Source organism: Lissotriton helveticus, chromosome 10 (assembly GCF_964261635.1).
Source record: "Lissotriton helveticus chromosome 10, aLisHel1.1, whole genome shotgun sequence".
Classification (NCBI taxonomy): Eukaryota; Metazoa; Chordata; class Amphibia; order Caudata; family Salamandridae; genus Lissotriton; species Lissotriton helveticus.
This window is the reverse complement of record NC_136071.1, coordinates 21628420-21700508: the sequence shown is the minus strand read 5'-3', so window position 1 is coordinate 21700508 and position 72089 is coordinate 21628420.

Genomic DNA, 72089 nt, shown 5'->3' with positions numbered 1-72089 from the left:
AAGTGTGTCCTCATGTAACGTACCTGGAAAATATGTAAAGCGCTCTGATACCTGATTCGGTTTGGGTCTAGTTCGCACTATATAAAACTCTGCAAAAAAAAAAAAAAGAAACGGGTCTCTATCGGGCTCTGTTTCGTGCCCTGGCACAGGCGGTCCGTGCAGTGACAGCGGCACATCGATGTGCGCTGCTCACCCTGCTCCCTTCTCACTCGTGGAGAAGTTACGGCATGACGTCATGCCAGGTGAGCATTGTGGGGGAAGGGTAATCCTTTAAAGAGTCATTTTCTCTCTGGATTTCCCTTCTCTTTTTGAAACTCAGGAGCAGTAACATTGTCGTGGTGTCACCAGAGCTTTAAGTGGAAGCTTTTTCAATATTATATGCAAGCCACAGTTGCTGCTTATTTATCTTATGCAACTAACAACCATTGACAAAGCCAATAGTCCTTGCTTGTTGTAGGTATGATGTTACTTGTTGTATCATATATCTGGATTCAATGACAGAAACAGTAAAATACAAGGTGGTCCGCACACTATGCTAAGCACGGATTTATTTAGCTTCCGTGGTTTAAGCCACGCCCTTAATTACGTAGTCCACAACCCTTTAAGAGACCCCCCTCACCCCCCGTTTTTTCATCCCACTTAAAGCCCTGCTTACATGGGTGTTTACTTTGTGATTTCTTTCGAAGGCACATTTTTAGGTCTCGCCTGTCAATGCGCTTGCGCATTTAGCTTGCGAGAATATAGAGGCTTATCCAGAGCTTAACCATCGGGCGATTCCATGCAGTGCCCGTGAAAAGCAAGCTCAATGCGCAAGCGCATTGACATAAAAAGTGCGTGCACATAAAAGCCAGTCATCTCTTCTCCAGCTTGGTGCCTCCAGCAGCTCTTCAAAGGTATCCGCTCCGCCCCTTGCTGCATCAAAGGCTTTCATTTCGCGGCCGTGTTTTTTACTTTCATTTCGCGGCCGCATTTTTTTTTTCTGCCCATGTTGTGCCGCCCGACTTGTTATATTTTTTTCTTAGACAAGGCTCTGTGGAGCTCACTCCTTATTCCGTTTAGTATAACGTAATACGCCTTGTGAAGAAAAGAATGGATTCCTACAATGTACATACACCCAGTTCTTAAAAACAAGAAACTGCACATTTATTTTTCCATGGCCATTCTACAGCTGTACTCTTTTATTTCGGCGTGTCCCGTAGACCTGCATGCATTTAGTTTAAATTTGTAAAAAGGATGGTGCTACCTCGACGCCATGTACTTATTGTAGAGTGTTTGGGTTGTTGCCACCTATAATAGATTCAGAATAGCGACATGGGTTGCGTTCTAACGTGTGTCATGGGAACATTGTTTTTCCTGCAGTAACCGTTGAGGTTTGTTCCGTAAGCGTTTGTAGCCTAATCTGGCTTGTTTTTTCCGGACCAGAGCTTGTGCCAACAACTCTTCCTGTCTATAATTGCTTGTTACTGGGGTTGCGTACCCTCACTAAGATGGCACTTTTATCACAGCAGACTTGTAGAATGCCCCTCAAAACATGTCTGCCAAGAAAAACGCGACGCTCGGAAGACTCGTGATGTTAAACATGCTAAACCCTCAGCCGTCAAAGTGAATTAACTGTTACTACATTTAATAGTTATAACAAATCCATCAGCCTTTTCTCCTGTACGGTTTTCATTGTAAAGCAACTTGTCCGCTCTAGCACTTGTAACATAGGGATGACTTGTAGGGTTAGTTCATGTAATCATAGAACGGAGTGAGCCATGTACATTGAATTGTGCCTAGCAGTAGCTGCATGCTAATATTGCTGTAAACTGCGTTGGATTGGAATCGTATCTTTTTTAGGCTGTGTTTTTTTTGTCCGATTCATTGACTTTGTTACTCCTGGATCAAACTTAGTTTAATCATCTCCACGTAGGGTTGCCACCTTTTCCGGAGGATAATATCGATCATTTGTTCATGTCTTAGGGACATTATACCTGAATAGAAATTTATGTAAAACCCTCTATTTTTAATGTCTTTTCTGTATGATTAATTATTGGGCAGGGTTCATTTAGGCAGTTCTGGAACATTTTGAAGTGATTTCTCATTGGATTTGCTCGTTTAAAGCTGAGAAGGGGAACGTTTTGGTGATTTCTTTTATTTTTACCATCCTGAGCATGAAATTCTGGTAATTTCAGTTAAAAAGACGTTCAGGTGGCAACCCTACATACACACTTGGGAGAGACCTTTGGAGAAAATAAGTGTTGGCAAAGCCAATAGGTCTCGCCTTCGAGACCTATTGGCTTTGCAACAGGTTTTAACCATACTCCACAGCATATCTGTAGTATATGGACTTTTGGGTAAGTGCATGTCTATCTGCATGTTCACCTATTTATCTCTTGTTTTAGCGTTGTACTAAAGCTCTGACAACCAGCACTTCACTTTCACGGCCGCCAGGCCGTGTCTCTCGTTTCTCCTCCCCCCTTCCCCCCTCCCCACAGCAATGCCAAGAGCTTGTCTTTCATTACAGCTTGAATAACGTATTTCAGCTGCCTCCGTTTTGACTAATTTGCCTTACCCGGACAAATGCTATAGGTGTCACATTTGAAAAAGTTTAAAGTATTGGCATTGTAAATGACAAAGCTATTAATTTTGCTATTTTCAAGACCAACACATTAAAAAAAATTGTCATTTACAAAACCAATAGCTCCAACTTTTCTAATGCGAGACCTATTGCATTTCCAATGCTTGTTATTTGTGCCTTTCATCTGCTGATTAACAAACCAATCACCCATGTCTCTGGACCCGCCTCGCCGCCACCTGCCCACCCAGGTGTGATGACCAGTTGTGGGGTCAGGAACAAAGGGTCACAGCAGGCCCCGCCCTCCTGCCCTCATCTCATCTCACCCTCTAGCCTCGTCCTGAAAAGAAGCGGGAACAGAGCGTGCCCTGGCACAGTTCATGCATCGGGTGCAGCAGTGTGGGGTGTTGCTACACCGAGTTCTGAACGGGCGAGACAAAGTCCAGTGCAGTCTCCGCTGCAGTGTGCAGCACTGTGAATCTCTTCAACTCTTTCTAGCACCTAGAATCCCAAGTCTAAGGCATTCTACCCGCTGGGTACTGGGCTCTGAAGGTGCCTAGCGCCTTGAAGAGGAGTTCCACTGCGGAGGTGAGCTCACAGAGGAACTTTCTAGCACCTAGAAGCCCATGTCTAAAGCATTATGCCCCCTGGACACTGAACGTGCCTACCGCCTCGAAGAGGAGTTCCACCAGTGTGACGAGGGTGCTGAGGGGAGCTCATAAAAAGAGCTTTCTAGCACCTAGAAGCCCATGTCTAAAGCATTATGCCCCCTGGGCACTGAACATGCCTTGCGCCTCGAAGAGGAGTTCCACTAGTGTGACGAGGGTGCTGAGGTGAGCTCACAAAAAGAGCTTTCTAGCACCTAGAAGCCCATGTCTAAAGCATTATGCCCCCTGGGCACTGAACATGCCTAGCGCCTCGAAGAGGAGTTCCACCAGTGTGACGAGGGTGCTGAGGGGAGCTCACAGAGGAGCTTTCTAGCACCTAGAAGCCCATGTGTAAGTAGGCATCCGCCCACTGGGTACCCTTGGAAGCTGAGTAGTGCCTTACCTCTAGAGGAGTGTCATCTAGGGGTATCCAATCAGGGGCGCTGGGATTAGGGGCGCCGGAAGTGCTGCGGGACCCACAATACCCTGGCAGCACTTGAAAAGGAGAATAGTTCATATGGAGGCCTTTCATTTTGTTTTAATCCTGTAGAATTTGTGGTGCATTTAAAGACAGAGGTCAAATGTCAGGCAATGTCTTCAAACTGCAATTTATTATTCTATTTAACAGGCAGAGTTAAGTTTACTTTTCTCTTCTCTTACTGCAAAGTGAGTGTATTTAGCAACTAACGGCCCCTCCCTCCTGGGAGGCAGAGAGGGTGAAGGGAGAGGACATATGTTATATCTTTTCCTACAGACAACAACACTGGAAGACTTGAAAACTAACTTTACAAATATTTCATACCACATCCGCAGCAAGAAACAGCAAATGACTTCTGAGGCGCCATGAAGTCAAACATTGAAAAGCAGAGCTGCAAGACAGGGGCATTTTTCATCTTCTGAAGTGTGACAGAAACAAAGATTTTAATAGGATTATAAAAAAGCCAGTCACCTTACCTGTTTGACACATATGTACAGAAACCAACCCACGTGCGTTGTTGGGCAGCCTATAGGGTGAGCAGTAAAGCTGCACGCCTGATGCAAATGTAATGGCCATTCCAGGGGACATTTAAATGTAAATGTGCCCTCTGTATATAGCGCTGTAAACAGCAGCTCCCCCTCCCCCTCCGCCCATGCTTTGGTGCTATATTTGGGACAGTGTGCTGCAAAGTGCACCCCTCGGGCGCATACTACACCCTGCCCTTGTCCTGCTGCCCGCACGTGGCTCGTTTGCCACCCTTCACGCGGCGCCTGCTTTGATCTTACACAAGCCTCGTGACTTCGGTGACACAACCTGGATGGAAACACCCGCCCTCGGAACATTGCTCCACTCACCAGACCTGAATATTTCCAAAGCCCTCAAAAATTGTTGAAGACGGTTTTCTAACTGCTGGTGTAAATGTAAACACCCTACATTTTTTGTTTCTCCAGGAACTCCAATGTCTGTCAACCACACGTAAAAACAAATAAAAGAAACCCTCCTTGGGTATTGGCGGAAGTCCTAAAGTTAGGAGTCCTAACTTCTGTGAATACCGAAATGAGTAAGTGTCTTCTGTGAATACCGAAATGAGTAAGTGCCTTCTGTGAATACCAAAATGAGTAAGTGCCTTCTGTGAATACCGAAATGAGTAAGTGCCTTCTGTGAATACCGAAATGAGTAAGTGCCTTCTGTGAATACCGAAATGAGAAAGTGTCTTCTGGGAATACCGAAATGAGTAAGTGCCTTCTGTGAATACCAAAATGAGTAAGTGCCTTCTGTGAGGTAGGAGTAGAAGGTACCGCTCTGTCCTGGCTTTCCTCCTTTCTGGCCCATCGCTCCTTCCAGATCTGGGAAAATAACACCTGCTCCTCCGACACTCCCCTCCAATGTGGTGTGCCTCAGGGCTCTTCCCTGAGCCCCACATTGTTTAACATCTATATGTCCCCATTGGAGGAGATCGTCACCCCGTTCGGAGTGAGCATTGTCAGTTATGCGGACGACACACAACTAGTTGTCTCCCTTTCCCACCCTAGCCAGCAGCCAGTGGACCTATTCAATTGTTTGAAGGAGATCCAAGGGTGGATGAACTATTCAGCCTTAAAACTGAATGGTTCTAAAACTGACATTCTTCTTCTGGGCCAGAAAGGACCCACCTTCCCTGTGAACATCTGGCCACCCTGCCTAGGACCCCCCCCTGTCCCTAAACAGGAAGTAAAAAGCCTGGGAGTATGGATCGAAACGGACCTTACATTCACCACGCAGGCTAAAAAAGTAGCAGGCACATGCTTCGGCCTACTCAAATCGATGAGAAAGATCCTGCCCCTCCTGCCATCCACTTCGCAAAAACTTCTCATCCAAGGCCTCATACTGTCCAGGCTTGACTATAGCAATGCTATATACCTGGGCGCCCCCGAAGCAACCCTAAACAAATTGCAGAAAATTCAAAACGCGGCCGCCCGGATTCTCACGCATACTCCCGTCAGAGCTTCGGCCAAACCTGCCCTGAAACTCCTTCACTGGCTCCCAGTGAGGGAACGAGTAACATTCAAAGCCCTAAGCCTGGCCCATAGGCTACTGCAGAATCAGGGCCCCCCCATTTTGAGGAAATTTATACAACCTTACAAAGCCCCCAGATCTCTTCGATCAGACGAGGAGTCCTTCATCACCGTGCCTAGATTCAAGAAAGCTCGCACGGGTGGTAGACGTTTCTCGATCCACACAGCGCGTCTATGGAATGCCCTTCCTCGAGACCTGCGGAAAGAACCGAACTACCTGAGATTTAGGAAACGACTCAAAACTCACCTGTTCCCTTAAACCATAACCACCCCGACTCCATATCGTCTCTGTTTATACTGATTATGTTTAAAATTACTCTTGCCCCTTTCCTCCCCCAAGCCTCCTCTGGTGTAGGGTTCTTCAGCGCTGGGATACCCCAGGGTGACTACGCGCTCTATAAAAATTTTTAATTAATAATTTAATAATAATACCGAAATGAGTAAGTGCCTTCTGTGAATACCAAAATGGTAGTAAGTTTAGGATTTTGTCTTAAGTTAGTTCTGTGAATCTGGCCCCAGAACCGTCCACCAGACACCCTCCTCACCCGGAACGACCCACCTCCTCTTGTGTTCCACCCAGGGTTTCTACACCCCCCTCACCCCCCCTGAGTAATGGTGCCCTGCCCTGTGGCCAGGTCTGCTGTTCCCACTCTTGCTACCAGTCACTTCAGCCTGAAAGACTGAGTGAGGGATCCTTTCCATCCAGACCCAGCCTGCCCCAGGGGGCCACTCCAAGGTCACTTACAGCTCAGCTGACCTTGGGAACCCGGCCCTCTGGGGCGTCCCACCAGGGGGCGCACGTCTGAGGGTTAATGCTGCCCCGTGGGCTTGAATGGACCTCCGCAGACAACGGTGACATTGGAGGCTTGCACATGATCAAAATATTCATCTCTCTTGTTGTCCCATTCTACCTTTTTAGTCTTTTTCTAGTAGTTTTTAGGTCTGGCCTACCGACAGCTATAGATTCCAGCCTCACGGAATAAAAAAATCATAATCAAAAATAAGTATGCAAAGGCCCCCTGGGTCACCCCTCTTCATCCATTGGTCTGTTTGACTGTCACTCAATTCAATTCAATTAAGAATCTTTATTCGGTGATTAAAAAACACCATAAAAGCACATACATATATACATTGATAAAAAGTTATTAAACATTAATCAAGATCCTTATACAAAGTTAGCACAAGTAAAAAATATCGATGTACAGATCCATAAACATAAAATAGAAAATCCAAAGTCTTTCATTCCTAACCCCTGGTCATCCTTAATCGGACCGCAACCTTAATAAAATTCATAATACAGCACAAGGTAAGGGGATCGGAGGCTTTTTGCAAAAAGACTAGTGCATCCCTAGCATGTTCCTGATGGGCATTTTTAAAAATATTTACAAGAAAACTGCGCCTGGGCATAGAAAAATAGGGACAAAGCAAAACAAAATGGAGGGAGTCCTGCGGAGACCTGTTGTCGCATCCGCAGGGTCCCTTCTGCTCAATTGACGTGGAGAAACCTGCTGGTGAAGCCAACATAAAAGGAAGTAGATTCAGTCTAAAACGGCACATAAGAAATCTATCCTGTGCATTATGCATGAGGTACAGATAAGGCTCCATACCCTCCACACTCTTCACCAGATTATGAGCCCTCACAGTCTTTTTAAATCTTTCAGCCTCAGCTCTGTATTGGATTTTCCGCTCTAGGAAAATTTCCCCTACTTGTTTCTTGTGCTGGGCAGAAATTGTTGTAGGGTTCGTGAAGAGGTTTCCAAAACCTAAATCCTCGAGGGTATTTTTCACATATTTAAGCCAAGGGATGCGCATACAATTGGTCCTATCTAAGCAGTCCAATACAATTTCTCTGCTTAGATGCGCCTCTGGGTTAGCCCATATTTTTAGCCAGGCCACAATTGGCCTAAATTTTAACAGGTCATCCAAGTATGGCCTCCCTAGCTCCCTATGAGCTATGACTCCAGCAGTGCTGGGTGGCACCCTCAGGATAGATTTCAAATATTTGTTTTCTTCCTGTTGGATTCTAGTAGTGTTCACAAAGCCCCATACTTCTGCCCCATAGATTACTTTGGAGCATGATACGGAGCAATACAAGTTCACCACCTGTTCCAGGCTCCATCTACCTAACCTCCTGCCACTCATATCCTGCTTCCGCCCACCAGAACTGACACCGTGGGGCAATGTGTCCCCCCCACATCAGGCACCGGCTCTCTGGCACTATGAGTGAAGCCACTTTTCCTGTTCACATCTGCACATCTGCTTAAAAGTGCACTTCTGGGCGAAGGGTAAACTGACAATACTTCACTTTTCGTATACTTTTCAAATCCATTTTTTATAATCCTTATTTAGTTCATCCCTGTGTATTTAAACAATATCCTCAGGTTGTAGAAATTCAAAACGAATCCTACCTTTTATTTACTCGAATAATTATCACATGTTCCTGTGAGGGAGATTAAAAATTAAAAAGAGTTTCTATACTTGTCCTAAGCAGAGCTACCTGCTAGGAAGCACCAGCACTGGGCTGCTACAATTACATGTGATGGTTAATTCATATTTTAATTACATTTTTAATTGCAAGAATATGGCCTCCACGTTTCGGCATCAGCGTGTTGTTGTTCCGCTTTTTATTGTGGCACATGCTCGCAATAAAAACATATATGACATCACAACAGTTTTCTACGGGTAGATCTGTTGGTTTGCTTGTTGGTGTTATAAGTAACATTTTTACTTTTAAGTCCCTTGTGTTTTTTGTGATTATTGTTTGGGCTTCTTCCTCCTCTGCTCGGCAGCAGCCTTTGGGCTCGGACCACGCTACCCACAGGGTGAGTCGAGGAAGCCCTGTGTCAGACGGCTGTACAGGGCCCTTGTGGAGCTCAGCGGAGAGGGTTCACTGACTCCTCCCCGGCCAGACCTGCTCCCCACTGCCCTGCACATCCCACCCAGTGTACTTCCCATGCCTGGGTTGAGGAAAGCATATATTGTCACTTTAATAAAGGCTTAAATTGGGTGCAAGTTAGTGACCTCATTACTTTCTTGCCCGCCAATCGGTGATTGGCTGGGACGCCAACCCACAACCTTAATTACAATGTCCCTACACAGCATGTATTTGTAAAGCACTCATTCACCTGTAGGTCTCTCGGCGCTGAATAACAGAAGTTTATTGTTACATAACTCAATGGTACTCATAATATCGACCTGAAAAGGATGAAAGGCTGAGTGGACCCACTGGATTTGAACCTGTGACCATGAGGTCAAACACAGCCTTCTACAGTGGATGCCTTTGTCCACTGAGCAACCAGACCCAACTACACCCTCACACGGCTCTTGTAAAGGCAAGTGAAGCCTCAGAGGGAGGGCTCTGTGCCTACTCTTTAAAAATGAAAAGATAACTTTTTGTTTTTGTTTTTGAAAAGCCTCTAGTTTGCCTTCAGGCAATTGATTTATTGAAAAAGCAATTACAGACATGGTGGTCTGTTGACTCCAGCAGGCCACCATACTTTTGATTTTGGCCATTCCCAATGGTTGCAAATTGCGACCTGCCTCATTAATATTGATGACGCAGGTACATTTGCGAACCACTGGCAATCACAAACAGTATCAAACACACTGTTGTAGATCGTATTTTGCGATTTCCTAATTGAAAGTCGCAAAAAGTTGCAAAAAGTCACAATTTGGAACTCGCAAAATGTAGCAATCGTACATGTGGCCCCAAGAATGATGATCACACCTTCAAGTCATTGTTGCGTTAAGAAACAGTGCTAAATGCAGAGTTCCTCTTCTCGCAGGCACTCTCAGGGAATTTTTAGGTAATTCCGCATGATTACACTACACAGAGCTACGGGAGTTACACCCACTCGCAGCAGGCAGCGCCCACCTACGCGTACTAAGCACAGTGTAAAGATGCAGCACAGCACAATACTCATGTATTTCCTGTGCTGACCCCTCCCCCACCACCTTCCCTCCTGACAGGATGATGGAATGGCGACGCCACAGAGGAGTCGTTTGCCCTCCTGGGAGTTTGGCCAGTGCATTATTAATGAAGTGGCCACTCGATGGTCCACCCTAAGGCATTTCCATCATTGTCAGCTTAATGAACCCAGTCCTAGGAGTGAAGTGCAGCGTATCGAAGCGCTGGTGGCGGGGGTGAATGGAGGGCTGGGTGAGGATGAGTGGGGGTTGAATTCTCAGTGCCTCTGACGTAGGAAGCTAGCACCCTGTAACAGGCATACATGAAGGCAGCCACTGATGCACCACCGTGAGGCTGCATAACGGTTGTATGTCATTACAACGCGGGCTTTCACCCCGCATGCCATTACAACGCGGGGATTACAACGAAAGTCGTTCCAACGACTTTCGCTGGAGGGCGCTGGATAGTGGAATAGTTTAATTTTCTAGCCCAACTCCAGCCCACGTTGACACTAGGGAAGGGGTTGGATAGAAAATTAAACTATTCCCTATCCAACAGCGCCCTCCAGCGAAAGTCGTTGTAACGACTTTCGTTGTAATCCCCACGTTGTAATGGCAGTGCGGGGTAATCCCTGCGTTGTAATGGCTGTTCTCCCTGCATACCATGCAACAGATTTCACGTGACAGTGTCAGGGGACAGATCCACCGTCAAGCTGCAGTCCGTGCACCTTTTTTTTTAGAATCAAAAAGAATTTCTAAGGACTTACATCACTGCACTTACAAATATAATTTACAAGTCTGGCCTTTACTCGCCTTCTAAATGTAAACAAAATGATTAATAAAATAAACAAACCTTTAACAAAGACTAAAGGTCTGGCTTTGGCGTGCATGCATTTTTATTCTCACTTACTAATTACAAAACAAGCATTGGCATGGCCAATAGGTCTTGCCTTTGGGACCTTATAAGTGTTTAGCCATGCACCACATATCCTTGGTGCTACGACATCTACATGCTACTGGTGGACGGCCACACACACCCAAGGATGGGCTTCTGTGCTATTTATTGAAAATGTGATACAGTTTCTTCAAAAGATTTATTTCTTTAATGTGGAAGCTTTGACACTAATTGGCTCATTATAGCACTGCATTGAGAAGTACTTATTAAAGTGTTTCTTTTGTACAACTTGTATCTGAAGTTATATATCTGGAAGTGTTTTCATATGTGATGATTACTTTTTTGATTTTGTAAATGGTGTGATGACGTATTGCCAATCCTGTACAAACAAATCAGTTCCAAGTCAAGGTGGAATTGAGGGCCAGATGTAGGTAAATATCATTTACCGATTCCAAAATTCAAAATTTTACCGATTCAGTATTTTAGAATCGGTAAATGATATTTAGCTAATGATTTGGTAAATTTTACCGAATCGGTAAAATTCGGTAAATACCGATTCGGTATTTACCGATTCGGTATTCCCCATTCATTCCTATGGGCCTGGAGGCCCATAGGAATGAATGAGAATTACCGATTCGGTAAATACCGAATCGTTAATAGGGTGTAGACCTACAAGGGTGGCAGGGTGTCACACTGACACCCTGTTGCACCCCTGTATAGTGCATGGTTGCACATGTGACAGACATACATGCCCTGAGGGCATGTCTGTGTGCCACATGGCACTGAATAAAAAACAAAAAATTGCTTTTTAAAAGGTATTCGGTATTTACCACCGGTGGTAAATAACGAATCCTAAAATGTAAAAAGCACTCATTTGAGTGCTCTCTACATTAAGGATTCTTTAATTTACCGAATCGGTATGTTACGAATTCGGTAATTTACCGATTCCTTAAGTTACCGATTCGGTAAATTACTGAATCCTACAATTTGGCCACCTACATCTGAAAAGCCTAATTCTGGTCGGTAACGGCCGAAATTCGGTAATTCCAGGTGTTACTGACTGGAATTAGGCTTCCTACATCTGGCCCTAAATTTCTTAAATAGGGGCAGTGGGTTATAACTCCAGTCGGTGTGTAGGAGCGATTACCACTGGCAGATCACTAACCTTAGATCTGGAGTAGCGTACTACCCACCATCAGGTGCTTTAACACCTCATCAGGGGTAGCAAGCGCTAGATAAATTCAATTGCAATACTATACATTCTCCTGTGACGATACAAACTCTGCCTGCAGCTGCTTTGTTTTGCATTTCCCTTGACGATGAAACTCAGCTGGCAGCTGTTTGTTTCACCAATGCAAGCTGGTTTTCATAGAGTGAGAATCAAGCTTTCGGTTGGCAGGTTCCATGACCGCTACCATGAGCAAACTTAAGTTTGGGATCATGATCTAAAGTCATAGCTCGGCCACTTGACACATTGTGTGATCCTGGGCATATCACGTGATCCTCCTAGATAGATGAAGAGTTCTTCTATAGGTAACTATAAGTTTCTGGAGGAGATAGCAGGATCTTCATTACAGCCACTCGGACATCCAACTGTGTGACCTCCCTGTCTCTTCTTGTGTAATGAATGCTCCATCACGCGTGACCTCCCTGTGTCTTGTGCAATGAATACTCCCTCATGCGTGACCTCCCTGTGTCTTGTGCAATGAATGCTCCCACACATGTGCAATCCCTGTCTCTTCTTGTGTAATAAATGCTCCATTACCCATGCTCTCCCTGTGTCTTGTGCAATTAATGCCCCCACACATGTTCATTGCCTGTCTCTGCTTGTGTAAGGTCCCTTGCAACTTCTAACCTGCCAGCTCTGCTTGCGCCAGTACCGCCTTCCTCGTCATTGTGGTGGATCGAAAGATGACAATGTTTTTAGACTTATCACACCAAAAGGATTAGGGACTGGGAGCAAATTGGAAAGGAGGAGGTCCAGTACCCGTGCTCCCACAAGATAACGTGTATACACCAGGGGGTAACAGTTCCTTAGATCTCAGAAAAGTGCAAACCAAATGATGGATCGTAAAAGAGAAAGGTGCTAGGTGGTCAGACTCACAGAGGTTGGATCTCTAAATGTGGTGGGGGATTCCTCCTTTTGGATATAGTGCCCTCACACACCCTTGCGAGTGTCATGCTTCATCATCGGGCGCTGCTCCTCGTGTGGGTGGCGCTGCTGTCCCTCACGGGCCCCGCGAGAGGGTTCTTTGACAGAGATCTTTTAAGGAGACGCCGCAGTTGTGCATGAGGTTGTGTTGGCCTAGGGGAGAAATTGTGAGTGGTTATGTTAAAATTACCGAATGGTACCCAGAACCTGTGTTTATTCGGGGGTCTGGAGTTCTGGACTTTTTGGTTCCGTCCAGAGGTGTCAGGGACAACACCCGAAGACCCCGGAGTTCAACCTGCCTTGGTGCACGAACAAACAGAAACACGGGCTTCTCGATGGTGGCGTCAAAGACCAAAGGTTTATTACTGCAGGGACACAGAAGTCACAGAAACTACACATGGGCAGTATCTAGGAGCCTGTTCAATTTGTACAAAGAGGGTTGTTCCTTATATACTGAATATTGGGCTTCAGGCAAATTCTTTACATGTTAGCACATTCTAAAACCTTTGTATCTTGTACAATAAATATTTGGCGTTGCATAGGAATCGTCAACAATATCTGATGTCAAAACATTACGAACGAGGGATTCCCACTATTCCATCATAATCCCATGTCAATTTCTCATTCAAGACCCGGACCGCCTCATCGTAAATTTCGTTACCTCCCCCTAATAAAGGCCCAGAAGGAAAGGAGTAGAGCCAGGTGCAGAAGATAGAACAGTAGGATAAGAGATGTTTGTGGGTCGTAAATGGGCAAGGCTACCAGCTTCGGCCGCTTAATCATGATCAGGCCAACGGACACGAGAACCAGTATAGCAGGACTGGCCTCAGGCTGGGGAGGCAGCTCTTGCCGATTCATGCTGCCACAGCGTTGCTGGCCTAAGGTGCACGTGTCACTAGCAAGGTGATTTGCCGGCTAAGGCCTACGTGTCCTTAATTGAAAGAGGTTATTGCGTGTTCATTGACTATGTGAGGGCAAAGAATACAAAATGGCTTCCGTGTTCTAAGATGGATGCCATGGGTAGAACAGAAATGTGTTCGTAACTGGAGTGCTCTTGCTCGTAGCATAGCGAAAACACCAGGATATACTAAATGGATCATTTGCGGTTCACTGATACCAAAATTATGCATTTGCGACAATGTTACTAACACGGGTAAAATCGTCACGGAACCTCAGACCCTCCTTTTGCCCTTACATAGGCAATTACTCAGTCTATGTCAGAATCTAACTCTATGCTCATTAGGTCAGTGACATGTTGTTGCATCATCATCCTGTCTCGTGCCTTTTCTCCTAATGCAGGTGGTTTTCTGAAACAGGTTGCAGCACAGAGGCTACACAAAGCGGGACCACATTGGATAATAAGGCAGCACGAGAACAGAAATACTAGGATGACACCAATGACCATTAGAACCTTCCATCCCCACGCTGTTACCAGGGTCCAAAACCACTCCATGAAGGACCAGTTTCCCTTGTCTACGTGTATAGAGTCGGAAATCTTGTGTAGCTTAGAGATCGCTTCATAGACGGTTGGAGCATTATTGGGAATAAAAACACAGCAGCTCGATTGGATCATTCTGCATACCCCACCTCGATCTGCAAGTATTACGTCTAGAACCATACGGTTCTGCAACATCATGAGACGATCCGCCTGAAGCTCAGCTGTTAAATTACTAAGGGCACCAGCAGTTTCAGTAATAGTAGATTCAACTACCCGTGTTAGTTGACGTAGATTTCTACTATTAGCCATAGGCCCCCAAAACGGAAGGAAACCTTTGAAGAAGTCTCCAGCTTCCTGACCAGCGGTATCTTCCTTGCTGAAGACACCTCTTGCTACTCTGGTCTTGTGATAATCTGAGGAAGCAGTGTACGTCGGAGGTAACAATCGAGCAATATAACATGAACCTGAGAAGTCAGCAGGCAGCCATGTATACGCTCTGTCTTGACAGATGAAGTAAGTACCCCTAGCAGTAAGGAAGGCAGGGGAGGAGTTAGACGGAAATACGTAAGTCTCAACGCACTCACTCCTCCCTAGCTGAGCTCTCAGATTTCTCCCATTTCCTTGCAAACAGACCTGACCTCGGTGAGGCACGACCCAGACTGAAGTGGAGCTTTTACGCTTGCTTTCTCCCAAACTAAGGCGATACTCGGTAGAGTTCCAACTCAAATACACCCGTAATTCATCTCTAGGGTATGATGGAGTATTATTGACGTCTTTAATCATGTCAATAATTCCCTGGACTAAAGCTTTGTTGGCTAAGTTGTATTTAGTGGACCGTGGTGGACGCGGAGGATAGGTCTCAAGGGCATATGAAAAAATTGTCTGAAAGGCCTGAAATGACCCATTGTAGCTAAAAGGCAAGACTAGATAGGGAATGCCTTTATCCATAGTGTGAGGTATCAAGCCACACACCCAGCAGTCTGTAGTATTAACTACCAGTTGGTGTTGATGCAAGAGCTGTACAAATGTATTGTTAATAAATTCTGAGCGTCGAGCTTGTTCGTGTTCAGGAAATGAGTGAAAAGAATGCATAGAAGAAACCGTAGAAGTAGTAGGATCAAGGGGAGGTACTGTAGTTACCGGCATAAAAATCAAATGTACACCAAAAATGATTCCACCCACCAACGTTATCAAAACAATTAAAAATGTAACTGCACATTGCATTAGAAAGCATTTGCTGTGAAGTATTCTGTACAGTCTATTTCTGCGAACATAAATTACATTCTTTCGTTGCAGCTCAGGAAGCTCCATCTTCTACAATCCGCTCGTGACCACTGATGATGTGTACGTAGATGAAAATGCCTCTATCAGCCCTGGGAGTTCCCAGAACTAACAGAAAGATCAACCTTATGTCTGACCCCCGCAGATTCAACTAGGCACACAGCCACGACCCTACGGCTACCCAGACGGCAAGGCAAAATTTAAAACAACAAAATAATAGCAAACTTCCTGGCTGGAGGCAATGTATAGAAAATTCAAATCTGAAAATAGGCAGTTTCCTGCTTTATTTGTCCATATTGCGAGGTCGCAAGTTGTATCTCAGTTTTGCAGGAGCTGTCTGATCTGGAAACAATGTATTTTCAGCCGACGTTGCAATGTTCACGTTTGTAGAGGGCAAATGTTCTTTTGGTGCAGATGGCAAATGTTCAGGGTTCAAAAGAGCAGTTTCAGGAGGAGAGTCAGAGTTTGATGTATCTGTGATCAGTTCTGCATCACTGAAAGGTATGAACCTGGGGACTTGTTCTGTTTCAGAGGCACCGATTCCTTTCTTTACCCAGTTGTCGTAAGGAAGTGGCAGAGGCACACGTTTGACATGTGTCGTATGGATCCAGTTCTTCCGTCCGGCCACACGAATAGCAGTTCTCGTTGCCAATAAGACTTGGAAAGGGCCGATGAATCTGGGCTGAAGATTTTTCGTTCTTGCAAAATTTCTAATGACTACTTGATCCCCAGGTTTCAGCTGATGACCTGGACTCTCCGGTGGCTTTGGCAATGCATCGAAAACCTGTTGGTGAATAAGGCTCAATTTAGCAGTCAAGTCGAAAAGATAATCAATTAGCATTGGGTATTCCAGCTGCTTAAATTCTTTCGGTCTAGGTACCCCCCAAACATTTGCAGGACGACCAAAAATTATTTCATATGGACTAAGCCCTACTCTAGAATGTACAGTTGCTCTTGTTGATAACAATGCCAAAGGCAGTGCGTCTGGCCAGGGCAAACCCGTGGATGCTTGTATCTTAGCAAGTTTCAGTTTAAGGGTGCCATTGTAACCCTCAACTAAACCCGCGGACTGGGGGTGATTCGCACTATGAAACTTCTGTCTAATCCCTAGGCCGGCACACACACTCTGCATAACTTTCCCTACGAACTCACTTCCGTTATCTGACCATACAATCCGTGGCATTCCGAATCTGGGGAAGTATTCTTTAAGGAGGATTTTGGCAGTGGACAAAGCAGTATTGTCCTTTAGCGGGTATGCTTCGATCCATCTGGAGAAAGCACAAACTACCACTAGGACGTATTTCAGATTATTACAACGATCCATGTGAATGAAGTCTAGCTGGATCACTTCAAAGGGGCAGGAAGGAGGAGCGAAGTGACCTGCAGGTGTGGGGATTCCCTTGCCAGGATTATGCATCAAGCATACCATACAATTTCTCACCACTCTCTCTGCACACTTACTAATCCCATCATTCTTCCAGACCGGAGCCAACATCTTACAAATCCCTTTTGAGCTGATGTGCGCTGTTCCATGTGCCATCGTTACTACTGCAAGCACATACGCATCAGGCAACATCCAACGCTGTTGTTCCGACAAGTCAATCCAACACCCACTCGAGTCCAATTTACCCGTGCTCTCTTTCCATGCACGCTTTTCCTCCTCAGTCGCCTCTTTCTGAATTTCTTTCACGCTTTCCACTGTGTCTTCACACATTCCAGACTCAGAAATCCATCTTGCAGACGTTGCAACATACATTCTACTCATCATATTTCTAGCTGTCTGTTTTGCAGTCTTATCAGCAAAAGCATTCCCACGACCAACATCATCCGTGATTGCTTTATGAGCACTGCATTTCACAATCGCAACTTCAGTCGGCAAGGTTAGAGATTCCAACAAGTCATTAACTAGCTGGCCATGTTGAATCTTAGTCCCATGGGACGTAATGAAACCTCTCTCTTTCCACAAACGACCAAAACTATGGGCCACGCCGAATGCGTACTGACTATCTGTGAACACATTCACTCTCTTTCCCTTAGCTAAAACGCACGCTCTTGTCAGCGCGATCAATTCTGCAGCCTGGGCAGAATTCTGACTCACTCTTGCAGTCTCCACAATCGTACTCAAAGTCGTTACTGCATAGGCAGCAGTCACATCACCATTCTCCAATTTGAAGCAAGACCCGTCAACATACAACGTGCCATCTGGATCTGATAATGGAGTGTCTTTTAAATCAATTCGTCCTTTTGTTTCTTCCTCAGTTTTAAAACAACAGTCGTGTGGTTCGGAATCACTCGACTCTTGGCTAGTCGGCAACAATGTTGCTGGATTCAATACATTGCATCTTTTGATCTGAATATGACTCGCTAACAATGTCAGTTCGTAACCTGATAATCTAGCACTGGTAAGGTGTTGCGTCTTGGTTCGATTCATGAGTGTATCCACAGCATGAGGAACCATAACCACTAGCATGTTGTTCATTACTAAACCAGCAGATTGCCGAATGGAGGCTGCAGCGGCGGCTGTAGCTCTCAAGCAACTAGGCAACGCTCTAGCTACCGGATCTAATGTTGATGAAAAATACGCACAAGGGCGTTGTTTATCACCAAATTTCTGTGTCAAAACACTCAACGCGCAACCTTCTCTCTCATGGACATAGAGCGTGAATGGTTTACTGTAATCGGGTGTACCCAATACAGGAGCTGAACACAGTGCATTTCGTAACTCAGAAAAACTCTCCTGACATTCGGCAGACCATGGCACTGGACTCGGAACATTTTTCCCAGTCAAAGCTACCAACGGTTTCGCCAAAAGAGAAAAATTTGGGATCCATTGCCTACAATATGAGGTAATACCTAAAAAGGCACGTACTTCTCTCTGCGTGCTAGGAACATTCATCTGTGTAATTGCTTTTATTCTCTCTGGGGTCAACTTCCTTCCCTCCTTTGACAAGAGATGACCTAGGTAGGTCACTTCTTGGCAACAGTATTGCATTTTTGAAGGTGACACCTTGTGATTCAAATTTGACAAATGATGCAATAAAGAAATTGTAGCTGTTTTGCAAGTTTCCTTGTCATCGGCAGCCACTAGAAGATCATCGACATATTGTATTAAAGCAGAACCAGGAGGAAGCACAAATGAGTCTAACTGGCTTTTTAATGCTTGACTGTAAATGGATGGGCTTTCACAATAACCTTGTGGAGCGCGTTTAAACCTGAAGCTTCGTCCTCCTAGAGAGAAACCGAAGATATCTCTGCTTTCCTCGGCTATCGGAATGCTAAAAAAGGCATTTTTCAAGTCGATAACCGAAAACCATGCTGCTGTAGCAGGAATCAACGTTAATAATGCAGTAATGTCTGGAACCACAGGAAACTGTGGAATCACAATTTTATTAACCTCTCTAAGATCAATTACAAATCTATATACTGGAGGTTTTGTTGGGTCAGTTCGTTTCAGAATGGGCAGTACAGGGCTATTACAGACATTACCTCTAGTTTCTTCTACAACGTCTTTCTTGATCAGATCTTGTACTATCAGTAGGAGCGCACGCTCACCTTCACTAGATATTCTGTATTGTGGAATTCGTGGAAATTTTACATTCGCTTTCAAAGTTACTACATATGGTGGAATTTCTAAAAGACCTACATCATTAGGACCAGTCGCCCAAAGAGTATCAGGGAGTGAACGCAGCTCTGGTGGGAGTGCATCCATCGACAAATACATTGGAGAGATGATTCTTTTACCCAACGTAAGCTGTACTCCTTCTGGAGAGCAGTACAATGTCGCATATAGGCGTTTTAACAAGTCTAAACCAAGCAGATTTTCATTACAACCTGTCGTCAAAATCAGGGGAGCTTTCAAGTGGCAGGGTCCAACAGAAATAGACAAAGGACCAGAAACAGGGTTGTGAACAGGGGCGCCTGAAAAACCTACTGAAACGTTTGTTGAGCCAGACAAAGGTGCGCCAGGGAGTTTCGCATGTATGATAGAACTTTTTGCTGCACCAGTATCCAACAGAAACGGTTCGACTATACCTGATGTTGCTACTGCGACATAAGGCCCACTCTGATCTACTGGAACTGATACTACTCCCTCTCTTTGTCCATGGCTGTCCTAGTACTCCCTTGGCTGAACTTCCTCACTAGCTTCATAGTAATCTTCAACATGATACTGTTGAGACCTATTCTGTTGGGCAGATTGTCCGTTTCGTTGGTCGAAATAATTAGAAGGGCGATCACTTGTCTGTGGAGGCATAGCACCTCTTCCTCGACCTCTAGAGTTTTGCATATAACCACCACGACCTCTTTGAGCTGCCGCAGCATTATTTTGTGCCCGTACCGGACACTCAGTCTTATAATGGCCTTCCATTTTGCAATAAGCACACTGATTCCATTGGTACTGTGGCCTCTGAGAATTATACTCCGTTCTTTGATATGACCCTTGCTGCGTATTAGTCTGATTGGTGCGAGGCGGATATGCTTGCTGTAAAAGAACTTTAGTTTTTAACTCTTTCGTCTTTTTATCTGATTTTTCTTTCTCCTCTTTGTCCCTATTTTCATAGTACTGGGCAGTAGCAAGTATTTGCGCAGTCGTAGAGACAGCCCACGCACTTTCAGAATTTTTTAATTTACCACTAAGTTCTGGCAACAGATTGTGCACAAATTTATCAACAAATAATCTCTGGCCTCCTTCTGTGCTCATATCCTGACCACTATGATCCACAAATGTCTCCTCGAATCTTGTGAAAAAGTCGGAGACGTTTTCGTCTTTCTTCTGTTTGCACGCGGACAATTTGTCCCAGTTAACGCGTAATGCTGGCATTAGGGTCTTCATTAAGTCGATTATTCTACCGGGCAAATTAGCAATTAAGGGTTCAGGTTTAGAACCACCTATTTGTTGACCATCCGCTGCAATTATAGCTGCCCAATCACCACCTAGGGCAACTGGATGATTCTCTTTACGAATTTTAGCCCAAATTGGTTGCGGTACTACATTACCAAATAGCAGATCTATGTCAGCTAGATTTAATACACAAGCGTCAACTGTCTGAGCCAACTCTTTGTAGTACCCTGCAGGATTTTTACGCGGATCTGGTAAGGCCTGTTTCACTGCTAATACTTCAGCTCGCTTCCACGGAATATGTATCCAGACTCTCTGGAATTGGGCCGGAGCGGCTGCAATACCAAGGTTGACATTAGCTTGCACAGCTTCACGCCAAATTGGTGGAACCTCCCTCATTGGATATTGACGATTTAGTTTCGTACTACGTTTCTCTGACTCCCTCGGAGAACGAAGGGATGGGTCAGTCCTATAACTTAAAATCAGTTCCATCGCTTCTTTTATATTTTGTCCAACTATCATACCTGCAGCAAATTCTTTCTGAACATTAATTAATTCTTCTAGATTTGATTCAGGGTCATCCTCTTCCAATTCCTCACGTAGAAGGAAACACATTTCATCGAACACATATCGTTGTGTCGGTTCATTCCATTGCATAAACGTATCTAATACATTTTGTACATTATATCTTCCAACTTTCGAAATCCATCTAAGAGCAGTGGAATCTAGTATTCCTCTTTCTTCAGTACTAGGAAGCTGACTACGTCTCTGCACAGAGTCAGAGGTAGGAGTCTTAATCAGAGTTTTATAGAAGGGAGATAGAATGTTAGAGACAGAATCAGTGATTCTCCGATGAACAGAAAGTGGAGTCATAATATTAGCAGAAGCAGTAAATAGAGTAGCAGTTGGAACAGATAGATCAGGAACAGTAGGAGTAGCGGGCAAAACAGCTTGTGAACTAGCAGGTGTGAGTGATACAGGTATAGGTAAAGAAGCCGGCAACCCTGAAAGAGGGGGTGCCGAAGGAACATTAATAGTGACCACAGGAGGTACAGGAACTTGATTCAGAGGAGCGGGAACACCAGGTTGTCCAGCAACCGGTACTTGAACATTCGGTATAGGTGGAGCCGTAGCACCCTGTGCATACGGTGGGGGTGATCGTAACAAGTAAGACAACAGGGGATCCTTTTCAGGGTCCTCTATTATCTTAGCTGTGCTCGATGGCAAAGCAGGATAGCACTTGTCTATTGCTAAATTATGCTCTCTATTGGCCACCTCCATTGCCTTCTCAGACTCGTTGAGTTGCAGCTGCTTAGCAGACTGTTCTAAAGTCAACTCTTGTTCTTTCTGTTCTTTCTTCAACTTTTTAATTTCTCTTTGTTTAGATTCTTTTCGCCAATAACGGAAAGAATCAAACATTGCCGGACGGGCTTTCTTCTTGAATAATTTCGTTTCTAAATTATCAAGAACTTGAGGTTCAAAACTACCATGCAGTGGCCAACTAAGGACACCATCTTTCATAGTGTAGTGGATCCATACCTCGTTATAAGAGATAGGGCCCACACCAAATTTGCAATATAGATCATAAAGGGGAGTTCCAATCGGAGGAACCAAACACGAGTCCTCCAACTGGGAATCACTGTTGCAACTAAAACAAGACAACATACAATTTTTCCGACTTACCATTTTATAACCCGGAACACAAAACAGACGAAACACAAATTAAAGAAAGGTGCGCACTTGAACCAAGAACTTAGGCCTACCAGAACAGACAAACGTATCGATACCCGAACTGAACTGAATGATTATCGTAACCAGAATAACCAGCGACAATCTTATAAAACCGAACCAAACCAAGAACTAAAAGGATTAGCAAAACAGAAACAACCCTCACGAAGTAATCAACTATCAACCACTTAATACTTAACTGAGGCACTGAAGACGTCACCAAGGAGAAACCCGTCACGTCTCGCCGTACTAAGGACTGCACCTCGGGTCCAAGACAGGGCGACGGTCAAGGCAACGAACCACTGCAGCCGTCTGAACGGGAACCCTCGTGGAAGAGAACGTCGGGCCACTTTTGCGATATGCCGGGATCGATGAAGTGGGGCGCCTCCCTCTGAAATCTTCACACGAAGCTTCTCGAACTCTTCAGGCTTTTGGACCGGTACCGAATGACGTCGCCCCACGTTGGGCGCCAATTGGAGTTCTGGACTTTTTGGTTCCGTCCAGAGGTGTCAGGGACAACACCCGAAGACCCCGGAGTTCAACCTGCCTTGGTGCACGAACAAACAGAAACACGGGCTTCTCGATGGTGGCGTCAAAGACCAAAGGTTTATTACTGCAGGGACACAGAAGTCATAGAAACTACACATGGGCAGTATCTAGGAGCCTGTTCAATTTGTACAAAGAGGGTTGTTCCTTATATACTGAATATTGGGCTTCAGGCAAATTCTTTACATGTTAGCACATTCTAAAACCTTTGTATCTTGTACAATAAATATTTGGCGTTGCATAGGAATCGTCAACAATATCTGATGTCAAAACATTACAAACGAGGGATTCCCACTATTCCATCATAATCCCATGTCAATTTCTCATTCAAGACCCGGACCGCCTCATCGTAAATTTCGTTACCTCCCCCTAATAAAGGCCCAGAAGGAAAGGAGTAGAGCCAGGTGCAGAAGATAGAACAGTAGGATAAGAGATGTTTGTGGGTCGTAAATGGGCAAGGCTACCAGCTTCGGCCGCTTAATCATGATCAGGCCAACGGACACGAGAACCAGTATAGCAGGACTGGCCTCAGGCTGGGGAGGCAGCTCTTGCCGAGTCATGCTGCCACAGCGTTGCTGGCCTAAGGTGCACGTGTCACTAGCAAGGTGATTTGCCGGCTAAGGCCTACGTGTCCTTAATTGAAAGAGGTTATTGCGTGTTCATTGACTATGTGAGGGCAAAGAATACAAAATGGCTTCCGTGTTCTAAGATGGATGCCATGGGTAGAACAGAAATGTGTTCGTAACTGGAGTGCTCTTGCTCGTAGCATAGCGAAAACACCAGGATATACTAAATGGATCATTTGCGGTTCACTGATACCAAAATTATGCATTTGCGACAATGTTACTAACACGGGTAAAATCGTCACGGAACCTCAGGTCCAAATGGTAAATTTAAAAGGTGTGGATCCTGGAGCTCCCCTTAAAATCAAATATAGAGGACGGATGTGTGACTCACCGCTGCTCTCAGGATGGGTGCTGTAGTGAAAAATTCATATATAAAATAAGGTCAACAGGTTTCGCTCTCTCGTGTGGTCCCTAGAGGATCCGTTGGGGCTTCGTCAGGACCAGAATGTGAGTGAAAAACAAAGACCACACAATAAGTTCCAGGCAAGAAAGAACCTGTGAAACTGTGATACCTTATTCTTTCAGGTGTTTGAGCATCCTTGCGCTGATAGGGACTCTCACTGTGGGTTCCTATCCCCAACCTGGTAAGACAAGAAATGGAGAAAGACACACCTACATTAAAGATAAACTAACATCATATAGGGCAGTCATGGTCATAGTGGAGTGTTCATCTTGCTTTTGCATCCACTCTGATGTGTGCTGTGCCGCTCTAGCATGCACACGTAATGACCATATTGTCGTATTGCCTTGCTGTGAGAATATTTAAAAAGTGAGACTCATGTCTCACGATACAGCTGACCAACGTGCATACGGGTGAGGTTTATAGGTTCTACCTGCAATGGGATCCCCTATAATTCCCGCATTCACATTGCCTGTTGTGAGTAGTCCCACCACTAGCGGACCGGGTAAGGTTAGGTGATGATTCATTGTTTTAGGAACAATAATTTGGTTTGCACTTTTCTGAGATCTGAGGAACTGTTACCCCCTAGTGTAGACACAATGTTTTTAGGCAGGATTGCCATTTGAGGGAGCTTGATGTGACAGGGCATGCTGGCAACGTAACTTCTCTGGCATGTAGTGTTGCAGCAACAGACAACTCTCGTCAGTGTGGTAGGAGCATGTTGTGAGGTGTACTACCTGTGCAGTCAGGGACCCGCCTGCAAAAGGGGAGAGGCGTGGTGAGGGTGTGGGAGTTACATTCAGGGGGGTGCAGTTTCATAGCCTGTGAGCTTCAAGGAACATTGAATTTACAGTCCGGAGGCTAGAGGAAGCGACGAAACTTGCTTCCAGAAGTGTATGTTGGAATATTTGGGGGTGTTTAAAGTACGTGTGTTTTGTAACATGACTGGTACAATGGATATTTTAGATGCTAAAAGAATACTAAATATTTTTGAACCTATACAGGTGCCAAAATGCAACTTGTTTTTGGCCAATGACCCAGGACGCAAAATTTGGAAGCTATGGTGTCGCTACAAACTGAGTGCACTGGTGACCGGGTCATAGGAGTGCATATTCATTGATAAGAGATTGGATGACGAATATGCGTGCTCCCAACTAAATAATGCGTGGAGCATGAGTTGAGTGCCGAAGGCACAGGATTTAAAGGTGCAGGCAAACACTAGAGCTTATTAAGACCAGAAGGAAGCCGAGGCTGCAATGCCCTGATGGGTGGAGGGGCCATCGCGTGCTGTGTCACGAGCGTGAATGCATTGGATGGACAATAAAATGAACAATGACTAAAATTGCCTGGGAGGGAACCACGCACCCAGAGGAGGGAAATACACCAATAAAAAGGCAGAATTTACGACTGACACAAGAAAAAAAAATGGAAATTGATGGGCGTGGTTAAAGCCAATATTCTGGATACAGCATGTCTTATGGACAGCACATGTGCACTGCCTAGTCACGAACTAAACAAGGGCAACGGTATAAAAGATAAAGGAGTGCGTCCCCCGGCCATGCACAGAGGACACTAGACGAATGGATAAAGAGGGTGACAAAAAAGTTTATATATGTATTTTAACTATAATTTTTGGGAAAAGGCTTGTGAGACCGCTAAAGCTGCCTCTAAGCCAGACCTAAAAGGCACATATAGAAGATACTAGGAGGGGCTTTGGGTCAGTCCTCTTCAACCATTGCTCTATTCATCTGTCATTCACATTTAACCGCCTCCCACCTCATCATATAGCCTGGTGCAATGGGTCACCCCGCTTCAGCCATTGGCTCTCTTTGACTGTGAGTGACAGCATTTCGCTTCATCACACGTGCCCCCGCACCTAAAAAGAAGTGCAATTTGTTGTCAAGGCTACTGGGCCAATACTTTACATTGCCAATGTCTTTTGTTTCCATTCTTTATCCTTTTTTCAAATGTCTTTCTAATTTTTTTATCGCCTTTTGTATTTTAATTATATCTTTAGATTACATGAATTGAAACCCAATGTTACCTTTTCTTTTTGCAAATAAAGCATCCATACCTCCACCATAAATAGGCAGCAGCGTCTTTTCTTGTTTCTTTTTATGACATATGCTTGCAATAAAAAAGAAAAAAATAACCTTCACACCAGCTGACAAAGCCCAAGATATTGGGTTAATCAATGCTTGTTGTTCATTGTTCCAGCTCCTGGCACAGATACGGCAGACAGAATAACGGATGCATCATGCGTGCACGGGCCCTGCAGTGTCATGGTTGAAGACAGTCATTACTGAAAAAAGCAGGTTAACTGATGCTTTCTTCGGAATGACCATACACTCGCGAGTGAATAAACAAAGGTTCCAGAGAGGACAATGCAAGATATCGCTCATCAATTAATCACTCAGAGAAATCGATCATTTGCATAATGCATAAGACAAGGCACTATGAATGAAATAGAATTTATTGAGGCTGCCAATTTCTGGTGTAAAAATACCTTAAAGGGTAAAAGGTGAGTGCTGATATGAAACATGCAATATATAAAAACAAGCACTGGCAAATCCAGTCAGTGTGGGGATGGCTGGCAGTATTTTAGATTTGTCAATGCTCATTTTGTTTTGCAATGGTTTTTATAAAACATCATGGGACCTGACGGGCCCAAAACAAAAAAATACATGGAAAAAACTGTTGGGCCCAAAATCCTCGGAGTGGATTTCCCTGACATTTTTAACTTCCAGCCTCCAGTTTTCACTGACTTCATTTTTGCTGGCTTGAGGACTCTGCACACTTTACCGCTGCTCACCAGTGCTAACGTGCTTGTGCTCTCTCCTTTAAACATGGTAGCACTGACTTACACCCAATTGACACATTTAATGTGCTTGTATGCCCCTAGTAAAGTGGACTACGCGCACCCAGGACCTGTAAATGACATGACACTAGTAGCACTCATTGTGCCACCCACTTAAGTAGCCCTTCTAACATGTCAACGGCCAACCATTGTAGCCTGTGTGTGCAGTTTAGCCTGCCATTTTGACCTGGCAACCCCCCCCCAAAAAATGTATGCAAATATATCACTCTTTGGTAGGCCCTAAACGTCCGAGATCTCAGACTGTAGTGTATTTAAAAAGTGGGACATGTACTTTAAAGTTTTATTTGTCCTGGTACTGAAAACCCCTTACATTTGTTTTTCACTACTGCAAGGTCTACCTCTTCCGTAGGATAACATTGGGTTAACTTATTACATTTGATAAGTGATAACTTTCAACTGGAAGCAAGTAGGACTGCTGAGTTTGGTGTCTAAAGAATTGTAATTTAAAGCCCTCTTTAAGGGGAAAACTGGATTTTAAGTCACAATTCTGAAAATGCCACTTTTTAGAAAGTTCCCATTTTCTAGCCCCAACCATTTTGTGCCTGCAGCTTGTTTACTGGGTCTTACGACAAGGTGTCGCTGGCAGTTGGTCTTCGTGTATTAGTCCCAGCCAGTGGAACAAAGGGTCATAGCTGTTGGCAGGATGGGCCACCTCTGACTTGACGAGGGGAAAGAGCTGCCACCTACCATATTTGCACATTACAAATACTCTGCCTGAGCACTCTCACAAAAGGCTCAACACTAGTCTATTGTGACCATAGACAATCTGGGGCAGGGCAAGGAGGCAGGAAAATTCAAGCACCTCTGAGGGTGGAAACCTCCAGAACCTTCTCCTACTTTAAAGTGGGCACCACCAATAAACATAGGACTGTGAGACCAAACTTCAGTACACCTCTGAACCGGTGGAAGACTCAGAAGGAGTGCTGTGCTGCTCTGCAAAAAGGACTGCTGCTCTGCTGCCTGCTGCCCTGCAGAAGAACTGAAGGACTGTTGTAGAAGGAACAGCGGTCCGGGGGAGCCATTAAGGTCCTCGGGTAGCCAGGGCTACTACTATTTAAGATACAGTGTTCGTCTCGGTTAGTAATGAAGAAGGAGTCCGAGCAGGACTGGAAAAGAAATCTATGCAAGGACACAAGGTTGAAAGAATGACATCACATTTATTTACATCATAAATGGAATATCCTTCACATTTTAAGAGGAACTAGTCCTTGTGCTCACACAGGAGAGTGAAAGTGTGTGAAAGTGATAGGTGCTGGTGACTTAAAATTTACATTGCATTGGCAACACTGTGCAACAACTCCAAAATGATTAGGTTGCATTAAACAAGTTTCGGTTGTGAAAGTCTACGGCGTTTCGATCTCATTGGTTAGAGACCATCATCAGGATGAAAAAGTGTGAGCTGGTAGGATCTGGCAGAGTGGTGACCCTGGGGCCGATTCACAGAACTAACTTAAGACAAAGTCCTAAACTTACTACTTTTGGTATTCACAGAAGTTAGGATTTTGTCTTAAGTTTGTCTTAAGACAGACTTAAGACAGACTTAAGTTAGGATTTTGTCTTAAGTCCGTCTTAAGTCTGTCTTAAGACAAACTTAAAACAAAATCCTAACTTCTGTGAATACCAAAAGTAATAAGTTTAGGATTTTGTCTTAAGTTAGTTCTGTGAATCGGGCCCTAGGTTAATGAACCGCCGGACTGGTCGGTAATTGTGTCAGTGGGTCCTTGTGAAGGATATGGGGCCCGTGAGAGAGCGGTCCAGACATCAAGCAGTAATCGGGCTGAAGGGAAGCCGGGTCAAGGGTCTCCTGGATTCAAGACAGGAAGAAGGAACCCCTAGGGCCGTGGGGGCCAGTTGTGGAAATGTGCAGGGATTAGATCCACGATTACTTCGGTCTGTGAAGGACTGGACATGTATCTTGAAGCCAGGATAACCAGAGTGTCTCTAAGGGTCAGTTGGCTGGCCTTCTGATCAGAGCATAAGGGACAGAGCAGACTCCAACAACTTTGAAACCGGCACCTGGATTCTGCCAGCTGTGAGTTCTGCCCCCACCAAGTGGTGCCACCCCAGACCTGGACCCTCGGGAGTGGGCTTGAAGGTGCTCTGTCTGCCTATGTGTGGTCTCAGCAGAACCGATGCAGCACGACGCATCGCCGTGCAAGACTCCACATTGAAACCGCTGCACGACGCATCCCCGATGCAGTACTTTGCAACGGCAATGCAGCTCCTCTGATCTGCCACTGTGCTATGCATCTCCATGCCGGGACATTGCATCCACACCACAGCTCCCCCGGAACCACTTCTGCGCAACGCAGCTCTAGTCAAGGACCTCGCATCGCCTCTGATGCATGACGCATCCTCAAAGCTTGACTTCGCACCGCCACACAACAAGGATTAAAGCTACTTTTGTTTAGCGGGCAAAACTTGGTCCCTGTAGACGGCCCTCACTTCATCCTGCCCTCAAATAGCAACCCAGTTTCATACAAAAACAAAAAATAGTTATGATCTCAGAAAGTAAACATTGCCTTAGTAGTCCATGACACTGAACACAGACTTCTTCTTGGTGCAGCGCTTGCGTGGCGCAAGGTCCCGGCAGCTTCAGGGACCTAGGAGGGCCCTCCTTCTTCAGGGGCCCTGAGGACAGAGCAGTAGGCACTACTGGGCCAGGTCAGCAGGTAGTGGGGGCATCATCAAAACAGGGCGGTAGGCTTCCACCATCCCCACTGCAGCGTGGCCCTCCTCCCACACGGCAGCCTGAACTCCTGAAGTGGGGCTTCACAAGCCCTGGGGACAGTAGGGGGGTCCTAGATGGGTGCAGGGCCCAGCACACAGGCCCAAGTGGCGGTATCCCCTGGCAGCAGGTCCCCTCACATTCCTGTCCCAGCCCTGTCTGTGCACATGACAACTCTACTGCTCTACCTATACCAAAAAGACTGGAAGCTCCTAGAATTCTCAGGCGAACTAGTTCTAACTGGCTCAGGGGGAGGAGTAGAGCACCCTGGGTGCCAGACTTTCCCTCCAAATGCAGGGATGGCTGGGTACCTAACATCTAGACCGCTAACCTACTGCAGTCAGGTGGCACAACGTACAGCCATGGCATCCATTTTGAATACAGCATTCCATCAGGGTACATTTCTATAATGGGTGATTAATAACTGCACACCATTGCATTGCATTGTCACATTAAACAGGGCACCTCATACCTCACATGGCCTATACAGTGACCTTTACCATGGAGGAGACATCCTTAAATTAGGGGGGCGAAAAGAGAAAAATTCAGGGGAAAAGGGCCAGCACAGTTAGCGAAACATAGGAAGGAAACACATAAAACACTGAAAAGACAAGACTGTCCCTTTGCACTAATGAGCTCTCTGAGTAATACCTGCCCTGTTTACTGTTGCCAAGACCTCACTGTCCCTTTGCACCAAGGAGTGTTCTTTGAGAAACATACTCAAGGGGGCGGAGGGTGCCAAGAAGCCGAGGGAACTGGATTTCATGAACCAATCCAACAAGGTCTGGACACAGTACCTTGTAAGAGCATCAGAAGGTCTGGATTTATCTGGGAGGTACAGGTAGAAGAGCAGCAAGAAAGGGTTGTGATAGTGGGGTAACTGATGGTAGGATACCTACCTGTGAGAGAGAGTCCAGGGCAAGAGAAGGTGGAGGACAGATGCAGAACATTCAGGATAAGAGGGTTCCAGCAAAACCAACTGTACATGCAAGAAAGCAGCAAAGACTAGAACGACACAGACAGGGCTGGCCTTTGCACAGAGAGCGCCCTGGGCAAAACCATATTTGGCACTCCCCAACTCATCCTCTTTAACTGTCTGTATGTTGAAAAAATGGACGGGGGCAGAAGGAAGGCAAGAAGGGGCAGAAGAAAGGAAGCAAGCAGTCAAAATGCAGACATGAACAGCAGCAGCCTCCAGAAACAGTGTTTAAATGCACCTTTCTTTGAAGCCAGGTTAGAAGAAGGCTACTGCAGGCAACGACAGAGCCCCTCTAGAGGCCTGCGCCCTGGGCAAGGGCCGAGCTCGCACATGCTAACAGGGGCGGCTCTAGGCTCATGGCGGCCCTTGCGGGGAGCGTAGGTAGGGGGCCCCGGAAGAGGGGGTCTGGGCGGGGCGGAGCGCGGAGGCCAGTAAAGAGGAGGGGGGTCAGGGTGTTTGGAAGTGGAAGAGAGCCGGAGGCCGCCAAATCCCTGCCAGGGCCCGCCTTGCAAATATGTATCCATCCTCAGAGGATTATTATATTAAGGATATATATTGGCGTGGCCGCCCCTGGGGTTTGGCGGCCGCTGGGGTTTGGTGGCCCTGTGCAGGCGCACAGCTTGCACATGCCTAAGGCCGCCCCTGATGCTAAAGGCAGACCTGGTCACCGAAGAACTCTGAGATATGCTGATGGGAAGATAATCTGTTCTATACATTCCAGCCTCCTATGCGCTAGAATAGAATAGAAAAGTCAGAAGATCAAATGTGCCCTCAAAGTGACCCATAGATTCGTAGGTAGTGCTATAACATAATGCACGCAGTAGGGCCGCGAGAACCAGTGATTCGGCTTCCCCTACATATGTTTAATAAGAAGGGACACTGGTTTCAAGAAGAACCTGAAAATGTCCCAAGACTCGCCTGCGGAGGCTAACTTCAGAGACCTGTGAAACCCATGATGGTGAAAAGCAGATTTACATCCACCGCTTAATTTGAGCATGAGGTTTCCGGTGCTCGGCACCGGCACTTAATTGTCAAAACCGGCGCTTGTGAGAGACTGCCACAAGGTGGCACTGTCTGAGATTACCCCAACAACAGTCAATTATTAATTCAATATACATTAAAAAATTCTATTACCTGCCGCCCAAGCCATTCTTATAGCTCTGGGGGCCTGAAATGGTCCGAATTGTCACACTTGTAGGAGTGTGATGGTTAGTAGTTGTGTTGCTTTTGTCATTGGCATCATGGCTGGAACAATTTTTGGTTCAAGCTGCAGTGGTGTCCTGATGAGAGCCTTGGCACTTATTTTTAAAACAAATTAAGCACTGCCCATCCAATATATTAAATATAGTTAGGTAGCTGTGACGATAACAAAAGATGGCGCTCAGTACTCAACTAGCCAGGGTAGAAAGCCTGCAGACAGATGCGCCCCCGCTACCTGTAAGTCAATGGTGGTGTTACTCCAAAGAGTAACACACCATTAAATGATAAAATAATATACTGAAGCACTCCAATATTTTGTTAAATAAGACTGTTTGAGGACAAATAAAAAGAAAAGTCAGTCCACAAGTCCAAGGGCATGTGACATATTTCTTGTGTTTACATGCTTCCAAAGGAGTACATGATCATCAGCTGACACGTGTTTTATCCCCAATGGGACTTTTTCAAGGCGCGTGACCACAAGATGTATTTCTTATTCCTCTAGCCATAATACATGAAGTAAGATCAGGCCCGGATTGGCCGTTGCGGGCACTGGGCAATCCCCCGGTGCGCCACATGGGTGGGGGCCGGTTTTGGGCCATGGGGGCCGTTTTTGTTACAGGGCCGTTTTTGCAGCATAGCTGCAAAATCGGCCCTGTAACAAAATCGGCTGAAAACCGGCCCCGGCAAAGAGCTCGGTCGCACCCCAGGGGGCTGGCCGAGCACTTGGCCAGGGCCAGTTTTCGTTCTCAGTCCGGCCCTGAGTAAGATAATATGGGTGCCAGAGTGTGAGCTTCTTCTAGGGATCTCTCCTGCGGCCTATTCGACGGTTGGATTCTTCCTAATGACAATTGTAGTCGTCCTCATCTGTTTATCATCCATATTTTCAAACTCACAATGAAGTGGTCTCGCTTATTCATAAACTATGTCCTTCGCAAAATTAAATGCAGTTCACATCCTAGCTCACTCCTGATGACCTTTCCTAGAGTTCACCTGGTGGGTGGCACGTTAGCGGTCTTTGGTGCTTGACCAATGTTTTTGCTGCCCGTCCACTGTGGACTCTGTTGACACCGTACATTCTGGTAACAACCAATGCAAGAACAAAGACGATCTGCTTAGTTGTATGGTTGTGGATGTAGTTATGTTGTTGTTGTAAGGTTGCTGGTATTTTAAGGTTGTTGTACTGTTGTTGTTAGGTTGTTGTTGGCATGCTGTTATGTTGTTGTTGTGGCTATTATTAGGCTGTGCTTGCTCTTGTATGGTTGTTGTTTTAAGGCCAGTGTTGCTAGGTTGTTAAGTGGGTGTTGGGTTGTTGTTGATTTTAGGTTGTTGTGCTTGTTAGAGTTTAGTTGGTAAGTTGTTTTTAGTCTGCGGTTGGAAAATGTGCTTGGAAGGCTTGTGGTTGTTTTGTGACTTTGTGGCATAGAGTGCTGTAGAGTGGCATAGAGTGGCATGTAGTAGAGTGGAGGGGGTGTATAGAGGAGTGGTGTAGAGTGGAGAAGCATGGAGAGTAGTATAGAGCGGAGTGACGTCGAGTGCCATAGAATGGAGTGGTGTAGAGTGGAGTGACATAGAATGCCATAGAGAGGCACAGAGTAGATTGAAGTGGTGTAGTGTAGAGTGAAGTGTTATAGAGTGCGGTGGTGTAGAGAAGAGTGCCATTGAGTAGTGTGCCATAGAGTAGTGTCATAGATTACAGTGGCATAGGGTGGAGTGGTGGTGATTGGTGTGGCGTGGCGTGGCGTGGAGTGGAGTGGTGTAGAGTGAAGTTGCATACAGTAGAATGTTGTAGAGTTGTACAGTTGTGGGTGTAAGTAACATAAGCATCAATAGAGATAGCAGATAGGGTGAAAGCAACAATAATGTATGCATGTGTTAAAAGTAGGAAAGCACATTGCACGCCCAGGAATAACACTGAAATGCTTATAAAAAACCTAGTGTGTTGCAAAAAGACAAGAGGAACATGTGCACTTGGTCGATGCTCTGGAATGGAGATAGCACAATAAAGGAATGGACATCTATGAAAGATAAGCAATCACAAAAGAGCAAATAAGAGTGACAACTAAAACAACGAATGGGATGCTGGGGGCGGGTTGTCAGCCAAGGAATTGTAAACAGCTCTCCTTGCCGTACACTGCATGCGCTGCGTAAACAAGACCTAAAAATGACAAAATAATGTAGTAATACTATAAAAAATGTGCTACGTTATGCCACATAATTTGCCTTTTCTTGGCCGCATTATAATTTGGTGCACTCCTGCCGCAAAATCCCAGCGGCCCTCTATATTAAGTGGACTTTGGCCCCTCCCCTTTCAGCCGCTGCCTTTCTCCGACCATTCTCTGTCAGCCATTGGCTTGAGACTTTGTCAATGACGTCTTGGCAGAGCTCAGTGGAGGAGACATCTCTCACTTAACGCTATTTGCTGTTTGGATGTATCCTTCCCCTCTCACCGGGAACTTGCATTTTGCATGAGGGACTATTTTATAACTATAGCTCTTTCTGCTGTCTCCCTGCCCATGTGTTTTTTTGCGCTAGTGTGCTAAGGCTGCAGGTGTTAGCGCATTAAACCCAGAAATTTTTTTTTGCAGAGTTTTATATAGCGCGACCGAACCGAATTGGGTATCAGAGCGCTTTACATAGCACCAGTTACGTTACATGAGGACACACATTCATTTTAGGCGCGGAGAGATTAAGGGCCAGATGTAGGTAAATACCATTTACCGATTCTAAAATACCGAATTTTATCGATTCGGTATTTTAGAATGGGTAAATGGTATGTAGGTATTAATTCGGTAATTTTGACCGAATCTGTAAAATTCGGTAAATACCGATTCGGTATTTACCGAATCGGTATTCCCCATTCATTCCTATGGGCCTCCAGGCCCATAGGAATGAATGGGGAATACCGATTCGGTAAATACCGAATCGGTAAGGGGGGGAAGACCTACAAGGGTGGCAGGGTGACACATTGACACTCTGTTGCACCCCTGAATAGTGCATGGGTGCACATGTAGCACACATACATGCCCTGAGGGCATGTCTGTCTGCCACATGGCACTGTTAAAAAAGCACAAAATTGCTTTTTTAACGGTTTTCGTTATTTACCACCAACTTGTAGTTGGTGGTAAATAACGAATCCTTACAGGTGAAAAGCACTCACTTGAGTGTGTCCTACATTTCATCGGTATTTAAGAATTCGGTAATTTACCAAATCTGAAATGTAGCCACCTACATCCCAAATGCCTAATACCGGTCGGTAACAGCCGAAAATCGGCCGTTACCGACCGGTATTAGAGTTCCTACATCTGGCCCTAAGTGATTTGCCCAGAGTCACAGAAGGTTTTTGGCGTCGTTACCGAGACTCGAACCCAGATCCCCTGGTCCGAGGTCGAGCGCCCTAGCAGTTGAAATTGAAGGACAATTAATTCCATGAAAATTAATTTCAATGTCTCCTTTCCTTGGGTGCTGAGAGGACGGAGTGTTTTTTCAATAAAACGTCAGTACACTGGTTTTCTTGGAAGTCAGAAACTAAGTACACAGCCCGTGCCCCGCCTTGGAAGGAACATATTAAAAGGAAATGTATAAAAAAATAATCTCGATGGAGACATGCCAGCGATGTTAATTAACCTGCGTGACGGGTAAGGTAAGTTATTTGGCAGGGATTCTTACAGAAGACACGAGGGTGGCCCCGCCCCCTTCACCTGGGGGGGAGAGATATCTTCACGGGTTGAAAGTCAGTCAAATGATGATACAACCGGCCTGGCAGGCAGAGGAGGGAGGGTGGCTCCGAATTTTACCCGCTTCAGCTGAGCTCCCACAATGCCCAGGGCTGCCAGGCAGAGGCAGCGAGAGGGGCTCTTTGAACACCCTGAGGGGCAATCCTGGGACTGCACATGTCCTTTTAAGGTTTAAATCCCCCCAGAAGTGAGTGAAGCTCAAAATAAACAATTACTTTACTTTCAAGTTACAGAAAAGGGAGAGAAAAACTAGGGGACATTTTTTTTTACATATAGTACTTTTTTTGTTCAAAAAATTGAAACAAACAGTGAGAAGAAACTTGCTGCGTCCTTAACAGTCCTATGGATGCTACAAGTGTGCCCCACACTCTGCTCACAGCTACCACTGGTGCAAGCCAATGGGGATAATGTTAAAATGTCTGCAGTCATTTTGGTGCCAAGAAAAAATACAATTCCAGGTCACGTTGGGTGCACACCTCATTGCAAGGGTTTGGGGGTTACTAAAGGACAGCCAGAGACCCTACCAGGTCGGCACTTCTATCCTCTCTATGCATTATCATTATATGTTACTCCCCAGTGTGGCGAGGCTCAAGGCGCTAGAGTTCAGGGATGTGTCGTGCACAAGGCGCTAGAGTTCAAGCGTGTGTCGATGCTCAAGGCGCTAGACTTCAGGCGTGTGTCGATGCTCAAGGCGCTAGAGTTCAGGCGTGTGTCGAGGCTCAAGGCGCTAGAGTTCAAGCGTGTGTCGATGCTCAAGGCGCTAGACTTCAGGCGTGTGTCGATGCTCAAGGCGCTAGAGTTCAGGCGTGTGTCGAGGCTCAAGGCGCTAGAGTTCAGACATGTGTCGAGGCTCAAGACGCTAAAGTTCAGGCGTGTGTCGATGCTCAAGGCGCTAGAGTTCAGGCGTGTGTCGCTGTCGATGCACAAGGCGTTAGAGTTCAGGTGTGTGTCAAGGCTCAAGGCGCTAGAGTTCAAGCATGTGTCAAGGCTCAAGGCGCTAGAATTCAGGTGTGTGGCGAGGCTCAAGGCGCTAGAGTTCAGGTGTCAAGGCTCAAGGCGCTAGAGTTCAGGCGTGTGTCAAGGCTCAATGCGCTAGAGTTCATGCGTGTGTCAAGACTAAAAACGCCAGAGTTCAGGCGTGTGTCGAGGCTCAAGACGCTAGAGTTCCGGCGTGTGTCAAGGCTCAAGGCGCTAGAGTTCAGGCGTGTGTCGAGGCTCAAGACGCTAGAGTTCAGGTGTGTATTGAGGCTCAAGGCGCTAGAGTTCAGGCGTGTGTCAACGTTCAAGGCGCTAGAGTTCAGGCATTTGTCGATGCTCAAGGCACTAGAGTTCAGGCACATGTCAAGGCTCAAGGCGCTAAAGTTCAGGCGTTTGTCGATGCTCAAGGCGCTAGAGATCAGGTGTGTGTCAAGGCTAAAGACGCTAGAGTTCAGGCGTTTGTCGATGCTCAAGGCGCTAGAGTTCAGGCGTGTGTCAAGGCTAAAGACGCTAGAGTTCAGGCGTGTGTCAAGGCTCAAGACGCTAGAGTTCAGGCATTTGTCGATGCTCAAGGCGCTAGAGTTCAGGCGTGTGTCAAGGCTAAAGACGCTAGAGTTCAGGCGTGTGTCAAGGCTCAAGACGCTAGAGTTCAGGCATTTGTCGATGCTCAAGGCGCTAGAGTTCAGGCGTGTGTCAAGGCTAAAGATGCTAGAGTTCAGGCATTTGTCGATGCTCAAGGCGCTAGAGTTCAGGCATGTGTCAAGGCTAAAGACGCTAGAGTTCAGGCGTGTGTCAAGGCTAAAGACGCTAGAGTTCAGGCGTGTGTCAAGGCTAAAGACGCTAGAGTTCAGGCATTTGTCGATGCTCAAGGCGCTAGAGTTCAGGCGTGTGTCAAGGCTAAAGACGCTAGAGTTCAGGCGTGTGTCAAGGCTAAAGACGCTAGAGTTCAGGCGTGTGTCAAGGCTAAAGACGCTAGAGTTCAGGCGTGTGTCAAGGCTAAAGACGCTAGAGTTCAGGCGTGTGTCAAGGCTAAAGACGCTAGAGTTCAGGCGTGTGTCAAGGCTAAAGACGCTAGAGTTCAGGCGTGTGTCAAGGCTAAAGACGCTAGAGTTCAGGCGTGTGTCAAGGCTAAAGACGCTAGAGTTCAGGCGTGTGTCAAGGCTAAAGACGCTAGAGTTCAGGCGTGTGTCAAGGCTAAAGACGCTAGAGTTCAGGCGTGTGTCAAGGCTAAAGACGCTAGAGTTCAGGCGTGTGTCAAGGCTAAAGACGCTAGAGTTCAGGCGTGTGTCAAGGCTAAAGACGCTAGAGTTCAGGCGTGTGTCAAGGCTAAAGACGCTAGAGTTCAGGCGTGTGTCAAGGCTAAAGACGCTAGAGTTCAGGCGTGTGTCAAGGCTAAAGACGCTAGAGTTCAGGCGTGTGTCAAGGCTAAAGACGCTAGAGTTCAGGCGTGTGTCAAGGCTAAAGACGCTAGAGTTCAGGCGTGTGTCAAGGCTAAAGACGCTAGAGTTCAGGCGTGTGTCAAGGCTAAAGACGCTAGAGTTCAGGCGTGTGTCAAGGCTAAAGACGCTAGAGTTCAGGCGTGTGTCAAGGCTAAAGACGCTAGAGTTCAGGCGTGTGTCAAGGCTAAAGACGCTAGAGTTCAGGCGTGTGTCAAGGCTAAAGACGCTAGAGTTCAGGCGTGTGTCAAGGCTAAAGACGCTAGAGTTCAGGCGTGTGTCAAGGCTAAAGACGCTAGAGTTCAGGCGTGTGTCAAGGCTAAAGACGCTAGAGTTCAGGCGTGTGTCAAGGCTAAAGACGCTAGAGTTCAGGCGTGTGTCAAGGCTAAAGACGCTAGAGTTCAGGCGTGTGTCAAGGCTAAAGACGCTAGAGTTCAGGCGTGTGTCAAGGCTAAAGACGCTAGAGTTCAGGCGTGTGTCAAGGCTAAAGACGCTAGAGTTCAGGCGTGTGTCAAGGCTAAAGACGCTAGAGTTCAGGCGTGTGTCAAGGCTAAAGACGCTAGAGTTCAGGCGTGTGTCAAGGCTAAAGACGCTAGAGTTCAGGCGTGTGTCAAGGCTAAAGACGCTAGAGTTCAGGCGTGTGTCAAGGCTAAAGACGCTAGAGTTCAGGCGTGTGTCAAGGCTAAAGACGCTAGAGTTCAGGCGTGTGTCAAGGCTAAAGACGCTAGAGTTCAGGCGTGTGTCAAGGCTAAAGACGCTAGAGTTCAGGCGTGTGTCAAGGCTAAAGACGCTAGAGTTCAGGCGTGTGTCAAGGCTAAAGACGCTAGAGTTCAGGCGTGTGTCAAGGCTAAAGACGCTAGAGTTCAGGCGTGTGTCAAGGCTAAAGACGCTAGAGTTCAGGCGTGTGTCAAGGCTAAAGACGCTAGAGTTCAGGCGTGTGTCAAGGCTAAAGACGCTAGAGTTCAGGCGTGTGTCAAGGCTAAAGACGCTAGAGTTCAGGCGTGTGTCAAGGCTAAAGACGCTAGAGTTCAGGCGTGTGTCAAGGCTAAAGACGCTAGAGTTCAGGCGTGTGTCAAGGCTAAAGACGCTAGAGTTCAGGCGTGTGTCAAGGCTAAAGACGCTAGAGTTCAGGCGTGTGTCAAGGCTAAAGACGCTAGAGTTCAGGCGTGTGTCAAGGCTAAAGACGCTAGAGTTCAGGCGTGTGTCAAGGCTAAAGACGCTAGAGTTCAGGCGTGTGTCAAGGCTAAAGACGCTAGAGTTCAGGCGTGTGTCAAGGCTAAAGACGCTAGAGTTCAGGCGTGTGTCAAGGCTAAAGACGCTAGAGTTCAGGCGTGTGTCAAGGCTAAAGACGCTAGAGTTCAGGCGTGTGTCAAGGCTAAAGACGCTAGAGTTCAGGCGTGTGTCAAGGCTAAAGACGCTAGAGTTCAGGCGTGTGTCAAGGCTAAAGACGCTAGAGTTCAGGCGTGTGTCAAGGCTAAAGACGCTAGAGTTCAGGCGTGTGTCAAGGCTAAAGACGCTAGAGTTCAGGCGTGTGTCAAGGCTAAAGACGCTAGAGTTCAGGCGTGTGTCAAGGCTAAAGACGCTAGAGTTCAGGCGTGTGTCAAGGCTAAAGACGCTAGAGTTCAGGCGTGTGTCAAGGCTAAAGACGCTAGAGTTCAGGCGTGTGTCAAGGCTAAAGACGCTAGAGTTCAGGCGTGTGTCAAGGCTAAAGACGCTAGAGTTCAGGCGTGTGTCAAGGCTAAAGACGCTAGAGTTCAGGCGTGTGTCAAGGCTAAAGACGCTAGAGTTCAGGCGTGTGTCAAGGCTAAAGACGCTAGAGTTCAGGCTTACCGAGACAGAAATCTGATGATCTTCCTAATTCTACGCAGTTGAAAAAACCCAGCAGAGACCACTAAGCTGAGCTGAGCCTTCAGCGATAGGTCATTGCTTACCACTATACCCAAACTTTTGGCGGAGCTAACTGGAAGGGGTGTTACCCAGGGTAGCAGGCCAAAAGTTGGAGTTCCATGGAGTAACAAGCCCACCAGTGAGGATCAGCTCAGTTTTATCAGGGTTGAGCTAAAATTGATTTTCGTTCATCCATTCACTTATGAAAATTATTGTGTCTTGAAAATGAGACACAGAGGATGGCGAGAGATTGATGTAGAAGACCAGTTGAAGATCATCAGCATCATTATATGTCCCAACTTTTCTTTCTCGCAAGGAGGAGATTAAAGGAAGGAGGTACAAATTAAAAAGAAGCGGGGAGACGACGAGGAAGATGACTGAGGGAACCTAGACGTGGGAGCGGGGAGTGAGGGGCCACGGGCAGGGAGGGTGGGACTGGGAATCGGCGTGTAGGAAGTAGATGAGACAGACAGTGCACCGCCCCAGTAGGCCCAGGCACACATGACCGCACGCAGACATGGACATCGCGGCCTCGGCCGCTTATAGGAATATTGACACCGCTAGCCTCAACGGGTGCACTACCAGACACAGTTAGTGGTAGATACTTAGTTAACTGACGACCTAAATGTGGTTTCTTCACTGTTATGTTGTTTAATGCTATAAAAACAAAAACCGAACCGAACTAAATCAGCATGCTGCTGCAGCTTTTGCACCCTCACTACGTTGCACCTTAACCGACCACCAAGCTTAGCGGCTGATAAGAGACACTCTCCTGTTGATTTATACTTGTTTTAATACAGTTGCGGCCGGCCCCATGGGTTGTAGGCATATAGCTGTGTAAAATGAGAAAGTGCAATAAAGGTTTTTGAAAACAAAAATGAAAAAAAAAAGAAGCGGGGAAAGAGAGGAGCCCTGTGGAACCCCACAAGTCAATTCCATTTTCTTAGAGGAGAAGTTGGCAAGACGTACCGATTGAAACCGATCACTGAGGAAGGAGGAGAGCCACTTCAGAGCCAGACTATGGATCTCGGCATTGCTGATACGGTCAATCAGGATGTTATGGTCAACTGTGTCAAACGCAGCCTCATGCTAATATCACTTCTAACTACTGTCCAGCACACATGCATGTTGGAACATACCAACACACATGCAATGTTTTCAAGTTTACAGATTTTAATCCTGGGCCTGCTGGGGCTGACTTGACCGTTCAACCCTCATGAGTCCGGGGGCGAATGCTATTGAACTGGTCATGGGTTTCTACCATTGGAACAAAACTGTTTTAATGATAGAGGAGGGCGAGCCACTGAAAGGTCGAGCCAGGCTCGAGCCGGGGGCCCGTCTCTGGCTCAGCTCAAGATCCTCCTGAAACCTCGAGCCCACCACAAGCCAAGCTTTCATGGAAGCCAATGTGGCCAGTGACTACAGCCGGCGACCAAGCAACATGGGAGACCAGGAGTGAAGGTCCGCCTCGGCTCAGCATCCTGTGAATACCAAACATAAACATACATGTAACCTGGTGTCTGACTGTGGTGAAGTGCTCTTATTTCATTGGGCAAGGTTCACAAATTGTTAAAACTGCCCAAAATATCAAGTGCATTCTGCCTCCCATCCTCCAAGATTTAAGGTACGAGCATTAAACTTTGATGTCAGAAAGAGATACTCATCTAGGGCCATATGTATAAAAAAAAAATTGCAAATCTCTAATTGCGATTTTTTTGCGAATCGCAATTAGAGAATCGCAAAATGCAATGTATGTAGGATTTCCTAAAAAAATTGCAAATCCTACATATTCCTTATTTGCCAATTGCAAATTGAGATTCGCAAATAAGGAATACCTTCCTATTCATTCCTATGGGCTAGGCGCCCACAGGAATGAATGGGAAGACATTCTCAATTTGCGATTAGCAATTAGACAATCGCAAAGTTAAAATGCAATTTCAAGGTTGGGAGGGTGCTAAAAGGGCACCCTGTTGCACCCCTGAATTGTGCATGTGTGCCCATGTGGTGCTGTGTGCCACAAGGCACCTTGAAAAAAATAAAAAAAGTGCTTTTCAAAAGGAAATCACACATTACCGCCAACTTGAAGTTGGTGGTAATTTGCGATTCCTTAAGGCAATATCACAATTTGCGATGCCTTCTAGCATAGCATTTAGAGAATCGCAAATTGCGATTCTCTAAATGCTTGCGCAAAATAAGGAATCGCAATTCTTGCGGTTACTTATTTTGCGAGTAGGTTTAAACTTACCTAGCACAAACCTAAATTGCGATCGCAAACGCTGAAATTCAAATTTTGCAAGCACAATTTAGCTTGATACATATGGCCCCTAGTGGCTGAATTGCACATTGTGAAACTGGAACATCTGGGATGAATCCCAGCTCCTTTGCTTGGCCAAACTGTGTGACCCTGGGCAAATACTTTATTTCACCGAGCCTCCTTCTGTTCTTATCACATCTGAGAGAACCTTCAGATACTTGAGTTTGTAATGTGTGCGTTAAAAAACCTCTCTTATGTTTAATACCCTACAATGTTGCTTCATCTAGAACAAGAGTGTAGGCCGCATATAGGGTACAGGCCTCAGTTTACCAGCAGCATTGTCATCTGGGCGGGGCAGGAATCTTTCCCAGCTCGTGTTTAAAAGCTGACTTCTAATAAACGCTTCTCAATGCAGAGATACAATCAGGTGTACGAGGGTGAAACGCTTCCGCGTGCAAAAGAAAGGCATTTTTCGAATTTTGGGCATACCGCCTCCTTGTCTAACCGGATGTTTGTTGCATGGTCACATACCAAACATTTCAGGGCTCTTCCAACCGGTGCCGACCCTGGGCTCCGCCTCTTCATTTGTTGACTAGCACACCTCTAGGTAATGAGTTGTTTTGTACAGAGCACTGTAGCACTTCTGCCGCTTCTTAGCGCTGTCGATAACAGATGTATCATTATTGGCAGTTATTGGCACTCAGTTTATCGACCTGGGAAGAATGAAAGGCTGAGTGAGCCCCGCTGGGATGCGCATGGTTGACCTGCAGATCTCTGCAGGTTTACTGCACCTCACGGAGCCAGCATGCTGATGACAACTGCTTTGTAAATATATATGTTAATCATGAGTCAAGCTTTCTAAATGTATGCATCCTCTTTGACGCAAATATACTCACTGCAGTCCTTGGCCCTTGGGCATCAGGTCTACAAAATCTTGAGGTTTGCTGATGTGTAAGACATCTGGAGTAAGTGTGTGCATGCCTGGTTCTATCCATACATTATGGAATGCAAGAATGCATGATTTATGTGGCTGTTTATTACATCGCGTGTACACGGGCGCCCAGATGTGGCAGCTGTTGAAACACTGTGGACATTTCATCCGTTCTCAGATACACCTGTACGATTATTACAGCAAATGGATTACTCTGGTATATTGATTATTTTAAAAACTCACTGCTTTATCAGTTTGTTTACGTGACTTTATAAAGTGTGACTGAAGCAGGCTAGGTGCATCGAGGCGCTATGCGGTGGGTTAAGCCCGAGGGCCTGGGATTAGAGGAGGGGCCTCAGGCCAGGGGCCAGAGTGGGCCCGGGAGTGGGCTCTTTCGAAGCTCTGATTGGTGCAGAATCTTTTTTTAATGTTTATATAGCTGTCTGGTATTGTCATTTATGTAATTTTGGTATACAAGACCTGAATCATGTTTTATTTGTTTGTCCCGCATTACAGTCAACCCGTCGTAGATATCTAAGGATTTGTTTTTTAAAGTATAATATTACCACAGAGGAAGAGGCCCGAAATTGTCTGCTGTCCCCCCCCCATCTGAATTCATGTGTTTTAAAATGTTTAGCTTTTTTAAACAATTTGCAAATATATACTAATGTCGTAAGATTCGTTTGAATATGTATGTATTGAGCACTAGCACTTCCTTGACCCTTTGGTCTTTAAGGCCAATTTATTGTGTTTACAATTAAGCATTTGCACTTTTAAATGTTTTTGCTGCTGCTACTTACTTACACTCTAGGACCTCAAGCGCTTTACTAAATTTGATTTGCTTCTCAAATATCGGGTCCTTCATGATCTCTTGAATACGTATGCGCTTAGCATTTGCACTTTTTGGACTCTTCGGTCTTAGGCCGATTTCCCGTGTTTGAAATTAAGCAGGTGCACTTTTGTAAACTTTCTCTGCTGCTAGTTACTCATCCTTTAGGATCTCAAGTACTTTAAATCCTTGTCATGCTGCTAAGCTATTGTACACTTCTGTACTTTACAATAAGTTTTAATGTTGAATGTTTTATGATAGAAGTAGATTATAAGTGAGGGTGTAAGAAATTCACGTATGGCATTCTGACTACTCAAAGCTCACCCCGTCTGGCACTGAAAAACCTCTAGAACGACTGCTACTGATTTGCTTATCTGTGTTTTTAGACGAAATGATAAGACGAAATTAAATTGGCAATTCTTTTGTTTTTGGAATGTAATGTGTTTTTAAGATGTATTTTTATGTGGACTTCTTTGCAATTCCAAATCATAATGAATAAAATTGAATTGAATTGAATTGAATATTGCCAGTGCCGGGGAAAAAACCTTCCACTGTCCTGTAAGTACGCGTTCAAGGTGTCATGACAAGACGCGTTTGACAGTCAATTAATACATTCATTATTTAAAATCGCTTCCACAAATAAGTAGCTCACGAGAATAAATGTGAGGGTAAATCTGGTGTGGTTTCTTAATTGCTCCCAAACGGGCTGCATTTTAAAGCCCCCTAGGAGGGTAAAGTGCCTGCTGCAGCGATCTTTGTATGCTCAGTAATGTTCAGGGGAGGATACATATGGTAAGATAGCTCAGGTGGTTCGGGCACTTTCTGCCTGCTGCAAAGCACAATGTGTAACAGACAGCTTGCACGGTTGAATTGTACATACAGAGCTCTGTAGGCGGCTGCTCTTGAGACAGAGGCCCCTTTGTTACTTGACAATCCTTCTAATATAGCACAGCGAGCTATGCACCGGAATCAAACAGATGCATACAAGCGGCATGGCGTGCTTTTAGAACCATGCCGGGGCATATTATCAACGCTTAGCGATAATTAAGTTATCACAGGCTATCTCTGGAATTTATCGCCCTGGTAGCACGTTATTAACAAGACGTTAATCCAGGGTGCTAAAAATTCCAGAGATAGCGAGGTTATCGCCCTTTTGCAGGGAACAACGCTGGTTTTCCAGCAATGTTCCCTGCAAAACGGCGATAACTTTGCTGATACGAACCACAGGGTCGTATCAGCATAATCAAACCCCAATGTTGGGGATAGGTAAATCTGCATTTTAGCAGACGTTAGTTTTTGGAGAAAACAGCTGTTTTCTCCAAAAACTAACATGCGCTAAAATTCCGGGACAGCCTTGTAAATATCGCGATGTGAACATCAGCGATATTTGCAAGGTTGTTCATCCGTGGTACGCCCAGTGATGCCCACTTTGCATCTCATTGGAGATGCAAAGGGAGGCGTTGGGAAAAAGGATGCTAACATGCGATTATGCATGTTAGCACCCTCTTGTAAATAGGGAGATAGTTTTATGCCCGCTTTTTTGTTTTTTTAAGCCAAAAAAGCAGAGATAAAGCCCTTGTAAATATGCCCCATTGTTTTTTTTAAGTAATCTTTCGTTATTAAAAAATTGCTAAACGGGTTTCCTTGACAGTAATACAGTCTTATTCGTACAGACAAATCTTACCACCGCGCTCTGTTTTCAAACCTGACTCTGTTTTTCTCCCTCCCAAGCTCTCTTGATATGGAATGTCCACCAGTCTGGATGTTCTGTGGCTCTTACACCTAGTAACCTCATGGTCTTATGTAACATACTCTGCACACAGATTTACACACTTGTACGATTCTTTGGCTCTGGATAACTATATGCGTGTGCTCAGTAAAGCGCCCGACACCCTACATCCGGATGAAATAAATTGAATCAAAAATAATGAACAGGTGCTGTTTAATCATCAATCAATCATGACATTTGTATAGCGCACTACTCACCCGGAAGGGTCTCAAGGCGCTTGGGGGAAGGGGTCCGCTACTGCTCGAACAGCCAGGTCTTGAGTTGTCTCCTGAAGGCGAGATGGTCCTGGGTCAGCCGGAGGTGGATGGGGAGGGAGTTCCATGTCTTGGCCGCCAGGTAGGAGAAGGATCTGCCTCCGGCGGTGGCTCTTCGGATGCGTGGTACGGCGGCGAAGGCGAGGCTAGCGGACCGTAGCTGGCGGGTGGGCAGCATTATTGTAATTACTGCTACAGTCAGACATGTCTGACATTCATACAGTGCAGAAACAACAAAAAGTCCCTTGTCAGAAATAAGTCTGAAGAGTTATTTTGAGGAAAGTTTTTAATGTGCAAGGGTGCACCATACAGAAGTAACCCTGGCGTAGTTTGCTTAGTATCGCTATGCGTAGCTACGCGAAGTGCACTTCACACTACGCGAGCTACGCGTAGCTACACAAACTGCATAGTGCGGTAGGGAAAATGCTGTTCGCACCAATTGCACAGTGCCGGATGCTTGTCCACACTGTGCAATCATTGCAAACGGCATCTTGCACAGTGCAAGCGGTCGTTTTCTGCCGCTCGAGTAGATTTGTGCTCGAGCAGCAGCTTTCTCAACGTGGACTGGTAGTTTCTCATTGTGAGCGGTCGTGAGCATACGCGACCACTTGCAATGAGAAACTTGACCTCCCGCATTGAGAATCTCGCTGGGAGGCTTATTTTCCATGCTGGCGATCGGCAACTTGATGTTGCTGATCGCGAACAAGGAAAACGTCTTGCCGAGATGTTGGTTTTGCTCGTTCGCAGTCGCCAACTTGACCTTGAGGACCGCGAGCAAGCAAAAATGCCCACTACGCTAAGCTTTTTTGCACTGTCCTGCGTGCAATTCGGGTAGTGCGTAGTAGCGCAAACTATGCACGCTACGCGAGTGTAGCGTAGTTCTACGCCCAGGGTTATACAGAATGTCAAGACTCAACATGGATCATGTGCTATAGAAACAGGCAGAGTGCAATAAAGTTACATCAAGTATGCAGTCTATAACAATAAGGTAGAATCAAAAGTGATTCTTATATGAATGTCAAATGTATTTCTTGTGATTGATACTAGAGTGTAACCAGAGAAACTTCTGTTTCGGTTGAAACTTTTATGCAACCTAAAGAAAGAGGAGATGGTTTTAAGTTTAACTATGTTTTTAACTATGTATGTAATTACATTTTTTTTTATGACAAATTAAATTTGACATTTATATATGAACATATGGCTTGGGAGCCAGGTGCACCAGTCTATCGGTGTGGCTAGGCCACACGAGTGGCTCCATCGAGGGGATGATCTGAGCGGGAGACTCTGGCGCATGCGCACGGTGATCCGCGGAGAAGAACTAGGATTGAAGGAACGCCCTTGACCCCAGAAACAGAAACAATGCACTCATTTGTTCATTTTCTTTAGAGTCGGCAAACCAGCACCAAAGACACCCTCCTTTGAACCAGGAGGTAGGTAACAAATCCAAGAAAAGAAGGAGATGGAATAATAGAGTCATGAACTGCAGAAATGACTACAACACATCCAGAACGCCTCTGCACGCCTCATCCTCGGACTTCCTCGCCACAGCCACATCACACTCCACCTGAGAGACCTGCACTGGCTTCCCGTCAACAAGAGGATCACCTTCAAGCTCCTCGTCCACGCTCACAAAGCTCTTCACAACACCGGACCGGCATACCTCAACAAACGGCTCAACTTCTACACCCCGAACCGCCAGCTTCGGTCCGCTGACCTTGCCCTCGCCACCGTCCCCCGCATCCGATGAGCGTCCGCCGGTGGCAGATCATTCTCCCACCTCGCCATCAAGACATGAAACACCCTCCCCATCCGCATGTGACAGACCCAGGACCTGCTGACCTTCAGGAGACAACTCAAGACCTGGCTGTACGAGCAGTAGCAGCACCCCCCGCTCCCCCCCAACGCCTTGAGACTCTCACGGGTGAGTAGTGAGCTCTACCAATGCTTGATTGATTGATCAAAGTGCAGCGATGTCACCTCCTTGTAAAAGGGGGGTCAGAAACATATCTCATTCTAGCTGAGTTAAAAAGTTTGTAACTTATACATGCATGTACAAATACGATTTACAATGTGTATTTCCATGTATAACCTCTTCGATGCTCATGATAACCCCTTCGATGCTCATGACGAGCTCAGCTCGTCATGAGGTATATCTCTTGTGTGCTCATGACGAGCTGAGCTTGTCATGTCCACACCCATTTCCATTATGGCCCAGCACAGCAGAGGATCTTCTGAAGCACCCAAGGTGTTAAACCACATGTAGCAGTCTCAGAGGTGTGTTATCATGCTACATTTTTAATAGTATGTACGAATGTCTGTCTGTGGTATTTCTAAAGCCCGACCCTTGCCAAAAGGCAGCAGAGCTGTGCACATGGTCAAAGAGGCGTAAAGTCAACGAGTGATAGGCAAAGTAGCTGGATTGTGGACGGTGAATGCATTGTGATGTAGTGTTCTTAAAAGAGGCGAGTCTTCAACCCTTCCCTACATTGGAGCAGGGTTGGGTTAAAGATACAAGGGCCTCGTTCCAAGTCCTGGGTGCACAGATGAGATGCTCTGTTGATCTGTTGTGATGTAGGGTTCTTTAACCCGTTGGGTGCTGGTGACGGAACGACTCCATCACCAGCCTCGGACGGGCTGTGCTAATGACGGAGTGGTTCCGTCACGGCCCAGCCGCCACACCTGCACGGCTGCGATTTCACGCCTGCGCTGAGCGTTCCATTGAGCGTGCGGGGCTGTGACGGAACCACTCCGTCACAAGCACAGCGCGCCCGAGGCTCGTGGTGGAGTGGTTCCGTCATGAGCATGGGGGCGCCGCGCGGCCCCCCTCCCCCTAGCGCTGCGGCGGAATTACCGCCGCAGCCAAGGGGTTAAAGAGGTGCGTCTACAACTCTTTCCTAAACTGGAGCAGCGTTGGGGCGGTCCTGGTGCATACAGGGATGCGGTTCCAGACCTTGGCCGCAGAGATGGAAAAGTCCTGCTGCCTTCTCTGAAGAGTCCATGTGACTGTGTCAGCTCTATAAAAAAACAACAACAATAAACTAGAATAGATAATATCACACAAGAAAATGTGAAAACAAGTCTAAGTTATTTTAAGAGTGGAAAGCTACTTCCATATTTTCTTCATATTAAGGGACCCATGACCTTATAAATTACTCACAATAGCAACATGTTACATCAGAGGGGAGACAAGTGTTTGCTGATTTTTAAAAAGGCAGTTCTTCTACAATAAAACAAATGCTCTGCTTTGAATGGTAATAGTTGGGAGCCAAGGCCAGGCACGCGGGTGATGGCTTTGGTCTTGCGGCCTTCAGTGTTTCTCCAAACCCTCTTTGCCCCTTCAGAATGCTGGTGACTGTTTCACTCCTTGTCTTTCTGAAAGGAGGCGTCTGGCCATACCTACCTGCATGCATGGGAAGGGTTCCAACCCAGCCCCTTTGCTTTTACTAACAGTATTCATGGGGCACATGACTTGCAAGCCCGTAAAACCTGCACCGTGTGTGACACTGCTGTCCAATCCGATGGGAGGCCATCTTTGAACGGAGAGAAGGCCCTCCTTGGAGCACATCTTCTCTATGGCCTTTCTTCACACGAGTCTTGGGGGGGGGGTGAGCTTGCAGGAGGGAGGCCATCTTTGAACGGAGAGAAGGCCCTCCTTGGAGCACGCCTTCTCTATGGCCTTTCCCCACAGGGGTCATAGAGGGGGTGAGCTGGCAGGAGGGAGGCCATCTTTGAACTGAGAGAAGGCCCTCCTTGGAGCACACCTTCTCTATGGCCTTTACCCACAGGGGTCATGAGGGGGTGAGCTGGCAGGAGGGAGGCCATCTTTGAACTGAGAGAAGGCCCTCCTTGGAGCACACCTTCTCTATGGCCTTTCCCCACAGGGGTCATAGAGGGGTGAGCTGGCAGGAGGGAGGCCATCTTTGAACTGGGAGAAGGCCCTCCTTGGAGCACGCCTTCTCTATGGCCTTTCTCCACATGGGTCGTAGAGGGGTGAGCTGGCAGGAGGGAGGCCATCTTTGAACTGAGAGAAGGCTCTCCTTGGAGCACGCCTTCTCTATGGCCTTTCTCCACAGGGGTCATAGAGGGGGTGAGCTGGCCGGAGGGAGGCCATCTTTGAACTGAGAGAAGGCCCTCCTTGGAGCAAGCCTTCTCTATGGCCTTTCTCCACAGGGGTCATTGAGGTGTGAGCTGGCAGGAGGGAGGCCATCTTTGAACTGAGAGAAGGCCCTCCTTGGAGCACACCTTCTCTATGGCCTTTCTCCACATGGGTCGTAGAGGGGTGAGCTGGCAGGAGGGAGGCCATCTTTGAACTGAGAGAAGGCCCTCCTTTGAGCGCACCTTCTCTATGGCCTTTCTCCACATGGGTCGTAGAGGGGTGAGCTGGCAGGAGGGAGGCCATCTTTGAACTGAGAGAAGGCCCTCCTTGGAGCAAGCCTTCTCTATGGCCTTTCTCCACAGGGGTCATAGAGGGGGTGAGCTGGCCGGAGGGAGGCCATCTTTGAACTGAGAGAAGGCCCTCCTTGGAGCAAGCCTTCTCTATGGCCTTTCTCCACAGGGGTCATTGAGGTGTGAGCTGGCAGGAGGGAGGCCATCTTTGAACTGGGAGAAGGCTCTCCTTGGAGCACGCCTTCTCTATGGCCTTTCCCCACAGGGGTCATAGAGGGGTGAGCTGGCCGGAGGGAGGCCATCTTTGAACTGAGAGAAGGCCCTCCTTGGAGTACGCCTTCTCTATGGCCTTTACCTACAGGGGTCCTAGAGGGGGTGAGCTGGCAGGAGGGAGGCCATCTTTGAACTGAGAGAAGGCCCTCCTTGGAGCACGCCTTCTCTATGGCCTTTACCTACAGGGGTCATAGAGGGGGTGATGGCAGGAGGGAGGCCATCTTTGAACTGAGAGAAGGCCCTACTTGGAGCACACCTTCTCTATGGCATTTCCCCACAGGGGTCATAGAGGGGTGAGCTGGCAGGAGGGAGGCCATCTTTGAACTGGGAGAAGGCCCTCCTTGGAGCACACCTTCTCTATGGCCTTTCTCCACAGGGGTCATAGAGGGGTGAGCTGGCAGGAGGGAGGCCATCTTTGAACTGGGAGAAGGCCCTCCTTGGAGCACGCCTTCTCTATGGCCTTTCTCCACAGGGGTCATAGAGGGGGTGAGCTGGCAGGAGGGAGGCCATCTTTGAACTGGGAGAAGGCCCTCTTTGGAACCTGCCTTCTCTATGGCCTTTCCCCACAGGGGTCATAGAGGGGTGAGCTGGCAGGAGGGAGGCCATCTTTGAACTGAGAGAAGGCCCTCCTTGGAGCACACCTTCTCTATGGCCTTTACCCACAGGGGTCATGAGGGGGTGAGCTGGCAGGAGGGAGGCCATCTTTGAACTGAGAGAAGGCCCTCCTTGGAGCACGCCTTCTCTATGGCCTTTACCTACAGGGGTCATAGAGGGGGTGAGCTGGCAGGAGGGAGGCCATCTTTGAACTGAGAGAAGGCCCTCCTTGGAGCACGCCTTCTCTATGGCCTTTACCTACAGGGGTCATAGAGGGGGTGAGCTGGCAGGAGGGAGGCCATCTTTGAACTGAGAGAAGGCCCTCCTTGGAGCACACCTTCTCTATGGCCTTTCCCCACAGGGGTCATAGAGGGGTGAGCTGGCAGGAGGGAGGCCATCTTTGAACTGGGAGAAGGCCCTCCTTGGAGCACGCCTTCTCTATGGCCTTTCTCCACAGGGGTCATAGAGGGGGTGAGCTGGCAGGAGGGAGGCCATCTTTGAACTGGGAGAAGGCCCTCTTTGGAACCTGCCTTCTCTATGGCCTTTCCCCACAGGGGTCATAGAGGGGTGAGCTGGCAGGAGGGAGGCCATCTTTGAACTGAGAGAAGGCCCTCCTTGGAGCACACCTTCTCTATGGCCTTTACCACAGGGGTCATGAGGGGGTGAGCTGGCAGGAGGGAGGCCATCTTTGAACTGGGAGAAGGCCCTCCTTGGAGTACACCTTCTCTATGGCCTTTCTCCACAGGGGTCATAGAGGGGTGAGCTGGCAGGAGGGAGGCCATCTTTGAACTGGGAGAAGGCCCTCCTTGGAGCACACCTTCTCTATGGCCTTTCTCCACAGGGGTCATAGAGGGGTGAGCTGGCAGGAGGGAGGCCATCTTTCAACTGGGAGAAGGCCACCCAGTTCTTTTGGAGCACACCTTACTCAATGTCCCCTCCCACAGAAGTCACAGAGGGGGTAACGGGTGTGGGTGGGGGGGGGGGGGGGCTCTCAGAACCAACCAAGCACCATCCAAAGAATGGAACAGACCCGCCTTCAGGAGCCGGGGATCTCCACCTTAGGACGGCAGAGAAGGCGCGGCAACTGCACCTCCGGGGGACACGATGAAGGTGGGCATGCCTGCTGTGGTGCGAGGGGGGGGGCAATGGTGCCATGGGCCCTCATGCAAGTAGGAAAAATGGGGCGCGTGTGCCCCTGTTCAGTAGTAAAAGCATCCACATTTGGGGAGCAGTGGCCTCCCCAGATTCCTGGGCCCCTGTGCCACTGCACCTCACGCACTATTTTGACCACGGCGAGAGCCTGTGACGCGCCAGGGGTCAATCCAGGCCAGGAGCAGAGGGGGGAAGAGGCCTGTCTCAAGAACCCGGAAAGCGCGTTTATTCGTTGACTGCGTCACAGAAAGTTTATGCGCCTCCTGAACTTTTTGTGGCAGAGATTTCCCAGCGCTTCCTGATAACCTGATGGCCATCACTCGCGCGGACTTCAGAAGTGCGCGAGTTAAGTTTCCACCCTGGGGCCCCTTTGGGCTCTGACCCGGGCTCCTTTCCCACCACGGGAACTTCAGCTCATAAAGGGGCGAAGAACTTTATTTATTTTTATATTTATTTACATGTATTTACTTTTCTAGCACAGCTTTACCCCTGGTGGTGCTGACACTTCCGATTTTTGACTCACATATTGTTATTTGCAATTCTAACTTCTTTTGTAAATAAAGCCTGGCTCCTTTTAAAGGGACTAGAACTGGCAAGACACCACCATGTTTTGTGTTTGTTACGATGACGTCACATAGTGTCAGAGTTTCTATCCGGCGCCACATCTGTGCCCAGCCCTGGAATGCTCGCCCTCGCGGCCTCCTGGGTTAAGTCCACAAGGGGAGTAGTGGCCCTTTGAGTGATGTCAGAGGGCCCTAGAGGTCGAAGTGGGCGGGGTCGTCTGGGATCGCCTTCATAAGCTTTTATACATTTACCAAAACACATCCCACCTGCCCCTGAAGGGTGAACGGTGACCTTGAGCGGCCCCAGGCTGAAAGGGACGGAGGGGGTCTTGTGAAGTGAGAGAAAATAAGTTGGTCTGTGGTAGTGCCCTGGGGAAAAGGACACAACCTTATTTAATTTGGAATCACCCACATGGGATTGGAAGACTGGTGCTTCTTCTGAGAAATAATCTGTTGCCCTTAAGAGATGTTACTGGCATTTGGGATAAAATGCAGAGAGAGGAGCGAGTTTGCGAATTGTGTTATACTCAAATTCAGGATCTTACCCCCAGATTCATAATTGTCCCGTTTTGCGATTATTAAGGAATCGCTATTAAGGACTCGCAAAACGGGATTCATGTAGAAATCGCAATTTAATTTGCGATTTCTACAGCTTCCTTATTTGCGATTAGCAAATTGCTAATCGCAAATAAGGATGCGATTTCAAGGGTGCCAGGGGTGTCCAAAGGACACCCTGTAGCACCCCTGAAATGAAAATGTAGACTGGTGTTGCGCACACACATGTCCAAAGGACATGTGTGTGTGTAACATACAACTTAGAAAAATGCACTAAAGTGCATTTTTCTAAGTTTTCGCTATTTACCACGAAGTCAGACTTCGCGGTAAATAGCGGCCAAAAATAGCGATTTCGCATTTTTTAAATGGTTCAATAATAGCATTTAAGGAATCTCAAATTGAGATTCCTTAAATGCGATCGCAATTTGATAAATCGCAATTATTTGCAATTTTACAAATTGCGAGTTCATGAACCATTGATGAATCTCAAATGCCATTTTTGCGGGCGCAAACGGACGAATTTTGCGATTCGCACCGTTTGCGCTCGCAAAAATGCTTGATGAATCTACCTGTTAATCACGTCCTATTTGTGTGTCCGAAATTACAAAGGGCAAGGCGTCTGTTTTTAAGACCGTCATTTATTAGGAGGCCAGAATATTTGTGTTATCCCCACCAAATGAAATGACCTTTTAAAGGATATTCAAATTTTTTAAATCTTTTCTATTTATTAGGAAATACTTAAAATCTTGCTATTAGATTGTATTGTTTAATGGGGGATATCGATAAAGTTTGTACTGTATAAAAAGCATATTCAAACTTCTATCGCAATTTTTAATCTATTATTGTATTTTAGGAAAAAAGGGAAATATTTTTTGTATTGTATTTAAAATTGTGTCTTTTATTGTATTGAAGCATTTTCTCTGTAGGAGTTCCTTAACAAATGCAACTTTTGACTTGTGAGAGAAGGGACAGACATACAATGAAGAGACAGACCTTCCTGCCAGGGTGCCTGTTCCCTCAAAGAACGGGCAAACCAGCACATCTAAGGGCTGCAGGGAGCGGGCAGACAGAGTTACTCTTTTTGGGAGGTACTGTAAGGATGCTACCAGTCCAGGAATGCAGAGGGGGGTCACCTCACCTGTCCGTGGGGGAAACATCCTTTACAACGCAACTTTTACAACACACTACCATTACGACGCAACTTTCACAACGCAAGTCATTACAACGAATTGCGCTGGGGGGCGCTGCACGATAGGGAATAGTTTAATTACTATCCAACACCTTCCCTACTATCCACGGGGACTGGAGTTGGAATAGTAAATTAAACTATCACTATCCAGCGCCCCCCAACGCAAGTCGTTGTAACGACTTGCGTTGTAAAACCTGCGTTGTAATGGCATGCGTTGTAAAAGCATGCGTTGTAACGTCATACATCCCCTCCGGCGGGGGTCTCCCTTCTGGCTCAGAGGGGTGCTTATGATGCGGAGACATTGCCTGCCGCGTGCACGGAGATGCTTCAAGCTCTCCAGTAGCAGAATCAGCAGGGGGCACTTTGGGGGTGATCTTTGGGGTTCCTCTTCGAAGCCCCCTTTCCCCTGCAGCCAGTTGGGGCGGGGGGGGGCTGGAGTCTGGACTGACTCCTACATTATGAGACAATCTGAGTTAGTTTCTGTCCCTCCTGGCATCTGTCTGGCAGTCCCAATCAGGAGCCGCAGCAGGGCGGGCTGGGGTGGGGTCAGGGGGTTGTGAGACTCACTAGAGTGCCTTGGAAGGATGAGAGAGGGGAAGCCTTAAGCTGTCTCACACGAGACTGCAGCTTAAAGCTGACTTCTGTAACTAATGAAGTCTGTAGGGCTGATAAAATGTTCAAACATAGAATGTGTCGACCCCTGAGGGAGCAGGAAAAAATATTTTTTTGTAGTTTTTTACTCTCCCATTTTCAAATCCGTCTCGAGTCGATGCTCGTGTGAGATTTCGTTTTCTCTGTCTTTACAGAAAAAAATCTCGAGAAAGAAAGTGTTGATGCTATGCGTTTCGATCTCTTACCTGAGGTGATTACTTTGATGGGTCTTCATCAGAACATGTGTCCTTCTCTGTAAACCCCATTCCGTTTTGAATTGGGAATATTTCTGCATTGTTTAGAAGTGTGTACAGCCCAGTGTTACCAGACAGACAAGTCCTTCTCCCACTGCCCTATGCACCCCTTTCACGCGGGCAGCTTCGGGTACCTGGCACGGCTGTACTCCAGGCAGGGGCGGCTCTAGGCTCATGGTGGCCCTGGGCAGGGGGCGTAGGTATGGGGCCCCCGGAAGAGGGGGTCGGGGCGGGGTGGAGCTCCCCCGCCCCCCCCCCCCCCCGGAGTTTAGGAAGGTACCAGCGGGCCAGCAGTGGGTAGGGAAAAAAAGAAGCCAATCACGAACCAGGAGGAACGAAGGCGCGGAGGCCAGTGAAGAGGGGGGGGGGGAGTCAGTGTGTTTGGAAGTGGAACAGAGCCGGAGGCCGCCAAATCCCTGCCAGGGGCCACCACGCAAAAATGTATCCATCCTCAGAGGATTATTAGATTAAAGACATATATTAGTGTGATGGCCCCTAGGGTTTGGAGGCCCTGTGCAGGTGCACAGCTTGCACATGCCTAAGGCCGCCCCTGCTCTGGGGATCGGATGCACTAGCGGTGTGTTTTCCTCGGCACTGGCAGTCTCGATGGAAACACACTTCATAAGCTTGTGTAAGAAAGTCCGGGGACGCTGGGCTGGGGGTCTGTCCACGACTCAGAGAGAAGTGTCCAGTAACTGACCGCTCGCGGTGTGACAGGACATCACCACCTCACTAGAATGTCATATCTGTGTCATCACAAATGGCTCGCGTCCAAGCGCTTGGAGTCACTGTTTGAGCCTGTTTGTCCCTGGCCCGGTTGCCAGGATGCGGACACCTCGTGTGACAGACGTGACACCCAGAGGCAGGCAGGGCGCTGAGCAAGCAGCCAGGACCCCCAGGCTTCAGGGGGAGGGGGCAGGCCGCATCCTGCACAGAGACACATCTGGGAGGAAATAGGATTCGGAAGCAGGTTCCTCCCGCCGCAGCTGGGCTGTCCCTCGTGTACGCGGTACTGGTGGCGCCCCTGCCCGTACACTCCGTACTCAGACTCCAGCACTGAGTGTCATTCCCACTCACGATACAGAAAAGGGGGTGGTGATGAACAGAGTGTCTGAATTAAGCAGACCACTCTTACCCAGTCCAAAGATCAGGGCTTGATCCATCACCGTTATTTATCTCACTGCCCCATCCCAGCTCAGAACCTGGCTATATGGAAATTAGTCTGTCCCTGGCCCAGTGCATCATGGGAACAGGGCAGACCAAACTACCAAGCCAATTCTTCACCAGAAAGGAGACAAGCTACCGGGGACCGGTTTCTGGCATTTCAGCCTCTTCGGCCCGGCTTGCTTGAATCCTGATGGAGCAGTGAGAAAGGGACTCATGTCTGAGTATACCCTGCCACACCTATAGTGGCCAAAAACGATACAGAAAAGGGGGTGGTGATGAACAGAGTGTCTGAATTAAGCAGACCACTCTTACCCAGTCCAAAGATCAGGGCTTGATCCATCACCGTTATTTATCTCACTGCCCCATCCCAGCTCAGAACCTGGCTATATGCAAATTAGTCTGTCCCTGGCCCAGTGCATCATGGGAACAGGGCAGACCAAACTACCAAGCCAATTCTTCACCAGAAAGGAGACAAGCTACCGGGGACCGGTTTCTGGCATTTCAGCCTCTTCGGCCCGGCTTGCTTGAATCCTGATGGAGCAGTGAGAAAGGGACTCATGTCTGAGTATACCCTGCCACACCTATAGTGGCCAAAAACGATACAGAAAAGGGGGTGGTGATGAACAGAGTGTCTGAATTAAGCAGACCACTCTTACCCAGTCCAAAGATCAGGGCTTGATCCATCACCGTTATTTATCTCACTGCCCCATCCCAGCTCAGAACCTGGCTATATGCAAATTAGTCTGTCCCTGGCCCAGTGCATCATGGGAACAGGGCAGACCAAACTACCAAGCCAATTCTTCACCAGAAAGGAGACAAGCTACCGGGGACCGGTTTCTGGCATTTCAGCCTCTTCGGCCCGGCTTGGTTTGCCCTGTTCCCATCATGCACTGGGACAGGAACAGACTAATTTGCATACAGCCAGGTTCTGAAACTGGGATGGTGCAATGAGCTAAAAAACGGTGTTGGATCTAGCCCTGATCTCTTGACTGGGTGAGAGTATTCTGCTTAATTCAGAGACTCTGTCCCTCACCACCCCTTGTTGTAAATTATTTTGTCCACCCTAAGCGTGGAAGGGTATACTCAGATGTGAGTCCCTTGCTCATTGCACCATCAGGATTCAAGCAAGCCGGGCCGAAGACGCCTGAAATGGCAGAAACCGGTCCCCGGAAGCTTGTTTCCTTCCCAGTGTAAGAATTGGCTTTTGTAGTCTGGTCTGCCCTGTTCCCATGATGCACTGGGCCAGGGACAGACTAATTTGCATACAGCCAGGTTCTGAAACTGGGATGGTGCAATGAGCTAAAAAACGGTGTTGGATCTAGCCCTGATCTCTTGACTGGGTGAGAGTACTCTGCTTAATTCAGAGACTCTGTCCATCACCACCCCTTGTTGTAAATTATTTTGTCCACCCTAAGCGTGGAAGGGTATACTCAGATGTGAGTCCCTTGCTCATTGCACCATCAGGATTCAAGCAAGCCGGGCCGAAGACGCCTGAAATGGCAGAAACCGGTCCCCGGAAGCTTGTTTCCTTCCCAGTGTAAGAATTGGCTTTTGTAGTCTGGTCTGCCCTGTTCCCATGATGCACTGGGCCAGGGACAGACTAATTTGCATACAGCCAGGTTCTGAAACTGGGATGGTGCAATGAGCTAAAAAACGGTGTTGGATCTAGCCCTGATCTCTTGACTGGGTGAGAGTACTCTGCTTAATTCAGAGACTCTGTCCATCACCACCCCTTGTTGTAAATTATTTTGTCCACCCTAAGCGTGGAAGGGTATACTCAGATGTGAGTCCCTTGCTCATTGCACCATCAGGATTCAAGCAAGCCGGGCCGAAGACGCCTGAAATGGCAGAAACCGGTCCCCGGAAGCTTGTTTCCTTCCCAGTGTAAGAATTGGCTTTTGTAGTCTGGTCTGCCCTGTTCCCATGATGCACTGGGCCAGGGACAGACTAATTTGCATACAGCCAGGTTCTGAAACTGGGATGGTGCAATGAGCTAAAAAACGGTGTTGGATCTAGCCCTGATCTCTTGACTGGGTGAGAGTACTCTGCTTAATTCAGAGACTCTGTCCATCACCACCCCTTGTTGTAAATTATTTTGTCCACCCTAAGCGTGGAAGGGTATACTCAGATGTGAGTCCCTTGCTCATTGCACCATCAGGATTCAAGCAAGCCGGGCCGAAGACGCCTGAAATGGCAGAAACCGGTCCCCGGAAGCTTGTTTCCTTCCCAGTGTAAGAATTGGCTTTTGTAGTCTGGTCTGCCCTGTTCCCATGATGCACTGGGCCAGGGACAGACTAATTTGCATACAGCCAGGTTCTGAAACTGGGATGGTGCAATGAGCTAAAAAACGGTGTTGGATCTAGCCCTGATCTCTTGACTGGGTGAGAGTACTCTGCTTAATTCAGAGACTCTGTCCATCACCACCCCTTGTTGTAAATCATTCCCACTCACAGCATCCACACTGTAGGGGTGGGCGGAATTTGCGTAGTCGCGCTACGCAAAGCTCTGCAAAACGGTAAAAAATCTCAGCGAGCACGCAGAAATTCCGCAAACACGCAGAATTGCTAGCTCCGCCTGCTCACGATGCTTTTTTCCTGTTCGCGAATGCTGTTTGCATGCTCAGTGGGAAATATCTAGCAAACGCGCATTTTGAAAGCGCGAAAAAGCAAAAAATTCTGCGCAGCTGCGGAATTTTTGACAAGTCCGCGTTCTCAGCGGGACGCAAAATTACCCAAATTCCGCAAATTCTGCGAACGGAACGGAATCCGCCACCCAGGCCTAATCCACAGCTGCGTCCACGCACCACACCTTTGAAGGGCCCCTTAGCACGAGGCCCCTCTCTGTCTGGGATGAGTCGATTACATGGGACTTCCGCTGCCCCGCTGCAAAGGGCCATCTTCAAACGCCTCTGCCTCGTCCTCGGAGCTTCACATCTCCGGGACCTGGCCCCTTCAATAAACTGTTCATCCCTGAACTTCCTCCCAGAAGCTTGATATACTCAGACCAGGGGTATTGTCCGTCTTACCATTCCGCGCTACAAGACGTCCTTCGCACGTAGGGGGTCTTCGACCCTCTGGAATTGACTCCCTGAGACTGAAACATGACTCTCTCACTTCAGGAAGCGCGAACGCTCGCCTCCCAGCAGGTGACCCCTGGACTCACCCCAGGTCCAGGACTGACGTCAGATGCTTAGAACCAGCCACGCCCACCAGAGCCACACTCACCCAGTACATCTCCCTTGTGCATCTAGTGGTCATCATAGGTGGGATCAGGGCACAAGTCCTAAAAAACAGAAGTGGGGGGACTAACCTAGTTAATCAGTAAGCAAGACATCACGGTGTGTGACATCACGGTGTGTGACGCGTGTGACATCACAGGAAGTGACATCAGATCTCAATCCCTCACATACATGTTTAGCAGGTGTATCATGATGAGTACATTGGAGCACATTTCGAGTATACTTGAATTAGGCAGAAGATTCACACTTTTGTACTCTACTTTACATATATTAGGATGGACAATTGGTGTCAGGATGGCAGACCGGGAAGAGGGTGGAAGGAGGGGGGAGGAGTTGGTTCATTTTGCAACCCGAACAGACCCTATTGATTTGGTTGCTGCGCAACAAATACAAGATGAAATATGGGCGGAGAATACACTCCCTCAAGGAGAAGACTAGTGGATAAGATAATTCACTCTTTTATATAAAACTGTCAAACCGGCATGGTTGAGGCGAAACCATCTATTCACACTTCACAGAGCCTACTGGTCACCACAAAGGCTGGCAAAGTTCCAAGCTGGTAAATGTTGTAATAAGTGCAGTCTTCAGGGCGCATCAGACGTTCATATGTTTATGGACTGCCCTCTAATCAAGATTTTCTGTGCGGAAGTCCTGGATACACTGGGTTCGATACTTAAAGTACCCTTAACCTGTTCATTAACACTGATAATCTCTGGAATGGTTGATAATGTGACTGGTACAGCAAGGCCGCTACTGTTTTATGCAATTTTACTCGCCAGGCGTCAGATATGTAAACTTTGGGTTGACTCCAAGGCGCCAACACATGCCAGCTGGCTATCATCTCTAATTGAAACATCAAAGGTAGATCTGGCTAGATCTTGTAGCAGTAAAAACCTCTCTTTTTGGAATCTATTATCTTCTTGGTGTTAGCGTGCCGGGGTTTTTTTTTTTTTTTTTTTTTCCCCGGTCCTATGATTATGCCTCAAAACTTCAGAGTCCACTGTGGCGGTTCCGTTAGACAAGAAAAGGACTTCGTGGTAGTCCCTACCTCGATGGAGTCTGTGTCGAGGTTGGCTGGTCCTCACTCGTCACCAAACCCTCAGTAAACCCAGATTTGGTCTCCCGCCAAGTCGCACGAACAGGTGGTTGGCCACAGAGTCTGCGGGCAAGAGGTACAGGCAAATGAGGAAAAAAAAAAAAAAAAAAAACAAATACAAGGGACGCATATAGACAATAGTCTACATATATTAGGATGGACAAAAACATATTGTATACCCACAAGCGTTGTCAAATGAAACATATTAGAAACGTGCGCTTACTTTTTTCTTTCTCTTCCATTTAAATGGTGCGAAATCAAAAGTTTATTTCTTCCTCACCAGTCGCCATGACGCGTTTCGGAACAAAGGTTCCACAGCATTGCGGGAAAGTTTCATGACTCTGAATGGACGTCAATGGCCTCTTTACCAGCACATAGTCATCCACCAACACCGTTAAAAGTTGGACACCTTTACGAATATCATAAGTCAATTTGCGCTTCTCTACACAAGCTTTCTCTTTAGCATTACTACCACTTCTGGATGTCCACAACACACATATATCCTTACCCCACTTGGACCAACCTGGTGACAAGAAGGTGTTAGCATTCCACCCCCTGAACATTTCTAAAGGCACCTCCCCTGTGATGGAGTATGGTGAGAATCTATGAGCTTGCAGAAAAATTCTAAGACCTTCCTTCCAGCTTCTCCCTGCATTAATTTCTAAATGTATGCATTCCTTAATGCTCCTGTTGAATATTTCCACTGTACTATTCCCTTCCTTATGATAGAGGGAACACACCATGTGCTTAATACCTATTTCACTCAAACACTTTTCCATTTCAGCCGACACAAACTGTGTACCATTGTCCGACAGAACAGAATTTGGAAAGCCCTCTCGACTGAACACATCAGACATGAACTGAATTCATCTTCTTGACTCAATGCTGCTAAGAATACCAATTTCAGCCCTCCTAGAACACTGATCAATTAGAACTAACAAATAGTTAGAACCACCTTTCATAGGCACGGGCCCAACAATGCCTATAGCTACAATCTACCAAGGCTTGGATGGTAAATCCCTTCAACATGAGAGGACTTCTAATTTTGTACACCTTGTCACTGAGACTACAAACCAAACACTCTCTAATCTACTTTCAATCATAAGATCCAATCCAGGCCACCAATAACTAAGACACATCCTGGCCTTGGTTTTACTCATTCCTTGATGCCCATCAGGCGTGCAACACCCATTGGGCTCACGGGGCTTCAGCCTCCCCCGTCGTGTGTGTCAGCCCGGGTGGAGACAGCTTCGCGGGCTGGCGAGCATCTAATTCCAGCCGCACCCGAGTACTTAACAGGTCTTTAAAAGACCATTTACTTATAAATGAGGCTTTTGTTGTGTGTTCACCCCTTCTTACAGCCACTCTGGCTACGGTTGGAAGAATTAGCCCCCCCCCCGAAATATTTGTCAGCCCCCCCCCCGAAATTTGGCTCTAGTTGCCCGCCTGATGCCCATCATGTCCAAGATCAACAATTGTTTCTCTTAATGCCACTGGAACCACAAGTCTTAAACCTCTTAACACCACCCCATCATCACATGACAACTCATCTCTTACCTTCCGAAAACCAACAATTCCCTCATCTCGCTTCATCTCATCCTTCCAACCCTCACATACTGCCTTCTTCACGCGCTGAAGTACAACATCCACACCAACTGCATCAAGCCGCTCCTCTTGACTCACTCATCCCCCAGTAACACTGCACACTTGGACTTTGTCTGCCTCCTCTTCACATTCTTTATCTTCACAGGAGCTGAGTCTAGATAAACAATCAGCAACCTTATTTTGGGGTCCAGGAACATAGGAGACTTCATAGTTATAACCCCGAAGTCCAACCACCCTCATTGAAATCATGTCCGAGCCCTTCTTAGAAAAAACTCCAACCAAAGGCTTGTGATCAGTGTACACAGCAAATTTCTTACCCCAAATGAAATTCTTAAACTTCTTGATAGACCAAAAAACACTAAGAGCTTCTCTTTCAATGGTCGAATACTTTTCTTCAGCACCACGCAATGACCTGGATACAATGGCAATCAGCTTGAGTTCACCAACATCTTTCATCCTTTTGCATCAAAACTGCACCAAGACCCTTCATACTGAAATCAGCCATAATGACACAAAATCTTGAAGGATCGAAACTTTTGAGACCATCAGTTCCGGACAATTCCCTTTTTATGCAATCAAATTCCTTCTGACACGCCTCATTCCACTCAAATTGAACACCTTTCTTCAGCAATCACCTTAAGCATACGGTCTTGAGTTCTAAGTTGGGAAGAAACTTAGCATGAAATTCCATCATACCCAAGAAGGTAAGCACATCTTCTCTCTTTTTGGTCTCCTCATTTTCTGTATATTCTCCACCAGATCCACGTTAGGTAATAGCCCTTTGTCATTGATCCTTTGACCCAAATATTCAATCTCTGTCTTCCTAAATGCACGCTTGGAGAGTTTCAATTTGAGACCACTCGCACTCAACATACTCAAAACTTCATTTACTCTGCTGTCATGCACTTCCTTAGTGTCACCATAAATGAGAATGTCATCTTGAATGCATTTGGCCCCAACCATTCCACCAAACAGATTATACATAACACGTTGAAGCACTGCCGCAGCAGACACCAAACCAAAAGGCAGTCGCGCAAAGCGGTATGTCCCAAGCGGTGTAATGAACGTGGTGTAGTGTTTTGACTCTTAGTGAAGGCTTATTTGATGGTACGCCGCCACCAAGTCTAATGGAGTGAAAATGTTTCCACCTTGCAATAAAGATACAATTTCCATAATATTGGGAAGGGGAAAATGGTCACTCACAACGCATCTGGTGGGAACTCTCAAGCCACACACAAACGAATCTCACCAGACTGTTTGTGAGTGACAACAATCGGAGCAACCCATTCCGAGCTCTCAACAGGTTCTATCACACCTTCCTCACAAAGCCTCATAATTTCTGTTTCCAAAGACTCTCTCATTCCAGTGGGAACCGGACGCACTTTAGCAATTACAGGAACCGCATTAGGTTTGAGTTTACTCTGATGGACATAACCTTTAAGACAACCCATCTTCTCGCTAAAAACTTCGGGAAATGCAGACTTGAAACTCAAAGCCACATCAATTTCTTGAGCACTCAACTCATGAATTTCATTAATTCTTAAACTCTTGATGAAGTTGTGTTTAAGCATTAACAGGAGAAGACAAATTGGGACCAAGAATGATTCCCAAATCCCTCTGGTGTGGCCAGCTCAAGACACTGCCCCCCTTCACAGGAACATAAACTTTTCCTTTAATTGAATTAGTTTTGAACTTGATCTCTGATTGAAAATACCCTCTTAAGTCAATAGTTTGGCCACCATATGCTCCAGGAACTACATCAGGTTCTTTAAGAACAACATCATGAGCAAATTTGTTATCAAATTCTTCATTAGATTATAGCGTAAGCCAAGCTCCAGAGTCAATTAAACATTCTATGTCAACACTCCCAAATCCAACCGAATCTTTGGGATGTTTCTTGGGTGCACTAGTAGTGAACACTGATAAAATACAATGTTCAATGCATTTCACAGACTCTTGTTCAAATGTCTTGCTTAAACGACAACATTTGACAAAATGACCTCTTTTCCCACAACTTTTACAAACCACATTAAGTGCAGGGCACGTCTTAAAGGAAGCAAAATACCCAACGCTCCCACACCTAAAACAAACTCCAGTCTTTGATTTAAATTGTTGAACAGGTACAAGTTTGCTTGTAAATTCCTCTTTCTGCTTGGGATTTCCTACTCTTATGTCAATTTTACTAGTTTTCCCTTTGTCAAGTTCATCAACACACGCCAAAGTGTGTTCAACACTTTTGGTAGTGGTTATAACTTCATGAAGAGGAAGATCATCCCTAACCCACAGTTCATGTCTAATTTTATCACTACCACACCTTAGCATAAATTGATCTTGAATCCTTTCATGACGAGTTGTGCCAACTTTGCAATTAGCGCCAACTCCCTACGGCAAGTAATATATTCCTCAACACTCTCTTTATCCCTTTGTTCTCTCACCCCAAAATGATAATGTTGTAATATGGTGCTAACTTTAGGAAGATAATGTATATAACGTTTTTTTAAACACATTTCAAACTCATGAAGGTCTAAATCTTCTGTGTTAACCAAATCAGGCAGAGTTTCAAATACTTCTTGCCCTTCTGTTCTTAAACAATGCATTAAAAGTGACGTTTTCCTTTCATTAGATAATGACGAGCCACATACTGTCGAATAATGAAGAAACGTTTTTTTCCCATTTTGACCAATTGATGGGGGAGCACCTGTCCAAGCTGGAATGAGGTGAAAAGAAAATGTTGTCCCTTACACAAAATGAGTTTCAATGAGAAACAAATGTTACAGAGCACTCCACCCAAAATATGCAAAGTAGTCTTGAAGAAACATAACTAGGAATGTTCCAGAGAATGAGCAGACGATAAACCAAGGAATGAGGAAATCAGCCGCTAAGAATACAGCTGCGAAGTGAAACGTTGGAGAAACTGTGTGAATTGGAGCAAGCTATACTTTATCTGAAATCAGCTGACATCACGTAGAACACCCCTGAAGCAATCCGATGACTGATGTGAAGATGCAGGTTGCACAACAACGTCGATAGCAACAAACAGAACCGTGGGATGTGTTTCTGTGGGTGATGGGCCTTGACTGCCTGGAGGACGTGCAGAATTCGATGTGAGATGACGTAGGCCGATCGGGCTCAGGCTGTGATAGAGAAGATATCTTGAGCACAGGCCTGGAATGTCACCGGTTGCCAGAAAACGACAAGATAACCGGTAGAGTTAATGAACCAATAACAGTGCGTTGTAACTGAGTAGCCGATATAGCAGAGTTGGAAAGCATGTAAAGTGTCACGACTTGTACAATTAGATCTAAATTACAGCGAGTAAAGTATACTTGGTAATTATGAATGTTGGTTCTAATGAAATGTTGTAGCCGATGCTTGTAAAACCGGAAAACAAGTCAAGCACAAAGGATATAGGGACACAAGCAGCAAGGAAACGGGCAGATTCGCAGAATCTGACTCTTTGCGACCAGTATTTTTGCATTTGGGATGCATCATCCCCCCACCCCCCTCCCAGCAGCGGGGGAGTGTCTGCCACAAAGACATTCACTGCAGCTACTATAGGCCTTTCTGCCTGGGATGAGTCATGTGTAGTAATCAATGCGGATCAATCAGCGAAACCAGTGCGGGGCGGGCGGACTGTCCAGGTCCTTTATCGATGAGGTGATGAAACTAATGATCACTGTCAGTGGGAGGGGCTGGGGGGTGACCTGTGGGACTCGGGAGGGGAAGGGGCGGAACCTGTGGGTGTAGGGGCTGGTAGGCTGTCCATCTCTGGTATCGATGAGGTGATGACCCCATGATCACTGTGAGTGGGAGGGGCCTGGGGGGTGGTGGTGCGGAGGCTAGAAGTACCTGTGGGATGGAGGGGCCAGGTGTGGGGTGACCTCTGTCAGTAGGAGGGGCCTGGGGGAGTTGACCCATGGAACGCGAGAAACTGGAGTGACCTGTGGGACGTGCGGGGTGACCTGCCTGTGGGGTGCAGGGGCGGGCAGACTGCCCAGCTCCAGTTTTGATGAAGTGATGAACCCAAAGATTACTGTCAGTGGGAGGGGCCTGGGGGTAGGGGGTGCAGGGGCACACAGTACCTGTGGGATAGAGGGGCGGGCGAGAGGGTGACCTCTTGTCCGTGGGGGGGAGGGTGGGGTGGTGCAGGGGCTGGCAAGACTATCCAGCTCTGGCATCGTCAGATTGGCAAGGCCGGCAATCGACGAGTGGCCGATCGGCGTCTGGCTGCGGCCAGTTAGTGGCACATGTTTTAGGTCTCGACTAGGGCAGCGCATACACTGTCTCTTCGAAACATGCTGTATTCATGTATAGATTTAAAGCTCCACCCATTTTCCACCCATCATTTCAATTGGCTCCTGTTACTGTCTGTTGTAAATGGTGGCTTCGATTAATGAATATGCTTAGTAGTCCCTCCTTATTACCGCCTTTTCTCCTGCTGTAACCTCCCATGAGGACTGCCCCTGTTACATGTGTTGTTACTCGGGATGTTTTAATTACCGTCTGTGAGCACTATTTTCTTAAACTACTTTATCCTGCCTACTGTTGCAGTCAGGACACACTCTCCCGCTACCACTTTATTTTTAACATGCTTCGCTGATCTTATGTTTTTTTGCTTCAGCTGCAATAATGGCGGCTGCATATTTCTTTTCTTATATGCGGCTTGCCCAACTTGATCTTGCGACTGCACACACCATAATATATATTTTTTAAAGCAGCACGCCACACTTTTTTAAAAAGCAGCGCAGCGCACCGCTCTTCATTTTATGTATTTTTCAGCCTCACAAAATCTTATGTTTTAATTTCAGCAGCGTGGCACGCCATGCTTCAGCTTTAACAATAGCGGCTGCGGCGCAGCTCTCCCAACTTCATCTAAGCGCCCTCTCTCAATGTTTACAACTGGGCACGTATCCTCCAACTGGAGCTGTGGTGATTAGCATCCCTGCAGTTTCACGCTTTGGCTTGCATTTCCGCTTCCTGCTCCGGTGCTCACGTTGCCTACTTGAGTTGTCTGCATCTGACGGAAGCCCAAGCAGGCCACTCTTTCCCTCCCTAAAGCTCTCCTCAGCTTGTCCCTATCATGATGGGTCCTAAAGGTGGCAGCAAACAGCAGTCCAAGAAGTATCTGCTTCTGTGGGTTACTTAAGACGTAACCTCTCTGGTGTGGACTTTAAACTACGCCCATTTTTACAGGTAAGGCGAATAAAGAGGCTTTATTGACAACTGTGCAATGATGCCATGTTTACTGGAGCGCCTACTACCCTCAATTTATGTTTCCTTCCAAAAACATGAGCTAAAGCATCTTTTTTGCACCTAGTGTTTTAGCAGCCTAATAAATATGAGTGGTGCAGATTGGTTAACAATTAGTGTAAATAAATAGGTTTTTGTGGGACAAAATAGCACACAGAGTTGTTCCACATTTAGGGGCCCATTAGGATGTAGGGCGGATCGCCACCACCCGCATAGCGGTGGCGATCTGCCCTACACCCTTCCCCATACACCACCCATTCACCCCCGCCATATTAGGATGGCAGGGGACCGCGGCGGACGGGAAGACCATCCGCCGCTTTTCCGCCCGGTCGACTGGAAAAGGGTTTAATATGGTGGTGGTGTTTGCTAGGCACCGCCATCCATATTAGTAAGGTGGCGGAAACATGCCTTTCGGCGTGTGGATTCTGCTTTTGGGGGCCTGTTGCGGGCCCCCATGGTATTGGTGGGCTGGGGGGTGCACATGGGGGTACCTATATTACCCTCCTGCATTCTTATGGACATGGTGGCATGCACCTTGCGGTGCCTGTCACCTTGTGCATGACAATGCACTGCGTGCATTCCCAGCTTGTGGCGGGCGGTGTTGTGAGCACCGCCCGCCACAATGCTGGGAATGGAGGATGCCGCAGCTATGGTGGCGGTGGCATCCTAATCACTGGTGCGGGACCGCCGCACCACTGGCGGCCGGTCCCAGCGCCAGTCTGCCCGCCATCCTAATGGGGCCCTTAGTGTCCAATCTCACTACATAAACACCACTGGACAACGTGCACTCATTTTCTTTAAATAATAACTCTACTACAAAAAAAACCATAAGTGAAACACATTGTCATTTACAACGCCAATAACTCTAACTTTTGCAAATGCAAGACTTATGTATTGTAAATACTTGTTTGGTCTATTAAGGCGTCTCAAACTCCACCGCAAGCACACAACAGGAAAGGCTGTTGCTACAGCCTTTCAGTGCATATACGGAGCCTGGCCCCATGCAGGTGACGTGAGGCCGGCCAGATAATGTCAGCGGCAGAATGACAATGTGCTGCTCCGCCTATCACAGCTTGAGGTGTCCCTCCCCCCACCCCTCCCCCAACCCCTCCCCTCTGCCCCCATCTCAATCCAGGTGTGACAGAGGCCTCAAGGAGCTGCTGATGGGAAGCCATTAGCACTTGCTTTGCAGGGGAGAGGACTGGAGGGTGGTGGGGGGTTGGTGAGTGTCTGTCAGGGAGCTCCTCAGTTTATTTTTGTGCCCCTCCCTTGCATGGAATGGGCAGAGATCAATCAGTCTCGGCTCCTCTCCTTTGTCTCCCAAATATCAATTACTGCAGTCGATAGAGAGGGATTGTGATCTTAGCCGACTTTGAAACTGGGAAACCAGGTTCAAGTCCCAGCGCCTGCCCCATAGCTTGTGATTCTGGACAAATCACATAGGGGCATATTACCAACAACTAGCGATAATTATCGCTATGTTGGCTTAGCGGCAATATTTTTATCGCCGAGCTGCGGCGATTTTTATCGCTTAGGAACCTTGCTATTAGCAAGGTTTATCTCTGAAATGATAACAATTGGCCGAAATGCATGAATATCGCTGAAAAGTCAGCGATATTCATGCATTACCGAGCTAATGCTCTTAGCCATGCTATCCACCTCCCATTGGATAACATGGCTAAGAACTGCTCAGGGCAGGTGTTAGCTTTTGGAGATATTCGCGCTTAGCGCGAATATCTCCAAAAGTTGGTAATAGGAGATAGCGATGTTAGCGACTGTTTCCAGTCGCTAACATCTTGGCACGCCCACTTTGCATGTCATTAGTGATACATTTCTCTGACATGCAAAGCGGAGCCCAAGATGGTCGCTATCTCCTACTAGCTGTCGCTAACTGGTGTTAGCGACAGCTAGGTAATAGGGAGATAATTTTATCTCCGCTTTCTAGGCTTTTAAAGCCAAAAAAGCGGAGATAAACCCCCTTGATAATATGCCCCTCAATCTATATGAGCCTTAAAAAAATATATAACCGTCTCTAATGTTATCTGGTGCTCATGTAAAGTTCTCCAATACCTCAGTCAAACGTTTGTGCTATATAAAACTGCAAGTATGTGAGGAAATTGACTCTATTATTTTATTTTTCCATTTACACACTAGCATCATTCCCTTTGTCGGAACCTGCACATGATGCTAGCAGCAAGTAAAAAAACCCAAAAAAAACCAGATGCACCAATCACCAGTCTCTGAGGATTGGAGCGTCTCTCTTAAGTACTGTAAACATTTAAATCTAATAAAAGCCCAGAGTGAGTGTAAAAGGTTGTTTAGGTCCACATCAGGCGCCCTGTTTCTTGAGGGAAATTGTTTATAAAAAAATCTGAGCAAACCTATGAATAAAAAAGCAACATTGTGATCTGTGAATGGGGGGGGCCACTTTTTTGGGGGGCCGCCCCGGCCGAATTGTGGCCCCAATTCAACCCTGACCTCCGGTATCATTGAGGCAATGGACACAATGATTTCTGTCAGTGGGAGGGTGAAGGGGCTCGGAGTACCTGTGGGATGCAGGGGCTGTGGGGGGTGACCTGTGGGATGGAGGGGCTGGAGGTGTGGCCTGTGGGATGCAGAGGGGGGAGGTGACCTATGGGGTGCAGGGGCCGGCAGACTGTCCAGCTCCGATATCGATGAGGTGATGAACCCAATGCAAACACAAGGAGATGATGGACGGAGCGCTGAAACTTTTCAACCACTCACCCCCAGTCAAGAGATCTGGGTTTAATCCATTGTTCTTTTGCTCACCATGCAATCCCAGTTTAGACCCAGACATATGCAAATCAGTCTTGACCCTGCGCCCATTGGGAACAGTCCAACCCGAACCGCCAGGCCACGTCTTCCCTGGACTGGAAAAGAAGCATCCTAGGACCGGTTTTGGGGCATCACCCCTCATCAGCCAGGATAGCTTGGGTTGAGCTGTGGGATATGGGGGCTGGAGGGTGACTTGTGGGATGCTCGGGCTGTGTTGACCTGGGGGTGGGGGGCTGGGGTGACCTGAGGAATGCTGGGGTGTGGGGAGCAGTGAGGTCTCTGACTCTGGAGGTCCAGGAATAGAATCAGATGCCACAAACCACTGGAAAGGGTTGAAGTCAAGCACACAGGCTCAGCAGGGCTGGGTGACGTGACCCCCGAGATCATTAGCGAACACGAAAATGTGGAAAGAGCTGCCAGGAGTCCCCTGAACACAACCAAGATTTAAAACTCTTCAAACTGCAGAACCATCGTGGCTTCATGGACTGCAGACTGGCAGCAGCCAATGAAAACAAGAGTTTCAAAATGCAACATGTGGGGTTAATCTTTTACTTTTCCATGTGGGTGAAGCTACATCTCCAACAATCTACCCTACCCTTCCACGTTTTTCCTCTCCGCGCCATCTTGCCTCATTTATTTAACTCAGCAAATTGCAAGTTTTTTTGCTTATTCTTGCCAAGTCCAATCCTGTCTCGCTCCAAGCTGAAAGCACATCTATTTTTTTCAGAGAAGCAGCAGCCATGATGTGGCCTAGTAACCTTTGCCGTAAAAGTTAACAGAACGGTAAATATTCTTTATAAACAAATTTTTTTTATTTTTTATTTTACAGAGTTTTATACAGCGCAAACTTGACCCGAATCGGGTATCAGAGCGCTTTACATAGCACCAGTTGCATTACATGAGGACACCTTTTTTTTTGTTTTGTTTTGTTAGGCACAGGGAGATTAAGTGATTTGCCCAGAATCACAGGATGTTCAGCGTCATTGCCGAGACTCGAACCCAGTTCCCCAGATTCGAGGTCCAACGCCCTAGCCGTTAAACAATGTTTGCAGTTTTCAAGTAAGTGTTCTGACTATTTATTGCCTTAGGTAGAACATAGAGAGGTGAACTACAGCACTGTTATCATGGAGCACGAGCCCTCACCCACAGTTGGTGTCTTGCTTCATCATTGGGCTTTGCTCCTCGCCGGGCTGGCGCTGCAGTGCCTGATGGACCTCTCAAGAGGGCTCTTTGTCAGAGATCCTCTCAAAATCAGCCTTACAGTCAGCAGTTTCAGGCTCGATGTGTGTGCAGGGTAGATTGGCCAGGAAGGTGAGTGAAGGAGTAGATCAAAAACAGCAGAGACCTCAGAGAAATGAAGTTCCATGAAATCAAACCTTGGTCAACATGTTTCGTGCCTGTTACTGTCCCTGGATGGGTGAGTCGCCCTTCATCAGCACCATCGTTCTAGTGTCTAATATGCATGATGGGCTCTGCCTCGTGAAGGTAGTATTGCTGTCCCCTATTCGATGGCCCCGCACCTGGTGTCTCACTGCAAACAAACTATGTGAGTTCATAGTCTAAAGTTACCTCAATTTGAGGAAACCTCTCGAGGACCTGAATCCCATTCTGAAGGCGCACACTCCTCCGCTCTCATGCAGTTATCCCATGTTAAGGGTCCTTCTCGGTGAGTACCCAAGGGACCTGACACAAGTTTCCGTTGAGTCTTTCCTTTATTTTTATTTTACGAGGAGACCAATGCAGCTTTTGATTTGGCGCAATGATGCATGAGGCATAGTCTCGTGTTTTGGGGACGAGGCAAACATGGAAAACGACTTTTACAAAGCAGTCAAAACACCGCAATACATTTACATCGCTGTTTTTACAACGCAAGTCGTTACAACGACCTGCACTGGAGG